Genomic DNA, 72,089 nt, shown 5'->3' on the forward strand with positions numbered 1-72,089 from the left:
CATCATTGGTTAGCAACAGCATAACAACGTTATTAAAAAGAATTCAGAGACTTATTGTACTTTAAAAGTGTTGGTCTTGGCCCTGGCCGGTTGGCTCAGCGGTAGAGTGTTGGCCTGGCGTGCAGGAGTCCCGGGTTCGATTCCCGGCCAGGGCACACAGGAGAGTCACCCATTTGCTTCGCAACCCCTCCCCCTCTCCTTCCTCTCTGTCTCTCTCTTCCCCTCCCGCAGCGAGGCTCCATTGGAGCAAAGATGGCCCAGGCGCTGAGGATGGCTCTGTGGCCTCTGCCTCAGGTGCTAGAATGGCTCTGGACGCAACAGAGCGATGCCCCAGAGGGGCAAAGCATCGCCCCCTGGTGGGCATGCCGGGTGGATCCCGGTCGGGTGCATGCGAGAGTCTGTCTGACTGCCTCCCCGTTTCCAGCTTCGGAAAAATGAAAAAAAAAAAAGTGTTGGTCTTACATAAAATGCACACATTTACTTGTATTTAGTGTTAAACATATTGTATGGCTCTCATAGAATTACATTTTAAAATATTTGGCATTCATGGCTCTCTCAGCCAAAAAGGTTCCCGACCCCTGCTCTATCATGCCCAAATTCAATGTAAACTTGCATGGCCTCAAGCACCAACATTACATGTGCTCTGTTTAATTCTGACATTGCTAACAATGTTGTTCTGTGAGAAAATGTTTCATTGCTAAATATCTCCTTGGGTACAAAATTGCCCTTAGTTGAGAATCACTGAAATAGACCCACTAATTTTGCTAGGTTCTTCATTTCTTCTAAAGTAAAAGCATGTGATAAAACATATTTTACTGTTCTTAGAATTTATTTTGTCTAGTTTATTATAGGAGAATAAGGCTTTGAAATATAAATTTGATAAAATACTTATTCTGTCTGCTTTTAAGTTTTCCGCTAATGGTGATAATACCTGAATCACTTCTTGTGATGAGACAACTAGAATACCAGGCAGGCAGAGCAAAGAGACAGACCTACTAAGGAGTAAAAATTAAAAGAAGTAAAATAGGCCTAGTTTGGAGTGGCATATAGTTACTTTTCTCCTTTTGTTCAGAGTCATAGAGTCACAGAATTTCACGTCTTGTACCATCTTTTTATCAACATTGATTTTCAGGACTTCTTTGAATACAAAAGTCAAAAAAGATTAACTTTGTGAATCTAACAAATACTTGTTCTATCTGGTACACCTCTGTACCTACACACCAACATGGTACTGCCTCAGAGCCTTTATTTTTCCATCTGCCTGGAGAGCTCGTCTCCCTAATAATTACAAAGACTTCTTCCTCCTCCTTCAGGTCTTTTCTTGAATGCTATCTTAGGTGACACTTTCCCTAGACACTCTTATCTAAAATTGTACCACCCCCAACTATTCCAACCTATTCCAATACCATTATTCACTTTTAACCTTAGCACTTATCACAATACAAAACACCATTTTTTTCTGAGTTATTTACCAGTGTTATCTATTAAACTAAAAACTTAATTAAAGCAGGGATTTTTGTAGGATTTGTTCATTTTTGAATCCTTAGCACTTAGAACAATGACCAGCAAATAATAGGCTCTTAAAATAACATTTATTGAATGAATGGATTAGTGTCACCTTTTCACTTCCTTTTACTTTACTTCTTTTTCTGATTCTTATGCCTAAAAGATAATGGTTTATGTGTGAAAAAAATGGCATATCTTTCTAATCTACAGGTATAAATTTTAGCTTTCTTAGCTTGTTCTTTTTTTCTTAGTATGCAGGGTAGGGCAAAAGTAGGTTTACAGCTGTATGTGAAACACGAAGTTTCTTCTTGTATTATTATTTAATTATTGTATCATTTTTCCTATGAACAACTGCAAACCTACTTTTGCCCCACTATGTATATGTAGACCTTAAGCCCCTGTTCATTATTTTTATTTTTGGCTTAGAACTACTTCAGCATAATCCTAGTTAGATGGTACTTCATTTCTCACTTCTCCATGAGTAAAAGACCCATTGTTGTAGTTCACCTAAGAGAACTGTATACATTTCTCAGACTGTCAAACTATAACTCCTAGACTTAGCAGCCTCATCAGATGCTTTTTCACTATGCTCTCAAAAAGGCAGTAACTCACTTTCAGATAATTGCTGATTCTAAGGTGACCAATCGTCCTCCTTTAGGGAGGACAGTTTTTCTTCTGTAAGTTCCGTCCTCCCTCAAAAAGTGTCCTCCTACATGTCCTCCTTTTTGATACTGAAAGACTAATCTGTAAATGTCTGTATTCGATCAATGCAGAGTCGATCCATTGTGTGTGATGTGACATATTTGTATCTAAATGAGTACTTTTTTCTTACAATTATTATTAAAAATTAATAGGCATGTAAGCATAATTACAATATAAAATGTTACAAATGTTTTTATTATGCATTTATCATATTATAGTGTATTATTGTTGCAATGAATAAAATGTTTCTTTTATTTACAATATTGTTTTCTTCAATTTATTTTTGTCCTCCTTTTCATTGTAAAAAAGCTAGTCACCCTAGCTGATTCTGCTCTTGACTGATGTGAGGTTTCATAGATTCCATATAGATTACTATTTACTGAGGTCTTGGACACAGAGGAGTTTAGTTCCATAGATAGAATAGTCATAATTTTCTGTAAACATTCTCAACACTGTAACTCAGGTTGATAGAAATAAATTTGCAACCTGAACTACACATTCTTAGGTCAATTATTTCTTGAAAAGAGTATCTGTAGGGAGCATGCAGGAGTCTGTCACTTAATCTCCCCTCCTCTCACTTATAAAAAAACGTATCTGTTCTTTCCCACCTGCATGCTTCAGCATCATAACACAATGTCACTGTTGTCCATTTACACTGGTAATTTTTTTTTTTTTTTTTTTTTTTACAGAGACACAGAGAGAGAGAGAGAGTCAGAGAGAGGGATAGACAGACAGGAATGGAGAGAGATGAGAAGCGTCAATCATCAGGTTTTTGTTGTGACACCTTAGTTGTTCATTGATTGCTTTCTCATATGTGCCTTGACCGCGGGCCTTCAGCAGACCGAGTAACCCCTTGCTCGAGCCAGCGACCTTGGGCCCAAGCTGGCAAGCCTTTGCTCAAACCAAACGAGCACGCACTCAAGCTGGCGACCTCAGGGTCTCGAACCTGGGTCCTCCGCATCCCAGTCCTACGCTCTATCCACTGCGCCACTGCCTGGTCAGGCTACACCGGTAATATTTTTGAAATCTAAGGATGTGATGTGATGTGATGTAATATACTGTTTTATGGAGATTTTTAAAAAGCAAATAGAAAAACAACTTTGTATAAGATATGCACAAAGAAATTCTTCTCCCATTGCTTTCTTTCAAGATTTTCAAAGTCACAAACATGCCCTCAAGATTCACTGGAAGAAAAAGTCCATGGAATTGTGAATTTGTGCTAAATTCATGAATACACCCAGGAGTCAGATTCATGATATGTTCAGTCCAAGTGCTCATTTTTTATGACTGGTAGGAAGAAGTGCATGTTGAAGGGTCACTGCTGTTGTATCTCTGAGAGCAAAGTGGTATCACTTTTCTCAAAAAAATGGAAATAACCAATTTCATTATTAAAATAATAGATTTATTGTATATCCTTACTTTAAAAATATTTTTTACATTATATAGGCATTAATATTTCTTGAATACCTCATAGTCAGGGAAGATTGTCTTCAGAGCCAAAAGCTCAAATTAAAATACAAATATTTCTCATTTGATTCTGATGTGACCTTAATAGCAAATACATATAGCTTTGGTAGGGAACAAACAGGCACTTTTTACATCAGGGGTCCCCAAATGTTTTACACAGGGGGCCTGTTCACTATCCCTCAGACCGTTGGAGGGCCAGACTATAAAAAAAACTATGAACAAATCCTTCTGCACACTGCACATATCTTAATTTAAAGTAAAAAAAGGGAACAAATAAAATATTTAAAATAAAGAACAAGTAAATTTAAATCAACAAACTGACCAGTATTTCAATGGGAACTATGCTCCTCTCACTGACCACCAATGAAAGAGGTGCCCCTTCTGGAAGTGTGGCGGGGGTGGATAAATGGCCTCAGGGGGCCGCATGCAACCCGTGGGCCGTAGTTTGGGGACCCTTGGTTTACATATTATGGTGGGTAAATTGACATAATCATTGTAGGGGACAGCTTAGCAAAACCTACCACAATAATATGTATGGCCTTTGATGAAGTAATTACAAATATTAATCGACTTACGACCTATGCAACTTACGACTATTCGACTTTCAACCACAATCGCTAGCCACGACTGCCCCACATCTGGCAGCGCAAGCATTGCCCAGCTGGGCATACAACAGTGTGGACCAGCTTCCAGCAGCACTACCATCTCCGCGTGCATCATTTCAACCGTTATCCCAGACTTGGTACAGCAATTTGTATTCTGTGTCTTGGATATTTTTCATCAAACCCCTCCCAAGATGTCTACCAAGAGGAACTTGTCTTTGCAAATATTAAACCAGTTGTACTGGTAATGCAGTGTTTTACTTAAACCTGACGAATGTAAAAATAAGAAACAAAATGGTGTAGAGATGATACAAATGGCATAAAATGAACAAAGAAAATTATGATATATAACAATGAAAGAAAATTATGATAAAATATGACTTAAAGATTTTATAACATCATTTCACAGTACTGTACATATAGCCTACTCAACTTACGACCAAATTGTGTTGCGACAGGTCTGTCGGAACCAATCATGGTCGTAAGTCGAGCACTAGCTGTACACGTTTAGGGTGAAATTTAGCAGGCAGACAATACAGTTTATTTATATTTCCTTATTCATACCCCACTCCAAGGTTTGAAATCTGATTTCAACAAATATAGTTAATGAAAAAAGTATTAAGACACATGTCAGACCTGTGTTCTGAATTTGATTCTGATAATTCAGTGATCAAACATAGTTATCTGCCCTGTTACTTCTTTTTGCACTTGTTAATAACAAGTTTATAATGAATACTCCATTTTGGCTAATCTAGGCAAGAAAAAGATGGGCTATTTACATTTGATTCACTATGGTCACATAGATGTGACCTCCTGAGGAATCTGATTTAAAGATGGAATGAAAGAAGTCAAAGAAAAGGACAGCAAACTGAGACCATTTGAATTTTATAATCTATAAAGTGCTTTATGGATTCCAGCCCCTTCACAACCATTTGATCCTTACCCATATGAGACAGACATAGATGATATCAGCCTCATTAGGTTATAGTCCTAGGGAAGCCAGGTCTCACTCCTAGTCAGTTTCTATTCCTATTGTCTGTCATCTAAAAAATCAGTGGCCTGGTCAAAGAGCTGAAAATGTGGAGGAAAAACCTTTTTAAAACACAGGACAGGCCCTGACCAGATAGCACAGTTGGTTAGAGCATTCTCCTGATATGCAAAGGTTGCTGGTTTGATCTCTGGTCAGAGCACATGCAGGAACAGATTGATGTTCCTGTCTCTCTCTCTCTTTCTCTCTCTCTCTCTCTCTCTCAAAAAAAAAAAAAAAATCAGCGAAATAAAAATAAAATACAGGACAGCCCTAGTTTCTCTGGTAATAGAATGTAAGTATTCCAAATAATCAGTATACAACATATATAACTGCTCACAAAAATTAGGGGATGTTTTGCCTGACCAGGTGATGGCAGTGGCTAGAGTATTGGACTGAAAGCGGAGGACCCAGGTTTGAAACCCTGAGCTCGTGGGCTTGAGCGCCGGCTCATCTGGTTTGAGCAAGGCTAACCAGCTTGAGCCCAAGGTTGCTGGTTTGAACAAGGGGTCAATGGCTCTGCTGTAGCCCCCTGGTCAAGGCACATATGAGAATGCAAACAAGGAACAACTAAGGTGCCAAAACAAAGAATAGATGCTTCTCATCTCCCTTCCTGTCTGTCTCTCTCTCTCTCTCTCTCTCACACACACACACACACACACACACACACACACACACACAATTAGGGGATATTTCAAAATGAATATGAAGCTATAAAATATCCACTAATTTTTGAGCAGTATATTATATATTATGGTTTGATATTATTTGGTTACATAAATGAATTAAAATCTTAGGTCTGGAAATTATCCAATATCATTTTGGTAAATCTAGGCATTAATTAAGTTAATTGGGTTTTTCTTCATTGGAGGCTGAGAAAATTAGTTTTTAAAAAATACATATAACCTGACCAGGCAGTGGCACAGTGGATAGAGCGTCGGACTGGGATGTAGAGGGCCCAGGTTCGAGACCCCAAGGTCACCAGCTTGAGCGCGGGCTCATCTGGTTTGAGCAAAAGCTCACCAGCTTGGACCCAAGGTCGCTAGCTCCAGCAAGGTGTTACTCTGTCTGCTGAAGGCCCGCGGTCAAGGCACATATGAGAAAGCAATCAATGAACAACTAAGGTGTCGCAACGCTCAACGAAAAACTAATGATTGATACTTTTCATCTCTCCGTTCCTGTCTGTCTGTCCCTGTCTATCCCTCTCTCTGACTCTGTCTCTGAAAAAAATAAAATAAAATACATATATTTAATTTTTAATTGCAATTTATTGGAATGACTTTGGTTAATAAAATATTTCAGGTGTACATTTTTATAATACATCATTTGTATTTTATATTATTATGTGTTCACACCAAGTCAAGTCTCCTTCCATCACCATTTATCCCTCTTTACCCACTTTTACCTGTCCCTACCTGAGGGAGTTATTAAGGGTGCTTTGGTGTTAGACATTGTTCTATTTGAGTGAAGATTTGCTGAAGAAAATAGTGATTTAATAAAGCACTTATCAACCTCTTGGTGGCACAATGGGCCCATAAAATTTGGGTGGGCTGCTTGCTGTTTCTTAAGCAAGTTAGTAAAGCTGATTTGGAGGACACTTGGGGACAAACTAGAGGCAACCATGTGAAAGGCCACGTGCGTGGAACTTTCAAAGAAAGTACCATTTGGTGATGAAGTACATGGACAGCTATGCTGAAAAGAAAAACTCGGGCCAGATCATGGACACCTGGTGGGAAGCACTTGCTATGCATGCTTACCCAGCAAAAATACGTTATATTACACAGCGATTTCAGTGCTTTCGTTTTGAGGAACGGTTGGTTGTTGAAGTAGCTAAATTCCAGTCTGGGAAGACACTGAGTGAAAAATTTAAAATTTGCCCAAGAACTATTTTAGTATCTTTTCCAGGTCTCCGAGACCACAAGACCCCAAGAACTAACGCCCCCTACACCTCACCGCAACTTCCTCCACGGTCACTCTCCCCCTCAACTCCCAGGCCCCAAATCCAGGGCTTTAAAACAGATTAGAGAGGTCTGGGCCTACAGTTGGCTTAGGCATGTTCTTTTCGCTTTCCCACCTCCTCCCCGATAAAAAAAAAAAAAAAAAACTGGGTGTGCCCTCCCTTTTCGCAGAGCAGCCCCACTCGAGGGGCGGGTGTTCATCACCGCGGGCTCAGGCCCCGCAAGTTGGCGGGAGCTGCCGAGGGCGGGCCGCCGCGGGTCCCGGTAAGCCAAAAAGATGTTGCGCGCCGCACTCAAACTCGCGCCACCACCAGCTCACGAGCTGCTCCCCACCCTCTCCGTCACCAAAGGCGCCCAGCCAATGAGTGGGTCTGAAAGGCCAAGCCTGCAGGCTAAGCACTGGGAGGGGGAGCGGCGGGAGCGAAACGGGAAGTCGAGGGCGGGCTGTGTTTGATTGACAGCTGTTTGGACCAATCCTCCTTGCAGCTCCTCTTCGCTCTCTTCTCCGCTGGGCTCAGTCCTTGTCCCTCCTCCTCCTCCTCCCCCCTCCCCCTTCTCGCTCTTTTTCGACCCGCCTCACTTCCCTTCCCCCACTCTGCGGGCAAATCGCTGCTGGAAAGAGGCGGGGGGCCGAAGCGGCGGGCTCGTGTGGAGACTTGAGGTGGGATTGACGGGCGAACTGGCCAATAAGAGGTTGGATGATGGCGCGGCTGTGGCTGCAACCGGCCAATAGGCGGCCGGGCTGGGGGCGGAGGCCCAGGTTCCAAACGCTCCGCGGCGCCATGGGCTGAAAACTCAACCGAGATGGAATCTCCCAGTCTGAACCGGTTTCAACCGGTTCCGAGTTTGAGGCACTAGGAGGAGGGGGAGAAGCGGCTGCAGCGGCCGCGGCAGGAGCAGCGGGAGCTACAGCATCAGCAAGAGCAACAGTAGCTACAGCCCCGGCGGTGGTGCCTGTTCCAGTCTTTGCTGCAGCAGTCCGTGCAACCATCCAGAGGGGGAGGGGGGAACCACCAGTCGCTGAGGAGCAGGAGAAGGGGGAAAGTTTAGGCGAGCCGGGGTGGGGGGGGGGCCAGCGCCGGAGCCGCGTGAGAGAGGGAGCCGTATTTTGGTAGGGGTAGTCGGACTGCAACTGGCAGCAGAGCGTCCCCCGACCGTGTGGACTCTACACCCCTACTCCTGCCGCTCCTGCTGCCGCCTGTAGCTGGAGGGTCCCCCTGGGGCTGAATCTTTGGGACTTGACCCCGTTCCCCTCCCCCCTTCCCTTACTCCCCAACCAGGCGGGAGCATTTATCCCTCATATTAATTCCCCTTCTTTTTGGGGGGGGCGGGTGTGTGTGTGTGTGTGTCGGGGTGAAGTGTCCGTGAATAGTAAATATTGTTGAGCTTTTTTTCCTTTTTTTGCCCTTATCTTTTTTAAATTTCCTATTTTAAGGTGGGAAAACTGTGAAACCCACCTTGATTTCTCCCCCTTTCCCCTTTCCCCACCTTCCCTTTCCCTAATCCCCCGACAAGGAAGAAAGAAGCAGTTGGTTTAATTTCTGGGTAAGTCGACTGTGTCTTCGGGGCCGGGGACCGGGAGGCGGCGCGGCTGGCCGGGCGGGAGGACGCCAGTGGGGCGCGGCGGGCTGCCGCGGGAAGCGAGCCGGGAGGCGGCGGCGGGCCCACAGCCGAGCCTGCGATTGAATGGAGCCGCTTCTGACACTGGGAGATGAAGGCGGGAGGCGACCGCGGGAGCAGAGCGCTTGCTAGGTCCTTCGCGTGTGCGGATGACGGTGGAGGAAAGCGAGGAGCGTGCTAGTGAAGCAGGGCCCCGGCCCAGGACTGGAAAGGCTTCCCCAGACCCTTGGGCTGGGGAGAAGTTGCGGCGATTTCAGGAACATCTCTGTAAATTATTAGGAGTGGAAGTTTCCAGAAATATTTAGTGCAGCAGCATTGAAACGTCCGCCTGCATCACGTGGTCGCTCGGTGGAGAGCTTGGGATCGGAGAAGGGAGGGGCTGCCGAGTCCCTGGTCCTACTGCAGGGAAACTCAAAAAAGATTTTTGTTTTATTTTTTTGCAGAGTAGGATTAGAAGTAGGAAAGGTTAGTTAATTTTTCAAGGATCTGCAAATGGGGTTTCATGCTGTAGTTTTCCGCGGCTTGAGTGTGTTGTGATCTAATTTTTACTGCTGGTTTTGTATAGTGGATGATGCCCTGACTCTCCTTGATTCCGTTGCCTCTGAGTTTGGCTTGGGAGGGAGGAAGTGGTATAGTAGAGGAAGCTTTAAAGATTTGCCCACCGCGCGGACCTCCTCTGATCACGCAGAGGCCATGCTGCATTCAGAATGGGGCGGTGAACTTCGGCGTCTGGTTATGCCTCCTCCGAGTATGGGCGGGGTGAGTGCGTGCTCCTGTATGCTATAGTTAGAAGTGCTGCACATCAGTTCGGGTGGGAAGCAAGGGGAGGGCGGGCCTTAGTGAGGTGTGTTTCGACTGAATGAAACGAGCACTTGCCCACACGCCTAATGTAGCAGTCTGTCGCCCTGTAGCGACTTGTTTTTCATTTTTAATTTTCTAACCTACTATGTAGTTATCATTAACCAACGGTTATGCTTTTGTTGTTTTTGGATGGAAGCTGGCAGTAGGTAGCCTGCCTGTTGCGTTTGAAGTGGTGATGAAGGTATTTTCGTAGTTACTTGTAGAGGCACCACAGTGCTGGATAATTCCTTGTGCATGCTATCCAGTGAGTGGATTTTAGGATTGTTTCAAGGAAGAAAAAGCATTTTGTGGTTTCACCTTTCTGGCTATGGCTGTTATCTGCCTGGTGTGTATTGTAAGTGTGTGAAACACTGCTGTTAGTGGAAAGAATGTTTTGGAAGCAATTTGATTTGGGGAACTAAGTGTGCTTGGCATTAACAGGAAAGCAGCCATTTCTGTACCATGTACAGTTCAAGAGTAGGTAAATTATTGCTAGTTCTAAAGATGGCAAACTGAAATATTTAACAAAAGTGTCTATCAAGACCTGATATTTTGTAAGAATTTAGCTTAAAGAACTCAAGACAACATATTTGACAATGAAAATTGTTAGTGTCACTTTTTTTGTTTTGGCTGTTAAATTATATTGTAATAGGTAGGGCTAAACAGGAACGTTCATTCAGTATTTAACCCCCCAAAAAGTCGAAAACTTGGTATGAGGCTCTTGGTATCTTGTGGACATTACTTAGCCTAAACTTTTGATTATTCTGATCTTTTAAAATTGGCGCTTGGAGGAAATTTACACAAATATATGGAATATAATCCCTTTATATTAGTATTTAGGTGAAAGATCTTTTTTATTGTGTATGCCAAGTATTCTATATTATAGACATTTTTGATAACCACTATAAAAGATTTTGAAATCTCATCAGTTTTACTGTCATTAATGGATCAAAAGACTTCAGAGGAATAAAGGAATAAAAATCCTTCAACTCAGTATCTTGATCTTTACATTATGTCTGACTTGACCAACTTATCTTTTGACACTTATTATATAAAACATTTTAGTTAATTGAAGTTGCTGCCATTAAGATCATCTTTAAATGCTATAAAATAGCCAGAAAAATATAACGCCTTTTTCGTATCAAGCTAGTTGTCCAAACATAAGTTGGCCACCCATTTCCTGATCCTGGAAGGTTTTTAAGAGGAGGAGAAGTGGAGATAACCATTGACCTTGTTGGGTCTAAGTAACAGTAAAACCAAGAGTTTCATGCCTGTCTTTCCAAGTGTCCTGAATCTTCAGTAATTGTATACAAACTTGTGAACTTTTTAATTTGGCAAGAGCTATCATGATCTCTCATTGTAAGGCATCTTGACCCAAAAATGTTAAGGAATACTGATAGAGCCAGTCAGACTTGAGTAGTACTGGCTTTGAAGAAGCAGCAGAGGGAAGATTTCTATAATGCTAGGCAACAAAAATGGGGATGTGTGCCAGCATCTTGGAGTGGAATCCTCTTAAAAGGATAACATTGCATATGAACCAGTAGGTTTTAGCCAGCATTTTTGTGGTGAAGAAGCACATTTTTCTGTTACGATAGCATTTGTTTTTATTTGGAAAATTGTTGGCAAGCTTTAAAGTTTTTACCTTGCTATTGAATACCTGGAAATTTGGGGGTGTAAAACAGGTTAGGAAAACTTTATGTAAATGTTAGTGGAGAACGTACAATTTTTATGGTGTCTAGAAAAAGTTGAATGGACTCTTAATAACTAATATGGTTATATAGTAGCTAAGTAACTTCAGCTTTTATTTGCTTTACTATTTCAGTTTTTAGGTGATATCTTTAAATACTCATTAAAATATTTATGTGAACATGGTTGAAGTAAAATAACTTGAGTAGAAAATTTTGACTGGAAATAACAAAGCTTCATAGGCACCTTAAATTTTTTTTCTTTACTTTCAGTAATCTATGCCAGCAATTATGACAATGTTAGCAGACCATGCAGCTCGTCAGCTGCTCGATTTCAGCCAAAAACTGGATATCAACCTTTTAGACAATGTGGTGAATTGCTTATACCATGGAGAAGGAACCCAGGTAAAGTAGTTGATCAAAACTTTATAACATTATTGCAGTGTTACAAAGTTGTTGGATTTTTGAATGAAGTTTTAAATTACCACCTTTTTAAAAAGTATTCCATAGTTTTTATTACTTGATTTGAGATATAAACTAACAAAATGTCTGGAGAAATACTAGATTATATTTTGACATAATATTTTTATACTTATTCTGTTATTCTTAAACATTAGCTCCATTTAATAAAAGAGTGCAATATATGTTTTGTAGATATTAAAGGTTGTATGTACCTTATATATATTTAAAACATTTGGAGTTAATATTCTTTTATCTGAAACATTTAAATGACAAGTACTTCACACATTGAAACTTGTTTTAAAACTTTAACAGTACCAAACATCTTTATGTTGTTTGAATTTTAGCACTTGTAAAAGTGGTACTGTTAATGTAGGAAATTATCTTACATATAATCCGTTTCTCTCCCCCCCCCCACATAATCTGTTTTTTATTTTTAACACCCAATAGAAAGATAGATGAGGCGAGTTTTTAAAATGTGTGTGTTCAAGAAACTGGACAATCTTGAAACTTCATCCTGTGAAAGTAATCTCAAGAGTTTTATATGAGTAAAAGTTTCTTTTCTGATGGATAAAAAAATCTTGTTAATACAAGAGAATTTTAAAGGAAAGGAGGTTGTGGAAGTTCTATGAGTGGACAGAAATAATTCTGCAGTGATTTTGTAAGCTTGTTAGTCTAGTTTTATACTCCAAGGGGTTATTGATCAGAGTTCTTGTCTCCAAAAGCATCCCTGAAAAAGTTACTCCATCTGTATTTATCACACATGTCATGTAATTGTTTTTCTCATGTAATTGTTTTTCTTGTGCCCTACATTCAACATGGGGCTTTAAGCTTCGTTTCACTTTAAAATGTATGTATGTAAAGAAGCTGCTTTTGGGAGAAAGTATGAAAGTACGGTTGAAGTGCATGAAGTTAAAGTTGGGCTAACTTTAAATCTATTAGAAGCACAGTCTGTAGCCATTAGGAAGATGAGCATTTAATTTTTTCATGTCATTCAGCTGCTACTGCTGTTTAATCTTTGTTGTTTTTTTAACTTGGTTTACAACATCAAAAAGTATTATGAATAAATGAATAGACCAGTGTTCTAGGTTTATAAGTGAGAATTAGTAATTTTTACCATGAAAAATATGTTGTAATACTGCTTTTTAGTAATGTTTAACAGTAGTGAGATTTAGTGATTTGTTTTAAATTTGAATTCTTAATAAACAATATGTTTAGAAAAGTATAAATGTTTTCTATTTATAAGAGCAAAATTAACTTTCCCAAAAGTAAGGATTTTACGTTTAGATCTCAAGTGACAAATCAGTTGCGGAAAGATAATCAGTAAACTGATACTTGTTATACATAAGGAAGCTGAGGTTTAGAGCTTAAAGTCAGTAAAGAAACCCTTTAATTTTTATTTATTTATTTATTTATTCATTAGAGAGAGAGAGAGAGAGAGAAGGGGGAGGAGCAAGAAGCATCAACTCCCATATGTGCCTTGACCAGGCAAACCCAGGGTTTTGAACCGGCAAGAAACCCTTTTCTAAAACCATGTCTAAACTTCTAGTTCACTCTATTTTACTTAACCACCTTTCTGGAGGACTTATATTCAGTGAAAGGGGAAAAGATGTAGTGGGAAACAGGTTTTTTAGTGTTAGTTGTCCCTAATTTTATCCCAATAAATTTTCTAGTCATTGCTCTGCCGGGGTCCCCAAACTTTTTACACAGGGGGCCAGTTCACTGTCCCTCAGACCGTTGGAGGGCCACCACATACAGTGCTCCTCTCACTGACCACCAATGAAAGAGGTGCCCCTTTCGGAAGTGCGGCAGGGGGCTGGATAAATGGCCTCGGGGCCGCATGTGGCCCGTGGCCGAAGTTTGGGGACTCCTGCTCTAGAGCAGTGGTAGTCAACCTGGTCCCTACCGCCCACTAGTGGGCATTCCAGCTTTCATGGTGGGCGGTAGCTGAGCAGCCAAAGTATAAATAAAAAGATAGATTTAACTATAGTAAGTTGTTTTATAAAGATTTATTCTGCCAAACTTAGCGAAAATCCGACATAAAGTACTTGGTAAGTAATTATATGCTTTAACTTGCTGTAACTCTGCTTTATAAATTTTACAAAGTAAAGTTACTTCCCTACTTTATAAATCACCATTACTGTGGAACCAGTGGGCAGTTAGAAAATGTTACTAACAGATACAAAAGTGGGCAGTAGGTATAAAAAGGTTGACTACCCCTGCTCTAGAGTCTCTCTTCAAACTTGTTACCTACCTTGCAAGAGATAAGAGATTGGAGGATTTGTTATAATGAGGTTTGTAAAGCACCTGTTATACTGCCGAATACTTAAAAGGAACTCTGGTTAAAGAATACTTGGGAATATGAAGGTTTAGCATATCTGATGAAAAGCCATTATTTTAAAATACGGTATATATTTTTTTCTTAATCTCATAAAATATGTGCTAAAAATGGCAACTAGAAATAATGCTAATTAAACAAATTCAACTGTAGATAGCTTAATTCAGGGGTCCCCAAACTGCGGCCCCCTGAGGCCGTTTATCCGTCCCGCCCGCCCCCCCACACTTCCGGAAGGGGCTCCTCTTTTCATTGGTGGTCAGTGGCGGGTGCATCCTGTGCTCCTGGAGTACTGTGTGTGGTGGCATTGCTCACGTACAGCACTACTTCCGGTGACGCGGGCCGCACGCGTCAGGGCTCCAGAAGCGCGTCATATCACTTGTTACTACAAATACGGAACGGGACATTGACCATCTCATTAGCCAAAAGCAAGCCGATAGTTCCCATTGAAATACTGGTCAGTTTGTTGATTTAAATTTACTTGTTCTTTATTTTAAATATTGTATTTGTTCTCGTTTTGTTTTTTTACTTTAAAATAAGATATGTGCAGTGTGCATAGGGATTTTTAGTTTTTTTTATAGTCCGGCCCTCCAATGGTCTGAGGGACAGTAAACTAGCCCCCTGTGTAAAAAGTTTGGGGACCCCTGGCTTAACTTTTAATAAGGGACGGCATAACTTTGGAGGAGAAGAAATTATTAGAAGGGTGGCTTTTTAAATCTTTAGAAAGAACTCTTCCCTAGATGGGGTGATTATTATAGGATATTTAGCACTGTAACATTAGGACTACCTTTTATTAAAAACATTTTTCTATTTTTAGCCAAGTAGGCAGCCAGGGGGAAAAGATATGGAAGAGATGGGTGTTTCCTTCAATATAGTGTTAAGTGTCTTGAGATCTCTTGATCTATATTGCTTAGCAACTAGAATACTTTTCACCATTCAGCAGGTTTTCATGTTCTTTAGCTCTTTTGTGTCTTTTTAACCTCTGGAATTTTAAGTTAATAAAAGATATTATATAAGTATAGTGGGATTAGGATGCAAATACTAGAATTAACTTTGGAGAGTAAAATTACAACTATAAGAACAAATAAAGGGAAACGTTATATAGAGATTGAAATGAATGGTGACCTTACCCAGACGGTGTTGTGGTGGATAAGAGTGTAGACCAGGGACACTGAGGAACCAGGTTTGAAACCCCATGGTCACTGGCCTGGAGCATGGGGTAATAGACATGACCTCATGGTTACTGGCTTTAGTAAGGGGTCACTGGGTGAGCTGGAGGCCCTCCCCACCAAGGCAAATATGCGAAAGCCATCAGTGAACAGCTAAGGTGTCCCTACTCTGAGTTGATGCTTCTCATCTCTTTCCCTTCCAATCTGTCTGTCCCTCTTTATCCTTCCCTCTCTCTTGCTCGAGGGCGCTCTCTTGCTCTCTTGTATTCGCTTAAAAAAAGAAAGAAATGAATGGTGATAGTATGGGAAGTATTCACTTCTATGTACAATGCTCATTACTTCAAAAGAGCTGACAGTAGTATCTTGACCAAATAACTTTTCCTAGACAGGTTTAAAAAAAGCACCAAGTTAAAGATTACAAGGCATCTGTATCAAGAGATGGTTAAAATAAGAAAGCTTCTCTTGCCTGGCCTGTGGTGGGTCATTGACCTGAAATGTTGAGGTCACCCGTTCCAGACCCCCAGCTTGCCTGGTCAAGACAGGTTAGAAGCAACTATGAGTTGATGCTTCCTGCCGTTCCTCCCTGCTTTTCTCTCTCTCTTTCCTGTGTCTAAAAGGTCAATAAATAAAATATTTTTTAAAATAAAAAAACTCCAAAAACAATGCTTTGTTGTCCCCTCCCTATTTGTGACTCTTGTTTTCTAATCATAGATTAAAACCCTTGATCAAGTAAATTAGTCTTATAGAAGGGTAATTGACAAATTTAAAAACCATCAAACTTTTGGCTGATAGCATTTGATAGAAATAGGTAAAATAATTTGGGAGGATCCAACTGAGCTACAAACAGCCTTTAAAAGGTACAAAGATTAAACTGCTGGTTGGGAGGATATTAATAGGATTAACAGACTTGGATCATATATGGAAAAATATAATGGTTTTAAAAAGTAGATAGTGTCAACATGGCTAGATCTTTAAAACTGTCCATTTCAATCATTCCTCAGTAAAGCTGAGGGGGGAGATTATTTCAGATGGAAAGATCAAATTGCAGAAGGATTTCTATATATTGTAATATACTATTTATATAAAATTTAGTAGCTATTCAACTATTTTTTATGAAATTCATACACATGCTCTAAAAGTGTGGAAAGGCATGAACAAAATTCATGAAAGTGATTAAAGAAGGAATAAAGAATGGAAACTGGAGAAATTGATAAAAGGTGACTTCTGTAAGTTTTAGATCTTTTTATAAAAAAAAACATTCTAGATAATGGTTACATAGCTTTAATATTTCTTGGTTTGCAGTTTTAAAACTCTAAAAAGGAAAAATTTTAAAATAAGCTATACTTTAATATAAACTCAGAACATTCAGAGAATGGAAAAAAGTAAATTTAAGACCATAAAAAAGTTTTACGGGTCTTACTGTTCTATATGTATAACTTTTTTTTTTTTTTAATTTTATTTATTCCTTTTTTTTTTTTTTTTAGAGAGGAGAGAGAAAGGGAGAGAGACACACACAGAGAGAGAGGGAGGAGAGAGAGACAGAGAGAGAGAAGGGGGGAGGAGCTGGAAGCATCAACTCCCATATGTGCCTTGACCAGGCAAGCCCAGGGTTTCGAACCGGCGACCTCAGCATTTCCAGGTCGACGGTTCATCCACTGTGCCACCACAGGTCAGGCTATATGTATAACTTATACATAGTTTATACTTCCTGTGTATTACATTTTTATAGATTAAATTTTGTTAGAGATATCTTGGTGACTATTGTAAAGCAGAGTTTATATACTATTATACAATTTATCCAAGTAGGTAAATTTTTCTATGTTGCTTTTGGTTGATTATAAATGCTGTGAACTTACTTATGTCAGAATAGACCTTTGTTAGCATTGGTTGACTGTAAGTTCAATTTTGAGAATACCAAATAAAGCAAATTACCCCAAAAAAGCTTTTTTGTTTCAAAGGAATAAATATTCCTATTTTTAAAGATTATATTTATTGATTTTACAAAGAGTGGGGTGGAGCGAGAAATTATCAACTCGCAACTTCACTTCAGTTGTTCAAGGATTGCTTGTTGTAATGTTCCTTGACTGGGTTAGCCGTCCAGGGTTTTGAACCGGCAACTACACTCAACATTCCAAATCGTTGTTTTATCCACTGTGCCACCACCACAAGCCTGGCTATATTCCCATTTTTAATTGAAGTTTAAGAGTGATAATGAACATGTTTTTATATCTGTAAAGATTATTTCTTGAGTGTTTCTGAAAGTTGGTAGAATCAGTGTCTTACTAGGATTTATACCTTGCTTAATGCCATTTTAATATGATTTAAAAGAAAAAGTGAGTTTAAAGTTCTTTTGTAATATTTTAGCAAAGAATGGCTCAAGAAGTACTGACACATTTAAAGGAACATCCTGATGCATGGACAAGAGTCGACACAATTTTGGAATTTTCACAGAATATGAACACGAAAGTAAGCAAGTGGTGGTTTTAAGATCCATTTATTTCTTTTCTTCCAGTCATATACTTTGAGGAAGGTATCTCATTTTTAGTATGGGCATTATCTCAAATCATTTAATATTGTTAACTTACTTCAAAATTTAGTAACATACAATTCTTGCACAGAGTCCTAAGAATTACGAAGCTTTGTGATTGGGACTAGTATGCAAGGTGGCGTTTTTTGTGTTTGTTTTTTGGGGGTGGGGTTTGTTTTGTTTTTCTTTTTAGAATATGTATACAGATCGAAGTAGAATAAATTCTGAATTTTATTCAGAGATGAAACATCAGGAATTATTCTGGGCAAGTAATCAATATAATAAAGGTTAGGCACCTCCAAAACCAAGTTGTATGGACAGCGTAAAACCCTACTGTGTGTTACCAATGCTTTTAATGGGACAACACTCAAGTTTTTATTTGCAATTGAAAATGTTATAATTTGGGACCTTTTTTCTTAAGTTTGAACAGAAGAGTTGATCAAAATGTGTTTTGACTGTTTTAGGCTTAATGATTCACACTTCTCTTTAAACTGCCTTAACGTAGTAAAATACTGTGCATGGCATTCTGTTTAATATACACAAGGTTTCCATTTGGTATACATTGTGTTAAAACAGAAAATAGCCGTGTTCACATGTTTCTGAAATCAGACTGTGTTAATAAACAGTTTTAAAATATTAGTTTTGACATCTTGTAAATTTTAGGGCAAAAATACAGTTCAGAACTTCCTCAAAGTGCTAACCTTAAGTAACATAACAGTGTTTGCCTGTTTGCTTGCCTGGTAAATTTTGCTTTTTATACTGACAGACATTACTAATGTTTAAGTTGATTTATCAACAGTATTTTTAAAAACTCAAATTTGTCTTGTGAAAAATGAGATGATTAGAGGAACAGAAAGAAAGCAACAGGTAAAGAATTCTTCAATTTACATAAATTACAAATGATTTGGTGCCAAATTTATGCACTATGACATTTGGCTTTTATGCAGTCATTTTTTTTTCTTTAAAGATGTTAACACTACCTGATATTAATCATAATGTTCCATTATGTTGATTGCTTGTAATAGGAAGAAAAGGGGTGTCTTCCTGTGCAACTGACACAGCTAGGCTTTGACGGCAGGCCTCCACAAGGTCTACCCTTTTGATTCCCTTTAACTGAATTCTGTTCATCAATTGTTTTTGTTTCATTGGGTGGTGGGAGGGGAAAGGGGAATTCAATGCATAAAATAAGTATTTCTAAGGGCTCAGAAATTTCTACCATAGGGATCATTCCATGCATTTATTATTTTCATTTAGTCTTTGCTGTTATCTGTCCCTCTTCTTAACTCAGCAGTGGATTTCTCAAATCCTGAGATGCAAAGCAGAAATGCAATTGTTTAGAATAATTGGATTATTTGTGGATATTTGCAAAGCGGTCATTTATCATGGCCTTCAGATTTGGCTGGTACTTAAGATTTTTGAATCGAAATACTCTTTTTCAGAGGTATGTGAGTTCTCTCCATGTATAGAGTCTTAATGTCTAGGAGAGATTGGGTTTTAGGATATTATGATGGTGATCTTTGTATTTCTTCAACATGACATGTGAAAAGCTTTTTGGGGGCTTCCTGCCTCAGCACCCTTGTCAGGAAATACATATACAAGTTGTATCTTCTGCAAACTTGTGCTACCTTTTTACAGTTAGAGAAATGACTAGAGGTTATTAAATACGTAATTTAGGTAACAAAGTGTAAACATAAAGGAAGAGGTAAATAAATGTAATAAGGGAAGGGGAGAAAAAGTTTAAGCTGAAAAAGCATTGGCCAGACATGGTAATATTAAAAATTATTACTATTTACTGGTGTATTTATGGTGGGTTTTGTTTCATAATTTTTTAAAGTTCTTTTTAATTAGTTGAAAATTAACAAGAGGATATATTCCACGTAGTAAAAAGTACATTGTTTTGACTTGCTAAAACTTGTCAGTCTGATTTCATAGCTATAAAATTAAAGTTTTTAGAGTATTATGTTTTTTAAAGTTAACTTAGCATTTTGGTCAATCAGAAACTTCCTTTTTTGCTTTTATTTACATTTTCTGAGACCTAGACCTGTAAAGAGGTGGAGGTGTAAATGAACAGGATAGGAAGCTTCACTATCTACTGCTGATTATGAAACCCTTTACTGGCATCAAATTTATATTTTCAGAATTTTGCTTTGGCCTTGTTTTTATTTTGGAAGTCTTTTTAAGGAATGTTTTGCAAATGTAGGGTTTCAGTGGTAAATTTCCCTGAAAAGTTAAAATGAAAGAGAACAGCAAAAACATTTACTGTTAGAGCACAATGTAGTTTGGGACAGTCTATATTGTGCTTTGGATAAAATGAGCATTCACATGATCCCTTTGGTTGAAATACTAATGCTCCTATTTTATTGTGTGATGACTAACCATTTTAAAGATGAACTCTTATTCTCAGCCAAAACTTGCAATCTGAGGTTATATGTCTATATATGAGTGAGTTTACCTTTCAGGTATTATAGCTGATTCTTCCCTAATTCTACTAGTTCAAACATACCACAACAATTTTGTCCTTTTTCTTCCTCCTGTCTTTCCATACTAACTGGTCATGAAAATAATTTTGGGTATTTAATTCTTGTAGCATTATATATTGTTATGAGCATTCTTGACTATTTAGAGTGCGTAATCAGCAGGAGGAACAAAATGGCTTGAAAGTGGTATCCATTTATTAACTTTTACGTTTTTAGTTACAACTCTTATATTTAGGAAGGAATACCTGAAAGGTAGATGCAGATTGCAACATGCATTTGTGTATTATTTTTGACTGTGCACAAAAGTTTATCTTTAAATTAGTAGAAATAGCAACTATAAGGGAGGGTTAAAATTTAAAATTATACCCATGGGTTGTCTTGCTGCTCCTTAAATAACACACCAGTGATGTCTGTAAACACTTTTTATAGAAAATATCTGTGACAATACTTTAATCCTTGGCCAAGAGCTTACAACTCCTAGAAGATGGTAGGAAGCTTGAGAGCATCCAAGCTGCTAAATTCTTAGGAGCCTGGTCGTGTTAAAATACGTGATTTTATGAGCAGTCATTTATGCTGTGAATTCATATCTGGCTGCTATTTTTCCTTCTACAGATAAGCCCATTTGGCTGCAAAAGGGCTTTTATTTGGTTCTTCCTGGTGTGAGCATGTATAAACAGCAGGACATTAAATAGAGTAGTAAACAATAAAATGAGGAAAATGCATGAAAACTCAGTATATGGGTGAATAGATCCTTGTTTGATATATGTAATTAAACTTGGTAGCATTGTTTTTGAAACTTTAGATGTAAATGTGTAAATGTCTGTCTGTTTGTGAATCCTGCAAGTTGCTAGTCTTCAGCAATATGTTCACATGCTTCTGTTATCCAATTTTCAGTATTATGGACTACAAATTTTGGAAAATGTGATAAAAACAAGGTGGAAGATTCTTCCGCGGAACCAGTGTGAAGGTAGGAAAATGTTTTTACAAAATTGTAAATTCAGAGAAATTTTATTAATCCTGGCATTTTTATTTACAGTTAAGGATTTGGGTGTCAGGTGTATTGAATCTAGTTAATTATGGAGATAGTTCTGATTTAATCATGTGGCAGTGCAGTTAGTTTATGAGGTTCTCTTTTAGGGAAAAGAGGAGACCAAACTGTTCGAACTTTCTGCAGTAGACATTGTGATGAAAAATATGTAACACCTCATAGTTACTCTGAAACTGACTGAAGTAAATGAAATTTAAATACATGCTCTAATATATCATTTTAAATTCACTAAATAGTAACTGACCAGTAATGAATACACAAATTTAAAAGTAAAGGGAAAGGAGAGGAAGAGGGTGGGGGGAAGTAGAGAGGGTAAAGGTTCTCATTACTGAAAGACCATGTAAAGTGACTCCCAGAGAATGTCAGTGAACCATAGATTTAGATATGCAACCAAGCCTGACCTGTGGTGGCGCAGTGGATAAAGCGTCAACCTGGAATGCTGAGGTCACTGGTTTGAAACCTTGGGCTTGCCCGGTCAAGGCACAGACAGGAAGCAACTATTAGAAGTTGCTAATTCCTGCTTCTGTGTCTCTCTCTCTCTCTCTCTCTTTCTCTCTCTCTCTTTCCTCCCCCCCACCCCTCTCCTCCTCTCCCCCTTCTTCCTCTCTCTAAAAGTTAATAAAAAAAAAGATACCCAACCACAACTTTGCATGATGAATTTAATGATTCACATTCTTGTTTAAGGTAATTGCTCTCATTTGTAAACACTGGAAAATAAATTCATATCATATTTATTTCATAATTCTTTTTAACAATGTCAGTTTTGGGAGGTTTCTCCAGGCTTAAGATTTCGTGGTTCACTAAATAAATATGCTAACATTTCTGAACGTTAATTTTCCTTCATCTTTAAATAACTTTGGTATTGGGAATGGGTGGGTATAACCCCCCAAATACTGTACATTGCATTTTCCTTAGCATATATATTTATATACGTGGGGGTATATATATTGTATATCTGTTTCATTCAAAACACTGTTAGGAATTAAGATTATACAGTGTGTCCGTAAAGTCATGGTGCGCTTTTGACCGGTCACAGGAGAGCAACAAAATGTGAAATCTGCACCAAGTAAAAGGAAAACTCTCCCAGTTTCATATCTATTCAGTGCAGTTTGATGTGGGCTCACGCACAGATTTTTTAGGGCTCCTTAGGTAGCTATACCGTATAGCCTCTACAGCAGGCATCCCCAAAACTATGGCCCGCGGGCTGCATGCGGCCCCCTGAGGCCATTTATCCGGCCCCCCCCCCCCCGCCACACTTCCAGAAGGGGGGCACCTCTTTCATTGGTGGTCAGTGAGAGGAGCACTGTACGTAGCAGCCCTCCAATGGTCTGAGGGACAGTGAACTGGCCCCCTGTGTAAAAAGTTTGGGGACACCTGCTACAGACTCGTCACTGACTGATGGCCTACCAGAACGGGGTTTCTCCACCAAACTGCTGGTTTCCTTCAACTGCTTATCCCACCAAGTAATGTTATTCCTATGTGGTGGCGCTTCGTTATAAACTTGCCGATATTCACATTGCACTTTGGTCACGGATTTGAATTTAACGAGCCACAGAACACATTGAACTTTCCTCTGTACCATCCACATCTCTACTAGCATAGCCGTGGGCTGCTCCGCTGTGTACGCGGTGTTACGTCATCGCATGCGTACATGCTGCCACCTCATCCTACATAAACTGGGAGGGTTTTCCTTTTATTTGGTGCAGATTTCACATTTCTGTCGTCTTGTTGCTTTCCTGTGACCGGTCAAAAGTGCACCATGATTTGACAGACACACTGTATAAGTATATACACTTACATCAAAGTACTATGGGCCAGAAGATAAAATATGTATGTAAAAAATGAACACTATGTAGACATTAAGTTAGATACATGTAATGAGTTATAAATGTGCTAAAAGAAAGGAATAATGATTAGGTTAGGGCGGCCCTTTAGACAAGCTCATTCACACCAGTTGCAGTGCTTCTTGTATTTTAAAGAAGAATAGGTTTAGCTATACAAAGAGCAAGCCAAAATAAGTTTTGTACAATTTTTTTTCCAGTCTAGCAATTTTTAAAATCAGATTTTAGGTGATTGTTGTAAGCATGTGTTAATTTTCACATATTCTTTTAGGTAATAGCATTTTAAATTTAGGCCATTTGTCTAAAGCACGTGAAAATCTCTTAAATTCTAGTCTGGGTTAGATGTCTTTTGCTATGAGTTCCCTTCGTATATCCTGAATCAAGTTGATCGCAGAGGAGCAAAAGACACACAGGTAGTAATTACCCAAGTAAGAACATTTCAAAAAACATAGTTAGTCCTGGCCAGTTGCTTCAGTTGGTTGGAGCATTATCCCTATGCCCCAAGGTTGTGGGTTTGATTCCCAATTAGTACACATACAAAAGAAATAACCAATGAATGTACCACCAAGTGGAAGAACAAATCAATGTTTATCCCCGTCCAGTCGCCCCACTGCCCCATCAATAAGTAAAAATTTCAAAAAATTTTTAACAAAATTAAAACATTAGTCTGACCAGACAGTGGCGCAATGGATGGAGCGCCGGACATGGAGGACCCAGGTTCAAAACCCCGAGGTTGCTGGCTTGAGTGCAGCCTCATCTGGTTTGAGCAGGGGGTCACAGAAAAGTGCCCATTTGCTTCTCCATCCTTTCCCCTCTCCGTCTCTCTCTTCCCCTCGCACAGCCAAGGCTTCATTGGAGCAAAGTTGGCCCAGGTGCTGAGGATGGCTCCAGTTGTAACGGAGTAAGGCCCCAGATGAGCAGAACATTGCCCCCTGGTGGGCATGCCAGCTGTAGCGCCCTTGTCAAGGTACATATGAGAAAGCGATCAATGAATAACTAAGGTGCCACCACGAAGAAGTGATGTTTCTCATCTCTCTCCCTTCCTCTCTGTCACTGTCAGTCCTTCTGTCTTTCTCTCTGTCACAAAAAAAAAAATTAATTAAAAGACATTTTAATTTTAAATGCTCAAGGAAAATACAATCATAATAGAACATTTTAATTTAGATTTAGGTAATATAAAATATATTGCATTGATATGGATTTTATTACTTTTTATTTTGGCCAGGAAAAAAAATATTATTTGTTGGAAGTCTTCTCCCCCACACACGATAACATCATTTATCACACTTGGCTGTCATTGTTTGTATCACTCATTCCCCAAAATGTTAGCTTAATGATGTCAGGGATTAGCAAATGTCTTGATTGCTTTCTTGCTTGGCATATAGATGTCAGTATATAATTATTTAATTAACAAATTACATATTATTAAGTTTGTGTTCCCCGATTTACTTTATTCCTCTACTTTAAGTACTTAATAATAGCTTTCCCAGTATTTTTGCTCTTATAAATTATGTGTGTGTGTATAGTTGATGTCTTTGAGGATAAATTTTGAAGTGAATATTTGCATAGATGAGTTATAAATCAGACTTTTTTTTTTTAAGAGTATGTTTATTTTATTTATTTATTTTTTTTGTATTTTTCCGAAGCTGGAAACGGGGAGGCAGTCAGACAGACTCCCGCATGCCCCCAACCAGGATCCACCCGATGCTCTGCCCATCTTGGGGCGTCGCTCTGCCGCAATCAGAGCCATTCTAGCGCCTGAGGCAGAGGCCACAGAGCCATCCTCAGTGCTGGGCAAACTTTGCTCCATTGGAGCCTTGGCTGCGGGAGTGGAAGAGAGAGACAGAGAGGAAGGAGAGGGGGAGGGGTGGAGAAGCAGATGGGCGCTTCTCCTGTGTGCCCTGGCTGGGAATCGAACCCGGGACTCCTGCACGCCAGGCCGACGCTCTACCACTGAGCCAACCGGCCAGGGCAAGAGTATGTTTATTAAAGTGAAACAAAGAACACTAAGGACAGAAGAAGCAACAGGAGAGAGCTTAAGCAGTGGAGAGAGCTTAGGCAGTACTGCTTTTACTCACTGAGAAGTCACAGTGAAAGAAGTGAGCCAAGGCAGGGCTACTATTAGTTCAGTAGACAGAGAAAAGGGGGCCTTGCAGACAGGTTCAGGGGTTAGGATGAGCAGCCACTGCCCATTGCTCCCCTGGCTTCAAGTTTTGTGATATTCCTTAGAGTCAAGTAAGGTGATGCATGCCTGTGGGGAAAGAACAAGGAGAGGGAAAGGTGCAGGTATTCTTCTAGGGAGGTAGAGCACCAAAGACTTAAGTATTTTTTTTCTTTTTTTTTTTTTTCTTTCATTTTTCTGAAGCTGGAAACAGGGAGAGACAGTCAGACAGACTCCCGCATGCGCCCGACCGGGATCCACCCGGCACGCCCACCAGGGGCTACGCTCTGCCCACCAGGGGGCGATGCTCTGCCCATCCTGGGCGTCGCCATGTTGCGACCAGAGCCACTCTAGCGCCTGAGGCAGAGGCCACAGAGCCATCCCCAGCGCCCGGGCCATCTTTGCTCCAATGGAGCCTTGGCTGCGGGAGGGGAAGAGAGAGACAGAGAGGAAAGCGCGGCGGAGGGGTGGAGAAGCAAATGGGCGCTTCTCCTGTGTGCCCTGGCCGGGAATCGAACCCGGGTCCTCCGCACGCTAGGCCGACGCTCTACCACTGAGCCAACCGGCCAGGGCCAAAGACTTAAGTATTTTTGACTTATGAAAGATGAAGGGGAAATTTTAATATGTAAAGTACAATGGTTTCTAGATAGAGGGAGTGTTTGCTAATCACTGATGTAATTAAAGCTAAACTAGGATTTTCAGGGATGTTGAATCTATTATCTTGGCTGCACATCAACTTTTCACTTTAAAAATAATTTTTGGCCTAATTAGTAATGATGCAGTGGATCTAGAGCTGGGATGCTGAGGACCCAGGTTCAAAACCCCAAGATTGCTGACTTGAACGTGGGATCATAGAGATATGATCCTATGGTTGCAGGCTTATTTTGTCTCTCTCTCAAAAAACAAAACAAAACTATGTATGGCCTGACCAGGCGGTGACGCAGTGAATAGAGCATCAGACTGGGATGCAGAGGACCCAGGTTCGAGACCCCGAGGTTGCCAGCTTGTGCGCAGGCTCATCTGGTTTGAGCAAAGCTCACCAGCTTGGACCTAAGGTCTCTGGCTCGAGCAAGGGGTTACTCAGTCTGCTGAGGGCCCACGGTCAAGGTACATATGAGAAAGCAATCAATGAACAACTAAGGTGTCGCAGTGAAAAACTAATGATTGATGCTGCTCCTTTCTCTTCATTCCTGTCTGTCTATCCCTGTCTATCCCTCTCCTTGACACACACACATATTCCCCCCCCCCCTCTCTCTCTCTGTAAAAAAACAAAAACAAAAACCCACAAAAAACAATGTATGTACTGGTTTAGAAAATTTAAACTGTAAAGGGTGGGGTGGGGGAAAGACACTAAAAGACTCCTTTATTCCTCCCTGAAATAATTATATGTATAAATGTATCTGCATTTTTATTTTTTGTATTTTTCTGAAGTGAGAAGCAAGAAGCAGGGAGACAGAGACAGGCCCTGGCATGAGCTTGACGGGTCCACTGGCACGCCCACCAGGGGGCAATATTCTGCCCATCTGGGGCCTTACTCCTTACAACGGGAGCCATTCTAGCACTTGAGGTGGAGGTTATGGAGCCATCCTCAGCACCTGGGCCAACTTTGCTCCAATGGAGCCTTGGCTTTGGGAAGGGAAGAGAGAGATGGAGAGGGGGAAGGATGGAGAAGCAAATGGGCGCTTTTCCTGTGTGCCCTCGCTGGGAATCCATCCCAGGACTCCTACATGCTGCGCTGACACTACCACTGAGCTAGCAGTCCAGGGCCTGTATCTGCATTTTTAAAAATTTAAACCAAAGGCTTGTTTTTTCTTTTTTGAGAGGTGAGAGAAGTTGAGAGAGATGAGAAGTATTGACACTTAGTTGCATCACTTTAGTTGTGCTTTGATTACTTCTCATACTTGCTGTGACTAGGGGATTCCAGCTGGGACAGGGACCCCTTGCTCAAGCCAAGAACTTTGGGGTTTCAAACCTGTGCCACCACTGATCAGGCTTTATTGATTTTACAGAGAAGACTGGTGGGGAAGAGAAGTATCAACTCATAGTTACTTCACTTGTTCATTGATTGCTTTGTCACTTGTGCCGTGACTGGGCAAGCTTAGGGTTTTGAACTGGCGTCTACAGCTTTCCAGGTTGATGCTCTGTCCAGTGTGTCCCCATAGGCCAGGCTAAAGGCTCATGTTTTAATCTATGAAGGCATATGGATTATAAATGATGTGACACAAATTCGCTGGCATTGAAAGGAGTGATGAATTAATGAAGTAAACAGTTCAAAATAATAAGATCATAATTGGATGTTTTGGAGGTTTGGTCACTTAAAGATAGTTGGGTAGTTACTGAGTTGTGCAGTTCTGTTATAATTTAGGAAGTTGACAGACCAAGCCAATTACTCAAGGTGTACAATGCTTTCGTTTAGAATTAGGCACATGATAATATCTTTTTGAATCTTGACTGTCTTGCAGGGTTATTGGGATATAAGAGGTGTAATGTATTTAAAGCCTTCTGTACTTATAGGTGCTGATTATGAAAAACACAGCTTGTGTGTTGGGGTCTTTTCTTCCACAAAAATATCTTCATTTCTTTTAGTTTCACTCAATAATCATATAGTAGTCTCAAGTTAACCTTAAAAAAAGTTTCTGCAATAGCTTCCTAATGGGGCTCCTTAATACTCACTTTTGTGTGTTATAATCTAGTCACCAGAAAGGATTTGGCATGATATTTTTAAAATAGAACTAATTGGGTCACTCCCATGCTTAAGACCTCCCATTGTGCCTGACCTGGAAAGCTGAGGTCACTGGTTCAAAACCCTTGCTTGCCTGGTCAAGGCACATATGAGCGTTGATGCTTACTGCTCCTCCCCCTTCTCTCTCTCTCTCTCTCTCTCTCTCTCCCTCCCTCCCGGCCTCCCCCTTTTCTAAAATGAATAAATTTTTTAAAGGAACTCCCATTGTACTGAAGTTCACAACTTCATTATGTTACCTTAAGTGATACTGACTTTTAAAAATGATTTGCATTTGATTTTTTCTTTTTTTTTCTTGTGGTATAATTTGGCATACACAATAAATGTACAATTTGATAAGTTTTGATTTATGCCTATACCCTTTGGAAGCACCACTCTTCATCTTGTGATTACCATCTTCCCCCCCCACCCCCAATTGCTTTCTATCACCCACTTGATTAGCTAGTAGTGGAATGGCTGCATTATATGGTGTTGTATGTTTAATGGCCTATCCAGCTGTTTTTCCAAAATGGTTGTATCATTTTACTTTCTCACTAGCAGTATGTAAATATGCTTTACATCCTCACTGAAGCTTGGTATGATGTTTTTGTTCTAACCATTATAGTGCATATAATAGCCTCCTGGTTTTAATTTGCATTTCCCTAAGGAATAATGCTATTGAGCATTCATTTATATCATCTGTGTATATGTGTGTCTGTTACTGTAAGTTGATACTGTTATTCTCTGTTGAACACAGATGATGGTTGTTTTCCTTTGTGTGTAATTTGGAGAGAAAATTTAAGTTTTGGAGCTCTTAAGCTCTTGTGTATAAAGCAGATTCATGAGAAATCCCTTTATTTTTTTGTTTCACAGAATGTAATGTTTGAAACATCAGTCTAACCTCAAATTTGACAGATGCACTTATTTGTTTCTTTTTACCAGTTTTCTACCATGCTGGTATAATAAGAAAATACTGATTAAATATATATTTTATATCTTAAAAAACAAGGCAGTATTTTCAAAATGTCCTGTTATATTTCAATATCATATATATTTGACATAAAATAATTTCCTACCACTTCTGTTAAAGTAGCACTTTGTCCTTAAAATTATGTGTAACTTCTATAAGAAATGTTTACTTCCTTAAGACCTAACAATACCTAATACTTCGCTTGTATCCCCATAGCAATAGGAGACTTATACATAGACTTTATTAAAGGAAGATAGATATTAATAAATTTGATTTTTTTGTTGTTTTAGAAAAATTAAATCTTTTTGTATTTTTTTTTTTTTCTGAAGCTGGAAACGGGGAGAGACAGTCAGACTCCCGCATGCGCCCGACCGGGATCCACCCGGGGCGAAGCTCTGCCCACCAGGGGGCGATGCTCTGCCCCTCCAGGGCATCGCTCTGCCACGACCAGAGCCACTCTAGCGCCTGGGGCAGAGGCCAAGGAGCCATCCCCAGCACACGGGCCATCTTTGCTCCAATGGAGCCTTGGCTGCGGGAGGGGAAGAGAGAGACAGAGAGGAAGGAGGGAGGGGGTGAAGAAGCAAATGGGCGCTTCTCCTATGTGCCCTGGCCGGGAATCGAACCCGGGTCCCCCGCACGCCAGGCCGACGCTCTACCGCTGAGCCAACCGGCCAGGGCCGAAAAATTAAATCTTTAATAAAATATGTAATAAAATATATATAGCATTTACCATTTTATGTCTGTAATTTAGTGTTGGTAAATTCACAATACAATATTGTGATGTACATTGTCACTGTATATCTCCAGAATTTTTTCATCATCCCAATTTGAAATTACCCATTAACCTTTTTTTTTTTTTGACTGACACTGGTGAACAGAATTATACAGGTTTCACTTGCACAATTCTTCAAATCATCTATATACTAAATTGTGTGTTCACCCCGGCAATCACCATAAGTTGTTCATATCTATGAGTTGTTTTTGGTTTTTACCCAATGAACGCTAACAATTTCCACTCAACCTTAGTTTTCTAGTCCTTTTAACCACTATTGAGTTTGCCTATTCTAGTCATCAAATATATGTGCAATCATGCCATATTTGGAAAAGGGGGTTCCCTGCCTGAAAGTTGGTTATGGGACATGCTCTGTCACTATGCCAGCAGCACCCTCTGGCCCCAAAGTCCATCCATGCCTGAAGCCCAGCTCTGGTGGTTGGTATGAGACCAGGGAGACTGATAAAGATGTGCATGGTAGTAAATCACATTACAAAAGGAATACTTATTAATTTATACATTTATGACTAGATACTCTAGTTTATTACCTTATTTATTTCACTTAGCACGTGTTTCCAAGGTTTCTCTGTTTTAACATGTATCAGAATTTTATTCCTTTTTAAAAAGGCCAAATAATATTCCTGTGTGTGTGTGTGTGTGTGTGTGTGTGTGTGTGTGTGTGTGTGTGTGCATGCACACACCACACTGTTTATCCATTCATTTATGTGTGGATATTTGGGTGGTTTTCACCTTTTGGCTGTTAAAAATGATGTATGAAGTCTATAAAATTTTAATTTCTGCATTATCTTTTAGAGTTCTTGTTCAGTATCTGTTTAAGGTCATAAACCAGTCTGGGGCTCCGATGGTCAAATCATCCAAGCTATCCTCAGTGCCTGAGGCCAACACTAGAACCAGGCAAGCTACTGGTTGCAAGAATGGGAGAGGAGGGGAAGAGAAGCAGATGGTCAATTCTCATGAGTTCCCTGACTGGGGATCGGACCTGGGATGTCTGCACACTAGGCTGCTGCTGTATCCACTGAGCCAACTGGCCAGGGGTTACTGCATTTTTTCACTATCTTTTTTTTTTTTTTTAATTAAGTGATAGGTGGAGAGGCAAAGACAGACTCCTACATATGCGCCCTAACCAGGGTCTGGCCAGCCGGCTCCCCACTAGGCTCTGCTCTGCCCATCTGGGCAGCTGCTCTGTTGCTCAGAGACTGAGCTATTTTAAGCACCTGGGACAGGGCTGGGGAGCCATTCTCAGCACCAGGGGCCTGTTTGGCTCAAACAATTTGAACCAAGACTGTGAGAGGGATGAGGAAGCAGATGGTTGCTTCTCCTGTGTGTCCTGACCAGGCATTGAACCCGGGACTTGCACAGACTGGGCTGATGGGCAACATACTACCACTGAGCCAGTCAGCCAGGGCAACTGCTTTTTTTAATAATCGTATCATTACCTAGTATTTAAAAGCTGTTATTGGGAAATAAGATTATTAATACGCTTTGTAAACAACTTGCAATATATATACATTCTAGGTTAAAGTGGAATTTACTTAAAACTCACCCTTTTAGGTAGCTGAAGTTGATACTTTCCACTTATTTATATTGACTCTTTGGCATTGCTGTTTTAATTTGAAATGAGACCGTCAATTACTTTTTTCTTGACATAGAGAAAATAGGGTATAGATGATATAGATGCATAAACTCTTAGATTTGGAAAAATTTACATCATATTTGCCTTCTAATGACTAGTTAGGCATTTTTATTATTATTATTTTTTTTTTTGGACTTTTGTATTTTTCTGAAGCTGGAAACGGGGAGAGACAGTCAGACAGACTCCCGCATGCACCCGACCGGGATCCACCCGGCACGCCCACCAGGGGCGACGCTCTGCCGCGACCAGGGCCACTCCAGCGCCTGGAACAGAGGCCAAGGAGCCATCCCCAGCACCCGGGCCATCTTTGCTCCAATGGAGCCTCGGCTGCGGGAGGGGAAGAGAGAGACAGAGAGGAAGGGGGGGGGGGTGGAGAAGCAAATGGGCGCTTCTCCTATGCGCCCTGGCCGGGAATCGAACCCGGGTCCCCCGCACGCCAGGCCGACGCTCTACCGCTGAGCCAACCAGCCAGGGCCTAGTTAGGCATTTTTAAAGTAGTCTTTTTGTTTGTTAAAAACGAACACTTCAATAAATTGATTACTGGTAAGTTTAAAAATTTGGGAGGTTTTTTTTTTGTGTGGGGTTTTTGTTGTTGTTTTGACAGAGAGAGGAACTGACAGATAGGGAGAGAGATGAGAAGCATCAGTTCTTCATTGCAGCACCTTAGTTTTTCACTGATTGCTTTTTTTAATATGTGCTTTGACTGGGGGGAGGGAGGATGGAATACAGCCGAGCAACTGACCCCTTGCTCAAGACAGCCACCATGGGGTCATGTCTATGATCCTATGCTCAAGTGGATGAGCCCACGCTTAAGATGGTGACCACAGGTTTTGAACCTGGGTCCTTTGCATCCCAGTCCAATGCTCTTTCTTTCCACCGTGTCACCGCCTGCTCAGGCACATTGATTGATTCTTGTATGGGCCAAGACTGGAGATTGAATTTGCAACCTTGGCATATCAGGAAGAGACTGTAAGAGTTGTCTTAATTGAGCTGCTTTTAAAAAATTGTTGGGTAAACTATAGGAAGGAATTTGGGAAGGAGTTAATGTTACTTGAGCAAATAAGCTCTGGTATCTTACAGTAGGAGATTCTAGACAGACATTAAAAAGACCAAAATACTTCATCAAAACAATGTTATTTACATATAGTTCCAGTCTATTGAAGGAACAGAATTTCTGATCACGGTAGAGTCACATTAAATTGGGACTTAATTGTTGGTGAGAACTTTCTAGTTTTTTGGGCTATTTTCATCTTTTCCCATTTTTTAACTCTACAGTAAATTTTGGAGGCCTCTAAAAAGAGGGAAAATTAATGATTATTCAGTAACAGAAGAGTGGCAGGATCTACTTTATATCCAGTCCTGTTTTGTATTCTCTGAGGCTGAGAAAAGCCACAAAATCTTAAATACTCCCAACTGGAGGCAACAGTAGTAGTTATGGACATTGTCTTGTTCCTTATGACAGATTTAAAAGAAAACTACAGAATTTCTTATTTCGTGCTATTAATCAGAACAGGCTGTGTTTTTCTATTTTTAAACTTTTATAACCTGGATTAAGAGGTTTCAGAGAAATGCTTTTTATTTTATTTATTTTAATTGCTCTTTTTTATTTTGGGGGGATTTAATGATAGTAATTTATATGTAAATAGAAAGGTTGATGTCAGAATTATATTTTGACTAGATCTAGTGGATATCAAGATCGTGTGAGATTGTTGTGTGATACATAAAGATTTTTATTTTAAAAATTATCTTATTAAAACTAGGCCTTATTTTGTTTGCCCACAAAGCCACTTAAGATTTGAAAATAATTTTGGACTGTACAGTGGTACCTTGAGATATGAGCAGACCAACATATGAATTTTTTAAGATACAAGCTGCGACTCGGTTCGTATTTTTATTCGAGATCCAAGCGAAATTCCGAGATATGAGTCATGATTCAGGAAGCTGCTGCTAATTGGCGCACGGGTCCAGTATCAGCAGCACAACACCAGCATCTCGTTCTTTCTCACGTGTTACCTGCAGAATCAAGTTGAATCTCGTGCACTGTACTCGTTCTTGCATCATTTTTCACTTTTTACTAACTTTTTTTGTGTGCTATCATGGGGCCGAAGAAAGTGAGCATAAAGGACAGTGGTGAGAAGAAGAGAATGATGTCCATAGAAGTAAAGCAAGAAATAATATAAAAAGGTGAGCATGGTGTACAAATGATTGAACTGGCAAGGCTGTACGACTGCAATACATCTACAAAAAACAAAAGGATGCCATCAAAAGTGCAAATTGAGCAAAAAGGAACTACAATTCTGTCCCAATTAAGGACAAAATCCATGGAGAAATGGAGAAGCTTCTGCTGGTGTGGGTGAAAGAAAGGGTGGCAGGAGATACAGTGACGGAGACTGTAATATGCGAAAAGGCACGTATTATTTACAGCGACTTGAAGACAGAACCATCAACTTCAAAAGAGGCAGCAGAAGATACGTTTAAAGCAAGTCACAGCTGGTTTGAAAATTTCAAGAAGAGATCTGGCATCCACTTGCTGGTGAGCCATCGTAAAGCTGCAAGTGCTAACATTAAGTCAGCAGAGGAATACATCTCACGTTTTGCTGCGCTTATCTTTTTTTTTTTTTTTTTAATTTTATTTATTCATTTTAGAGAGGAGAGAGAAAGGGAGAGAGAGAGACAGAGAGGGAGAGAGAGACAGAGAGGGAGAGAGAAGGTGGGGAGGAGCTGGAAGCATCAACTCCCATATGTGCCTTGACCAGGCAAGCCCAGGGTTTTGAACCGGCGACCTGAAGCTGCGCTTATCTTAAAGGAAGGCTACATCCCCCAACAAGTGTTCAGCTATGACAAAACAGGATTGTTTTGGAAAAAAATGTCCCGGAGGACTTTCATTACCTCAGAGGAGGAGAAGCTGCCAGGCCATAAACCCATGAAGGACTGTCTGATCCTTGCATTGTGTGCAAATGCTAGCGGTGACTGTAAAGTAAAGCCACTGCTAGTGTATCATTCCGAAAATCCTCGAGCCTTTAAGACTCACAAGATTCTTAAAAACTGCAGGTTATATGGCACGCCAATGCTAAGGCATGGGTTACATGGCAGTTTTTTATTGAATGGGTAAATCTTGTCTTTGGTACTGCAGTGAAGAAATATCTTCAAGAAAATAAAGTCCCGATGTAAGCATTACTAATCCTTGATAAGGCTCCAGCCCACCCACCTGGTCTTGAAGATGACATTCTCTGTGAGTTCAAAGTTGTGCAAGTCGTCTACCTTCCACCCAACACAACTTCAATCTTGCAACCTATGGATCAGCAGGTCATTTCCAACTTTAAAAAGCTTTACACAAAGCACTTGTTCCACCCCTGCTTGAGGTGACTGAGAATACAATTCTAACCCTTCTGAGAGTTTTGGAAAAATCACTACAACATCGTGATATGTTTACGTATTATTGACTTGGCACAGCAAGAGGTTACAAGAAGAACCTTGAACTTGGCATGGAAAAAGATATGGCATGGTGGTGTTGCAGACAGGGACTTGAAAGGATTCGAACTAGAGACCAAGACTGAGGTAGAAGCATTCTGATGAGATTGTGTCTCTCAGAAAGTTGATGGGTCTGGAGGTAGATTAGGGTGATGTAAACAAGCTCCTCGAGGAACATGAGGAGGAACTCTCAACTGAGGAGTTGAAGGAGCTACAGATGATGCAACATACGGAGGAGCTTCTGCAAGAGATTAGTAGTGAGGAGGAGGTAGAGTTGGAGGAAGTGATTTCTACAAGTGAAATTAAATACATGCTGGCAATGTGGGAGAAGCTTTCAAGTCATTGAAAAGTTTCAGCTGGTGGAGCTTCAGCACTTTTTAATGACACTTATTTGTCACATTTCCGCAACACTTGAAAAGGCAGGCAAAAGCAAACCTCTTTGGATAGATTTTTATTCAAAAGTCCTGCAAGTGAAAGTGCAGCCAAAAAGGCAAAAACAGGTGATGATTAAATGAAAAATATGTAATGTTAGGCTTAGGTTAAGTTTTAAAGTTAAGAAAGTGCATTTTTTTACAATTAAGATTTTGTGGTTTCATTTTAAGTAAAGAAAGTGAAGTTTTAGTTTTCTTTAAAGAAAATGCAGTTTAGTTTATATTTAGTGTTAAGAAAGTGCAGTTTTAGTTTACGTGTCCCCAGTGCCTGCATCCCTTCCTCCCTCCCTCCCTCCACCATTCACCTTCGTTAGCCGCATTCGTCTGTCTCCAAGGTAAGAATACATACAGTACTAAATAACACTTTTTCTTTTATTTCATATATTTTGTTATACATTTGGGAAGTATACGTGTGTTTCTTAATTAGAACATGTCTTTTTTTTTATAATATAGGATGTTTTGGGGATGTTTCACAGGGCTAGAACGGATTAAATCTATTTCAGTTATTTTAAATGGGAGAAATTTGTTTGATACATGAGTTGACTGATGAGCTTGGTTACAGAACAAATTAAACACGTATCTCAAGGTACCACTGTATATAAAAAAAGTACAGAATGCATTCATACCATATATTAGTTTGCCCTGATAGTAACTATTTATACAATCATAATAAAATGATCAAACCAAAAGTTAACATTGGTTCAGTAGTATTAACTGAGCTATAGACCTTAATTCAATTTTCACAAGTTTTCTCTTTAATATCCTCTTACTGGTTTTGTTTTTTGTGACCAAGAGACAGAGAGAAGGACAGACAGGCGTGAAGGGAGAGAGATAAGCATCAATTCTTTGTTGGGGCACCTTAGATGTTAATTTGATTGCTTTCTTTGTTCCTTGACCAGAGGGCTATAGCAAAGCAGGTTACCCTTTGCTCAAGCCAGGGACCTATGCTCAAGCTAGGGACCTTGAGATTTCAAACCTTGGTCCTCTTGTGTCCCAGTCCAGTGCTCTGTTCACTGTGCCACTGCCTAGTCAGGCTCTTTCTGTTCTACAATTCATTTGTGGCTGTGTGTCTTAGTCTCTTAATCTGTGACAGTTCTTAATTCTTGATTCTATAACTGACACTTGATGAATTCTGGTCACTTATTTTGTATAGTGTATTTCTGTTTTAGATCGTTTCAGGATTGTTTGGTTTTTTTTTTAAGCTAGAGTAAGTACCACATGTGATGTCTCCTCTGTCCACCAATTCAGGGGGTACATAATGTCAATCAGTATGTCTAATTCACTAGTTACTAAAATTTATCAGTTGTTTATGGCACTACCTGCTAGTTTTCTATTTATAAAATTAACAGTTTTTCACTTTGAAAGCAATAAATATCTTGGGAAGATAATTTGAGGCTGTGCAGATATTCCATTTCTCCTGAAGATTTGTGAATTCATTTTAGTGTTATTTGGTGGGTCTTGTCTGCAACAGTTATTATGGTGTCTTTGCATAATGAGGAACTGACTTTAAAATGTAAAGAACATAATTTCCATTACATTGCATATGTGTGAACTGTTTAAGAAGTTTTCTTAAAAACAGGCAGTATTGGCCCTGGCCTGTTGGCTCAGTGGTAGAGCGTCAGCCTGGTGTGCAAGAGTCCCGGCTTTGGCCTGACCTGTGGCGGCGCAGTGGATAAAGCTTCAACCTGGAAGCACTGAGGTTGCCAGTTCAAGGCACATATGGGAGTTGATGCATCCTGCTCCTCCCCCTTCTTTCTCTCTCTCTCTCTCTCTCTCTCTCCCCCCTCCCTCTCTAAAAAGAATAAATTAAAAAAAAAAAAAAGTCCCGGCTTTGATTCCCGGCCAGGGCACACAGGAGAAGTGCCCATCTGCTTCTCCACCCCTCCCCCTCTCCTTCCTCTCTGTCTCTCTCTCCCCCTCCCACAGCCAAGGCTCCATTGGAGCAAAGTTGGCCCAGGTGCTGAGGATGGCTCTGGTTGCAACAGAGCAACACCCCGGATGGGCAGAGCATCGCCCCCTGGTGGGCATGCCGGGTGGATCCCGGTCGGGCACATGTGGGAGTCTGTCTGACTGCCTCCCCATTTCCAGCTTCAGAAAAATACAAAAAAAAAACAACACACACACAGGCAGTATTTTTAAATGTTCTACCATAATGTTGACACTACTTAACATATTTTCTGTTGACACTGCAATATATTTTACTTTATTGTACTAATAAAATTTTCCAACAATTTGGAAAGTTGTTTTTATATTCTTTTTTGAAAGTTTTTAATTGGGACATTAAAGTAAATGGCTAGTTTTGCTATAATTGATAAAAATTATTTTCAGTAAAAGAAGGTATTTTCAAGTACCAATGAAAGGGAGCCATATATAAAACAGTGAATTTAATACTTAAGCTTATGAAGAGCTAGTTTCATAATCATGTAAGAATTTTGTTTTCACTTTTATTATATTTTCTGCTAATTATTATAGGTAAATTCTCAGCAAATTCTTAAAAGAAAATTAGAATCTAGTATTCTAATTTGTTAGATAAGGGTTTGGGCAAGCTGTTTCACCAACTCATCTATAGTTCCAAAGTTCAGAGAGCTCTGAAGTTTGAAAATCTTTGTAAGTAATTTGGCAAGCAAAAACTAAAATAATGTAGTCTTTACATAGTGGGGAAATGAAAAGTTTTTCAATTGGGGTTCCTGCCTCAGACACTTTGGGTATGGTATGATAATGTAGTTGTAACACATTATTTTAAAATCTAAAGGAACCTATAGAGAATGCACTGTAAATTCTGAATGATGCAAATTAAAATCGAAAGTATGGAGTCATAACTATTTAAAGAATCTTGGTTTATAGTCTTCCTTTTCATTGATTTGAGAGACAGAAGAAGGGGTAAAGAGGGAGAGAGTAGCATCAACTTATTTCACTTAGTTCCATTTAGTTGTGCACTCAATGGTTGCTTCTCTTATGTGCCTCTTTAACTTTCTATACTTTAGTGGGGGGAAAGTTAAAACTACATTTCCAAGATGAATGTTATAATATATATTGAGAAAGAATAAAAATACCTGACCTTGATTCATGAATATTTTGCATAAACTTCTTTATATTGCTTTTAATGATCTTCAGAGTTTTTGCAGTTTTAACCAACCAAAATAAGTTGATGTATTTATTTATTTAAATGAACAATATATTAATTGCGTATTTTTTTCATTCAAAATCTAAGATGTGGTTGGTGTATTTAACAAGTATAGCATTAGAGAATATCTTAGAAGTTAATTGTTACTGTTTATATTTTGTAAAGGTTAACAATGAAACCTAAAAATGTAAAGAAGTGTACACTAAAATGCCAACATGGTGATGTATTTGGGCATGTTATCTGACAGCTCTGCCTTCTTCCACTAATTTTTTTCTTAAGATTTATTAGCGTGCTATAAAAGTATTGGGGTTCTTTCTCCCCATAGGAATAAAAAAATACGTTGTTGGCCTCATTATCAAGACGTCATCTGACCCAACTTGTGTGGAGGTAAGAGTTTTTTGTTTTGTTTTTTAAGATTATTGTGGCAATGTAAAATTACTTAAATATTGAATCCTCAACCTTAAACCTTCTCTGTCACAGATCTGCAGAGACATGCACAATCATTTTCAATAGTTGCACAATTATTTTTCTCTCAGGTTTCCTTTGCTTGTGTTCTTTCTATACCTATTTTAGACCCTCTTTTAATCTAAACATTTTTCTTTTTTTTAGAAGGAAAAGGTATATATCGGGAAATTGAATATGATTCTTGTTCAGGTAAGCTTTTACTTGATTCACTGTTTTCTCAAAATAAATGCTTCAGTTAGGATGATTACTTGAACAAAATATTTGAACCTACTTTATTAAAAAATGGAACTATGAAACTAACATCTTGCAGAAGTAGTGATATCTTTATAATGACTATCATTGTTAATCTACTGTCTAGTGTTTGAAATTATTAATTTGCTGTGGTAGAAAACACGAAATACTGTAAACCCATCACTTTTGTGGATCCAGTATGGATTGGACTTGTTTAAAATGTTGTCATTTCCTTTGTACTGTGCATGTTATCTTTTCATGTCGTTTATGTCACTTAATTCATAAATCATTGCCCTTGAATTTAGCATCCCTTTAATTGATCTCTATATTTAGCTTTTTCAACTTTCTGTATCGTCTAACTTTTGAGATTTTATATTTTCCTATATTTTGTGTCAAAAATTTTTTCTGAGATTAATTGGTGTATGATAGAGAAATAAATTTTGTAAATATTTAATAAAATTTGGGAACTTGTTTTTTTAAAACATTTGTGTTTTCACTAAGTTAAACTGGCTTTTATACTAAGGACTTTTTGTTAGTAGCTTATCTCTGAATGAGGAGAAAGAACAGTGCAAAGAAGATGGTTACTTAACTCTTACAGGTGCTATAACAGAATACCTGGTTGGGAAATCCCTAGTGTACAACAGTCTATTAGGCTTTTGTTCAAAGATAATTTCATCCCCAATTGTAATGCCTTCTTTGAAATTGATGTGTCCAAACTCCACTATATATCAAGGGCAGATTCCAAGCAAAGTGATTTTTCCCTGCATATCACCTTTTTATTGCTCGTCTCCTATAATTTGTACCTATCTGGCAAATACTGATATACATACATATTAGAGCCAGATTAGACCAGTTGATATAATTAAGAAGAATCAATGGGCATTAGACACAGAGGACTTGATCTATATTGTACTTTCTATCCAGTATATTTGGGGGGGCACATTTTCTATTTTATATAAGTAGAAAATCGAAAGTGGTTTAATACTTTTAGTGTGACATTTCATTGACAGGTGAAGTGAAAATGGTATTTTTTTACTTATTTTAGATACTGAAACAAGAATGGCCAAAACATTGGCCAACTTTTATCAGTGATATTGTTGGAGCAAGTAGGACCAGTGAAAGTCTCTGTCAGAATAATATGGTGATTCTTAAACTCTTGAGTGAAGAAGTATTTGATTTCTCCAGTGGACAGATAACTCAAGTAAAAGCTAAGCATTTAAAAGACAGGCAAGTATTTTGTATTAGAAGTTTAAGTAATTTCTCAAACTATTTAAAGGAATTTGGAGGTAGATTAGAATATGTTAGGTTACTTTTAATCGTTTTTGTGTGCAAACTTACTAATTTTAGAGAGACAGAAAGAAACATCGATTTATTATTTCACTTATGCATTAATTGGGGTGTTTTTTGTTTGTGTTTTGGCGAAAGACAGGAAGGAAGAGAGATGAGAAGCATCAACTCGTAGTTGTGTTGTTTTATTTCTTTAGTTCATTCATTGCTTCTCATATATGCCTTGCATAAGGGGCTCGAATCAGCAACCTCAGGTTTTGAACCTGAAACCTCAGCATCACAGGTCACTGCTGTATCCCTTGCGCCACCATTGATCAGGCAGTTGGTTGATTCTTGCATATACCCTTAACAGGGATCAAACTCACAACCTTGGCATTTGGGGACAGTGCTCTAACGAACTGAGCTTACCTGACCAGAGATTTGATTACAAATATAAATAGTCCTACCATGGACCTAATATTCTACATCTAGAGGCTTAAAAAGTACTCGTGGTGTTAAAGATAGGCTATCACACATTCATTGTCACAGAAAGTAACGTCACACATCACATGGGAAAGGATTATAGGTTGAGAGTTCCCAGAAGCCCTTTTGGGGTGGCCAACTACTTATAGATTCCAAGGAAAATGACTTGTGTTCAAATGCCAACTGAATGCTAAGCCTGTATCTCATCAGTTCCGTACTGTAAACACTTGGATCATGCCAGAGTTTATTTTCTTCCTTCTTAGTAGTAAAAATTTATTGTTATTAGGGCACAGCAGTATATTACTGCCTTTATAACTTTATGTACTCAGACTAGTGTCAGATTTTATAATTCTCATTCTGGTTTGGTGTATAAGCACATTTTAGAATTTGTGACATACAGAAGGGCAAGAAGGTTTATAGTTTTTTGGAAAATAATACAATAATAATACCAGAATAATCTGACCTGACTAGGTAGGTAGCACAGTGGATATATAGCATTGACCTGGGACACTGAGGACCTAGGATTGAAACCCTAAGGTTGCTGGCTTGGCTGGAGGGACCTTCCCCCCCACCCCCAAACCCCTGGTTCAGGCACATACGAGAAACAACCAAAGAACAACTAAAAGTGTCTCAACTACAACTTGATGCTTCTCATCTCTCTCCCTTCCTGTTTGTCTCTTGTCTTTCTCGCTTGCTAAAAAAATAATAGGAATAATAATCTATTTCATGTACTCACAACTATAAATATGATAAAAAAGACTAAACTGATTGATATTAAAATAGAGTAAGGACCAGACCTGAACAAACACATAGTTTTTAATAACTTTGTAGCTTTTGATGAACTTTTTGGTATGTGTTCAAATAGAAGTAATTCAAGTTTTTAATGACCAGATTGCTAAAATTTTTAATATTTGTTAGTATGTATTTACATAAAATAATCACTGTATTTGACTTCTAAATTCTATTTCTCTTCTAAACTGGTCGCTTTTTTTTTAGCATGTGCAATGAGTTCTCACAAATCTTTCAGCTGTGTCAGTTTGTGATGGTAAGTGCTTTTGATTTCACTTTTTAAAATAAGTTATAAGAAGATAAAAATAATTTATAGGTATATTTTTGTTGCAGGAAAATTCCCAGAATGCTCCACTTGTACATGCAACATTGGAAACTTTGCTCAGATTTCTTAACTGGATTCCACTGGGATATATTTTTGAGACCAAGTTAATCAGCACATTAATTTATAAGGTAGAATGAATACATTTCAGTAATTTTTTACCTAATAGTTGAATATATTATATTATTTTGTATTGCTCTTTCATATAGAACAATTGTTTTGCATTTATAGCCATAAACAACCTTTTTTTCTGAGATAAGGAAACTGCTCAAAAGAACTTTTGCATAGTTTCGGTTAGTAATTCTTCGAAATATTGTCAAAATCTTACTGCTTTACCTATACCATGTAATTTCACGTTAACTGTAATGAAATTAAATTTGTTTTAGGTAATTATATAGGCCGCAATGAGCTAGGTTAAGGAATATTTCTATAGGATGGAAAGTATCTTTTTCTGATAATTTAAAAGCAGTTCCATATGGTGCATTTATGAGGTTCCATAATTGTTCAAGAGATAACCAATTAGTTACCAGTTGGTTGTATTATATTTTCAAATATTTTTCTTGGTAGTTGTAATAAATAAATGATGTGCTTAATTGTGACTTTATCACAGCAGCCAGTTGTGATTTACATTTTGGGCTTTGTAGTTCAGGTTTTGAGGAGCTAATGTGATAGATGAATTTATAATATTGGAGACATTTATTAATAGATAATTTTCATATAAAGTTGTTTACTGTTGTAAACGGTAGTTCTGGTAACATTTTTTATCAAGACATTTATGCTCTTGTCTGAATATTTATTTTGTATGGATTTATATGAGTATCAGTTCAGTAGCCAGGTCTTCTGATGCCTCCTGAATTACAGGCCACAAATGGCATACCATTTTTATACCTTCTCAGCATAGAATATGAAAGAGCTAGTTTTCCCACACTGTTCATTAATCATAGGTGTGTTGCCCGTTTCTTAAAATTCTGAGCAATTATAAAAATTTGGGTTCTTTTTAAACTAAACAGAAAACATGATGTCTTTAAAAGTCACATAATAGGTCCTAGGCAGGTTACTAAACAACTTCTTGTTTTTTAGACGGCCAGGGACACATCATCAGAAAGCACAGTTAGCTCCTAAAATATTTATTTTCTATTGGGTGGATAATGAAATTTCCTCAAAATAACATTTGCAAAACAAAGTGTATTACCCATTTATCTCCCTTTTTTTATTTTTTATTTTTTTTTATTTTAAGTGTTGCAGACAATTTAATTTTATGCTTTTTTTTTATGGCCGTAGTTCCTGAATGTTCCAATGTTTCGAAATGTCTCTCTGAAGTGCCTCACTGAGATTGCTGGTGTGAGTGTGAGCCAATATGAGGAACAGTTTGTAACACTATTTACACTGACAATGATGCAGTTAAAACAGGTAAATGAACGCCTTTAAGAACAGACTAAATTTCAATGCCATAGAAAAGGTTTGGTTGGCCTAGCCTGTAGTGTTTGAGTGGATAGAACATCAGCCTGGAATGTTGAGATCTCAGGTTCAAAACTCTGGGCTACATGCAACAAGCAATCAATGAACAACATCTATGAGTTAATACTTTTTGTCCCGTAGCGCCCCACCTCCAACCCACTCGTAAAATCAATAAATAAAATCTTTAAAAGATTAAAATTAAAGAAAAATTTGGGTTGGATTTGAATGGTTTCACCACAGCTTATAATACACCAGCTAAAAATGTGACTGCATAGTTACTACATAAAATTAAGTAGACATATTAAAGAACACTCCCCCCCCTTTTTTTTTCAGAGACAGAAAGAGACTCAGGGTTAGACAGGAACAGACAGGAACGGAGAGAGATGAGAAGCATCAATTATCAGTTTTTCATTGCAACACCTTAGTTCATTGATTGCTCTCTCATATGTGCCCTGACTGCGGGCCTCAGCAGACCGAGTAACCCCTTGCTCAAACCAGATGAGCCCACACTCAAGCTGGGCAACCTTGGGGTCTCGAACCTGGGTCTTCGACGCTCCATCCACTGCACCACCGCCTGGTCAGGCTTAAAGAACATTTTTAAAAGGCATTGAAAGTTTGTAAATATGTACTTTTTTTTTTTTTTCTTAAGAGCATGAGAGAGAGATGAGAAGCATCAACTCATAGATGCAGTTGCAGCACTTAGTTGTTCATTGATTGCTTTCTCATATGTACCTTGACTGAAGGGGCTCCAGCCAAGCCACTTACCCCTTGTTCAAGCCAGTAACCTTGGGCTTTAAGCCAGAGACCATGCAGATCATGTCTAGGATCCCTCGTACAAGCCAGTGACCTTGGGGTTTAGAATAAGAAACCTCAGCATCCCAGACCAACGTTCTATCAGCTGCACCTCCACCTGATCAGGCAGCAAATCTGTGGTTTTTAATAATCAGTTCTGTTTCTGACCTTGTCCTTGAAATGAATAATTGTTCATTCCTAGTTTGATTAAATATGTTATCTAGAAGGTTACTCATAATAATTCATTATTATATTTATGATCTAAATAGATTGATTATTTAACATAAAGAGGAAAACATTTGATACAGGGTAAATTCCAAGTATATTCTGAGGAAATCTTACTTGCAACATTAAAGGGGGAAAAATCGTCCAAGCCGAGGACATCAAATACAAAAATAGGTATAATAGACCCAAGGAGTTGTGAAAAATAAGCTATTTAATTCTCTGAGTAGTACGAATGTTCTTGTACGTCCTCATGCCTCCTGACCATCCAGAGTACGATCATTAAAAAATTTTCATTTTAAATATGTGTAAGGCAACATTTAAAAAAAGGCAAGGTCCTGGCTGGTTGGCTCAGTGGTAGAGTGTTGGACCGACGTGTGGAAGTCCCAGGCTGGATTCCCCGCCAGGTCACACAGGAGAAGCACCCATCTGCTTCTCCACCCCTCCCCCTCTCCTTCCTCTCTCTCTCTTGCCCTCCTGCAGCCAAGGCTCCATTGGAGCAAAAAGTGGCCTGGGCACTGAGGCGCTAGAATGGCTCCAGTTGCAATGGAGCAATGGCCCAGATGGGCAGAGCATCACCCCCTAGTGGGCTTGCTAGGTGGATCCCGGTTGGGCACATGCAGGAGTCTGTCTCTCTGCCTCCATACCTCTCACTTAATAAAATTAATTAAAATTTAAAAAGGCAAGTGTATGTTTTTGTTTCTATAAATTGGTTATCAAACATTTTAAATTAATAAAAGTAACGAACTAATTTTATTTGGTGGGGAGAAAGAACTCAATCTTAGGGGTCAACGAGCAAGAATAAAACTAATCAAAGGGTTAGCTAATATTAGTATGAAAGGGAGTTGGAATCTTGGGGCTTAACTGTAGTGTCTATAGTTGGTTGTTTTATATGCAGACTAACTGTCTATTTAAACTTGCAGATGCTTCCTTTAAATACCAATATTCGACTTGCATACTCAAATGGAAAAGATGATGAGCAGAACTTTATTCAAAATCTCAGTTTGTTTCTCTGCACCTTTCTTAAGGAACATGGTCAACTTATAGAAAAAAGACTCAATCTCAGGGAAACACTCATAGAGGTAGGCTTTGTGCAGTCATTGGCTTTTGAAATTCTTCTTTACATAATAATTTTATGACTTAAATTACTACAGGGTATACAGACATATAATTCCTAAGATGTAGTCTGACAACCTTAAAAATTTAGGTGTATCCAGTTTCAAGTGTACAGTTCATCAGTGCCAAAAATATGATGCACCCATTGAAACAGTTAACTCATTCTTTTATTACCCCTATTCCTAACAGCCATTTTATTTGCTCTTTATGGAGTGACCTATTTTAAACCTTTTATATAAATGGAATCACAATGTGTGGTCTTTTGTATTTGGTTGTTTTCACTTACCATGTTTTCAAGGTTTATCCATGTTATAGCATGTCGCAGTACTTGATTCTTTATTATGGTTGAATAATATTCCTTTGTGTGGCTATATCACAGTTGGTGTGCCCGTTCCTCAGTTGATGGACATTTGGATTGTTGACCTTTTTGCTTTTGTTACCAACAAACGCAAGGTTTTGAAGTATTCTAGGACATGTTAGAAGAAAGTAGAATTTGCGCCTAGAGAAAATTTAGTCTACTGCATGAATAAGAAATCCTCAAAGTTGTGTAAAATAAAACATAAATTTTTATTATTTTAATAGTTTTGATCATCTTTGTAGGCCCTTCATTATATGTTGTTGGTGTCAGAAGTGGAAGAGACGGAAATCTTTAAGATTTGTCTTGAGTACTGGAATCATTTGGTAGCTGAACTCTATAGAGAGAGCCCATTCTCTACATCTGCCTCTCCGATACTATCTCTAAGTCAACATTTTGATATTCCTCCTAGGAGACAGCTATATTTGCCCTTGTTATCCAAGGTACAGTAACAGTAAAGTAGGTGGTTAAGTGCTCTTACTGTGGCTTACTGTGATTTTGAGAACTAAGTGCAAGTATTGGTTTTTATTTTTGCCTAATTTATCCAAATAAATGAGGTACAAAAAGAATCCAACTTCTTCATGCGTGTTGAAAACCAGAACATGCCTGACCTGTGGTGGCGCAGTGGGTAAAGCATCGACCTGGAATGCTGAGGTCGCTGGTTCAAAACCCTGGGCTTGCCTGGTTAAGGCACATAGGGAGTTGATGCTTTCTGCTTCTCTCTCTCTCTCTCTCCTTCTCTCCTCTCTCTAAAATGAATAAATAAAATCTAAAGAAAAAGAAAACCAAAACATAAAATGGATTGGTATGTAAAGCTGTTTCTGAAAAGTGTCCTTTTACAATCAGCGCCAATAGCATCTGTGAGTTTATTACAAATGTGAATTAAGAATCCACCTATCTACTAAATCATCTCTGGATGAGACTCTGGAAATTTTACAGTAGATTTTTATTCATGAGAAAGCTTGAGAACCAAAGTTACAGAATTACATTTTAAATATGTCCATTCTTTTATTTATTTATTTTAAGTAATAGGAAGGGAAATAGACTCCTGCATGCATGCTGACTGGGATCCACCCAGACTGGGCCATTGCTCCAATCAATTCTAATCAACAGAGCTATTTTTAGCAAGCCTGAGGCTGACAATGTTTGGATCATCTGAGCTATTCTCAGCATCCAAGCCAACACTTGAACCAATTAAGCCACTGGCTGCGGGGGATGGGAGAGAAACACATGGTCACCTCCCATGTGTGCCCTGACCAGGGATTGAACCTGGGACCCCCATATACTGGGCCGATGCTCTGTCCACTGTGCCAGCTGGCTTCTTTCTCTTCCCCGCTCACAGCCAGTGGCTCAGTTGGTTTGGTTATTGGTCCAGGGCACTGAGGCTAGCTTAGTTGATTCGAGCATTGGCCCCAGACTGGACTTATTTTTGGACCCTGGTCGGGGTGCATGTGGAAGTCTGTCTATCTCTTCTCACTTAAAAAAGTGCATGTACCTTAATTTTTTGTCACTGTATTTGATGTGGTTAATTTCAAAGATTTTTTTCTTACTGTTGAATAGGTTCGTTTATTGATGGTTAGTCGTATGGCTAAACCAGAAGAAGTATTGGTTGTAGAAAATGATCAGGGAGAAGTTGTAAGGGAATTCATGAAGGATACAGATTCCATAAATTTGTATAAAAATATGAGAGAAACGTTAGGTAAGTTAATAAATAGTATTTAATTTTTATATTTGTGGTTCTCTATTCTGGGATGGAAATATTTTAGGAAATATACGCTTAGTTTCTGAATCTGTTAATAGGCAATTTATTAATGTGTTGCTCTCAGTAAAAATTTTTTTGCCTTTAAGTTTTGCATTTGAAACTTCTGGAACTTTTTTCCTTTGTAGTTTATCTTACTCATCTGGATTATGTAGATACAGAAAGAATAATGACTGAGAAGCTTCACAATCAAGTGAATGGTACAGAGTGGTCATGGAAAAATTTAAATACATTGTGTTGGGCAATAGGCTCCATTAGTGGAGCAATGCATGAAGAGGATGAAAAACGATTTCTTGTTACTGTTATAAAGGTATGCACGTGATATGTATGGGCTGGAGTCATTGGATACCTGTGTTTTATTGTAAGTTACTGAAATTTGTGTTATTTTACAGGATCTATTAGGATTATGTGAACAGAAAAGAGGCAAAGATAATAAAGCTATCATTGCATCAAATATTATGTACATAGTAGGTCAATATCCAAGATTTTTAAGAGCTCACTGGAAATTTTTGAAGACTGTAGTTAACAAGTTGTTTGAATTCATGCATGGTAAATCCTCTTTATTTAATAAAAATTGTTTATTGTTGTTGAACAAAAAAATTTCTTCAAACTTTAAAATTTTTTGTTTTGGTAGAGACCCATGATGGAGTTCAAGACATGGCTTGTGACACTTTCATTAAAATAGCTCAGAAATGCCGCAGGCATTTTGTTCAGGTTCAGGTTGGAGAAGTAATGCCATTTATTGATGAGATTTTGAACAACATTAACACTATAATTTGTGATCTTCAACCTCAACAGGTATGTGAGGTCTCTGTTTTTTCACAAAGTAACTACTGTTTTAGTCAGACTTTATTAATAGGAATAGAAAGAATGCCACTATTACAGTAGTTTCAGTTCAAGTATCTCTGTGGTTAAGTTTTCATAGTGAAGCAGAAATTCAAACTAAGTTTGTTAGGCTGTTTTCCTATCTAAAATAAATTATTTTAGACAATAAAATTAGTTTTAGTACATTATGAATTGGTTGTGTGTGGTTTTCCTTATTATGATGCATAAAAGTAGAATGTCTACCTTTAACATAGGTCCATACATTTTATGAAGCTGTGGGATACATGATTGGTGCACAAACAGACCAGACAGTACAAGAACATTTGATAGAAAAATACATGCTGCTTCCCAATCAAGTTTGGGATAGCATAATCCAGCAGGCAACCAAAGTAAGTTATATTACTTTTTGTAAAAGTTCTAGTAGAATGTTAGAAGACTATGTTATTTATAAAAGTAGTGAATGACATACCTTTGACACATGTACCTGATTCTTGAGTGCTTTTATCTGTGCTTTTACGTTTGTTTTTTTAACGTGAGTGGAGGGGAGATAGACTCCTGCATGCGCCCCAAGCAGGATCCACCCAGCAATCCTGTTTTGGACCAGTGTTTTTAAGTACTGAGCTATTTTTAGCACCTGAGGCTGATGCACTCCAATGGAGAAGCTATCCTCAGCACTCAGGGCTGAGGCTTAAACCAGTCAAGCCAGTGGCTGGGGGAAGGGGGTGGAGTGAGAAGTAAATGGTTAAGTCTCCTATGTGCCCTGACCAGGAATTGAACCCAGGATGTCTGTATGCCAAGCTGACGCTCTATCCACTGAGCAACCAGCTAGGGCCAATACTTTTTAAAAATACAGTATATTTGTATTTTGCTTTGCTGGGAAATTGGGAATATTTCACTCTAATCTTAGTCGTGGGTATTAGTAAGAGTCTTCTGTGTTAAACCATTTGGAAATATAAATGTGATTATGAATTTAGAATAAGGTACTAATAATGTTTTTTGCTTTAGAAGGATAATTCTCACGTGATAAATGAATGCATTTCCTCTTGCAGAATGTGGATATCCTTAAAGATCCTGAAACAGTCAAGCAGCTTGGTAGCATATTGAAAACAAATGTGAGAGCCTGCAAAGCTGTTGGACACCCCTTTGTAATTCAGCTTGGGAGAATTTACTTAGATATGCTTAATGTATACAAGTGCCTCAGTGAAAATATTTCTGCAGCTATCCAAGCTAATGGTAAGTGATTTTGAGTTCTTATTGAATGTTGTATAGGATCAGTTCCACATTCACTGCCTTAGTGTAAACATTCAGTAGTTCTCAAAGATTTTAAATAAACCTTCCAGTTATCTCTAGACCATGTTTCAATCAGCTGCATGCCTCTTCTCTTATAAAATTAATCTTTTTTTTCAATAAACTTAATCATTGGGCTTTTAATGGTAAATAATATTGGAAGCACATGTAATTACCAATATAGAATTTTAGTTGTCAAGTTGGATTCCACTTGATTGTATTTTTTAGGTGAGATGGTTACAAAGCAACCGTTGATTAGAAGTATGCGAACAGTAAAAAGGGAAACTTTAAAGTTAATATCTGGTTGGGTGAGCCGGTCCAATGATCCACAGATGGTAAGTGAGATGTGCTTTTTGTGCTGCATTCTTTGGAGTATGCTTTATTTATGATGTATGCCTTTGGCTAACTTAAATGTAACAAGAGTAGAGAGGATTGGGTTATATTTATGTTTTCATGTATAGATAGTGTTCAGATGGAATTTTTGTGTGTGCATCATGTGTTACCATGTTGCCAGTTTGCCTCTTCCGTAAAAGTGCTTTCGCAGTTGAATGTTTGAAAGTCTCTTTTATTGCTTTTAGTTTTAAATTATTTCCAGAAAGGAACATAGTGTTCAGAAACTGGAACTTCATGTATGTACCTCAACTGGCAAAAATATAAATTATTTTTAGTTACTGTAATACTTTTCCATTATCTTGGTCCTTGGAACATTACAAAAAATCCTATCCTGTTAACATTCATATGTGGAAATAATGGTTGACAATTGTGCTTTTATAATTTTGAAATTTCAGTATTGTTCCTATTTGATAAGGAACTGTGTCTTCAGGAAATTTGTTTGGTAAACATTTGTGGAATTCTCAAGGTATAAGATTTAAACATGCATTGTGAGAGAGAACTGTATTTTAAACTAGGAAGTATAAAAGTAGGATGAATTGAAGGAATTGTGTAGGTCATAATTTACAATGGCTTGGGCAAATTTCAAGTGTATCAGTGGTGATAATAACAAAGGTGGCATCGTTTTATTTTACAGCTAAGATTTAGAAAGATTTGGGGCCGTAAATTCAGAGATGCTCAAAAACACTTCATGTGTTTACTTCAAGAGCACATACACTCAAACACTTCATTCAGATTCAGTTTGTAGGGAAATAATTATTTGAATCATTCTCCAGAGTAAAATTGAGAACCTGTTCTGTAGATACCAAGTGGGTAAAATTAGAAAAATAATTTTGTGCGTATCCTTCACATCTTACTAGACCTCTTTGCATAGTAGACGCTACCAACACCAGTAATCTTCAGTTAACAAAACAGATGTATTTATTGTACATGCGTTAATAGAGAACCTTTGAAAACATAGTAATCAAACCTTAATATGACTGTTTATTTAGTGTTAACAAAACACCTCACACACAGTCTTTCTGGTGCAATTCAATTCTATTTCCCTTCATGAGAAGTGATGGCTCTTCTTTTTGTTCATTAAATTGAGTAGATTTCTACATTTGGTTAGGTATAAGTACCTTGGTTTTTCTAGGTGTTACTCATTAAAGAAACTGATACAATCTTGGTTAGGAGGACTTTTCTTTCCTGTAAAGTCACCCATTCTACATATACAGTACCTACAATCCTGATTGTGCCACAGTTAACTTGGAGCCAGTCAACTGGTTTGGCACTTTCATTTCCTTAAAAATTTGGATTACACTATGTTCCTGGCCCTTTTCAGCCTATATTGCTTTTTGGTTTCTTTTGATAAAATGTTTTAGTGTATGAGAAACCTTTTCAAAGCATTTGGATTTCAGTTTACAGTAGATCAACCTTAACGACAACAGTGCCCTAGCTTTTTATAACAGTGACCAAATGCATAGAGGAAAACTTTAAAAGTTTTTTTTTTCTAAACAGGTAGCTGAAAATTTTGTTCCTCCTCTGTTGGATGCAGTTCTCATTGACTATCAGAGAAATGTACCAGCTGCAAGAGAACCAGAAGTGCTTAGTACAATGGCTATTATTGTCAACAAGTTGGGAGGACATATAACAGCTGAAATACCTCAGATATTTGATGCAGTTTTTGAATGCACATTGAATATGATAAATAAGGTAATGCGATTTACATTTCATTTATAAAATGGGAAAATCTGTAGGATACTCTTATAACACTTGAAAGTATAAATCATGCCTGACCAGTTGATGGTGCAGTAGATAGAGCGTTGGACTGGGACACAGAGGACCTAGGTTTGAAACCCGGAGGTCGCTGGCTTGAGCATGCGGTCTCACACTGCTGTAGGGCCTCCCCACCAGTTAAGGCACATAAATACAAAGCAATCAATGAATAGCTGAGGTGCAGCAATGAATAATTAATGCCTCTTATCTCTCTCCCTTCCTGTCTGTCCCTCTCTCTGTCACCAAAAAAAAAAAAAAAAAAAAAAGCATAAATCATATCAATGAGTGCTGCATAATTTTTAGTTTCTGAAGTTAAGTGTTTGAACTTCTGGATCACAGAGATGCTTGTTTTTCTTTTTAAATTTCATACAAAAATATCTTAATAGCCCTAGTCAGGTAGCTTGATTGAATCCACATCCCATTGCACCATGGTTGTGTGTTCAATCCCTGGTCAGGACACATAAAGAAATCAATCAACGAATTCATGATGAGTGGAACAAAAAATTAATCTCTCTTTCCTTCCCTCCCTCTCCTTTCTTCTTTTTCTAATATCCATATAATATATATATATATTTTAAATCTTGCCTGACCTGTGGTAGCACAATGGATGAAACTTGGACCTGGAATGCTGAGGTAACTGGTTCAGGCCCCAGGCTTGCCGGGTTAAGGCACATATGAAAGTTGGTGATTCCTGCGTCTACTCCAACCCCCATATCTATCTATCTATCTCTTTCTCTCTCTCTCTCTCTCTCTTTCTCTCTTTCTCTTCTGTTTGAAAAGAATAAATGAAATCTTGAGAGACAAGGACAGACAGGAAGGGAGAGAGATAAACATTAATTCTTTATTGCAGTGCCTTAGTTATTCATTGATTGCTTTTTCATTTGTGCCTTGACTGGGGGCTTCAGCTGAGTCAGCAGTGACCCCTTGCTCAAGCCAGTAACCCTGGGCTTCAAGCCAGCAACCATAGGATTATATCTGTGAGCCCACGCTTGCATGGGTGAAAACTTGCTGCATTTTAGGTGTTAATGATTTAGTTGTATTAATTTGTTTAAATAAAAAGGCAGGTCTACATTTTTATTTATAAAATTATAATACGTGCTTATAAAGCATGGGGAAATATGTTCATTAATCAAGAAAAATTCTGGTTTAAGTGTACAAATTTACATAGTAGCTAACAGTTTTTCTAATCTATATAATAGTCCTCAAAGTCACTAAAGTGATAGTAATAGTCTCAGTTGCTAGAAAATGTGATGTTCTAGGCCCTGGCCATCTGGCTCAGTGGATATAGAGCATTGGCTTGCCACTTGGATATTTCGGGTTTGACCCCCAGTTTGGTTGGGCACACATGAGAAGTGACCATCTTCTTCTCTTCTCCCTCTCCCCCTTCTCTCTCTCTCTTCCCCTCTTGTAGACAGTGTCTTGATTGGTTTGAGCGTTGGCCCAGATGGGGGTTCCTGGGTGCATCCCGGTCAAGGGGCATGTGGGAGTCTGTCTCTATCTCCCCTCCTCTCACTTAAAAAGAAAGAAATAGAAATATGGGCGTTTTGATGACTTCCTTTATAATGTGACCTTGGATTTCCTCATTTCTGTAATTCATTTAATAGTTGTTAATTTGATCTTTCATGAAAAGCAAAATTTTTTGTCTTTGCATTTGTTTTTTAGGTGGCCATACATCTTATGGGTTCCACTAATACAATTTAAACTTTGTTTTGTTTCCAATATTTATTTTAAGGACTTTGAAGAATATCCTGAACACAGAACAAACTTTTTCTTACTACTTCAGGCTGTCAATTCTCATTGTTTCCCAGCATTTCTGGCTATTCCACCTGCACAATTTAAACTTGTTTTGGATTCCATTATTTGGGCTTTCAAACATACTATGAGGAATGTTGCAGATACAGGTAAATGCATAGAAATGATGTCCTTTTATTTCCTTACCAATCTATAAACTGTGTATACTAACAGGTCGATGTATAGTTTATAGTTGTGGACAGTTAAGTATCACTTCCCTTGTGTAATGGTTTCAATTGCATATATACGTCTGAGGAAGTCCTAAAAGAAGTTGGACAGACATAGTCCATATGCAGGATTAGTTATGGGGAGATGGGAATAAAATTTAAGGTAGGGAGAGCATAACTATTTATATTTTTTAAGTGTTTAAGAAAGCAGGCATTTCCCTGGCTGGTTGACCTAGTGGTAGAGTGTTGGCCCACCATGTGGAAGTCCTGGGTTCAATTCCTGGTCAGGGCACACAGGAGAAGTGACCATCTGCTTCTCCACCCTCTCTATGCACGCATGCGCTTATGGCCATGGCTCAAATGGTTCCAACAAGTTGGTCCCGGGCACTGAGGATGGCTTCATGGCCTCGCTTCAGGCACCGAAATAGCTCAGTTGCTGAGCGCCCCAAACAGGGTTTGCCGGATGGATCCCGGTCAGGATGTATACAGGAGTCTGTCTCTGCCTCTGCCTCCCTGACTCTCACTAAGTGTAAAAAGGGGGGGGGGGGGGCAGGCATTGATTCTAGTTGAACTCCCATTACTGACACAAGGTAATTTAAGCAAGTAGTCATTAGCTAAAAAGAGGGAGAATGGGTTTTGAATCAGAATAATTTATTGGTAAAATGCTATATGAATGCTGTCAGTCTGTAATTTGTCAGTTTTCTGTGTATTTCAGGCTTACAGATCCTTTTTACACTCTTACAAAATGTTGGGCAAGAAGAAGCTGCAGCTCAGAGTTTTTATCAAACATATTTTTGTGATATTCTTCAACATATCTTTTCTGTTGTGACAGACACCTCACATACTGCTGGTAAGAATTTAGAGTTATAAAGATGTTAAGTGTTCTAGTTCTTAAATCTTAGAGTTAATAATGTTCTTTTTATCCAACAGGTTTGACAATGCATGCATCAATACTTGCATATATGTTTAATTTGGTTGAAGAAGGAAAAATAAGTACACCATTAAATCCTGGGAATCCAGTTAACAACCAAATGTTTATTCAGGAATATGTGGCTAATCTCCTTAAGTCTGCATTCCCTCATCTACAAGAGTAAATATATATATACTTTTTAATAAACAAAGTTTTCATTTAAAAAATGTGATGACTAAGTCACTGTTTTGATTTGCAGTGCTCAAGTAAAGCTCTTTGTGACAGGGCTTTTCAGCTTAAATCAAGATATTCCTGCTTTCAAGGAACATCTTAGGGATTTCCTAGTACAAATAAAGGTATGTGTTTTATTTGCTTTTGCAGAAACATTAAAACTAAACATGATTTTTTAAGTGTTGTGTGATAGAATTAATTACTTTATTTGTATTGTAAAGTAAGTGGGCTTTTAAAATAATGTACATTCTTACTAATTTGATACAGATTACAGACTGAAAAACTAATGACTAGGAAGAGGATAGGTTTGAAATACTGGTTTTGGAAACTTGTTATTAAAATAATTCATTTTAGATCATTTAATTGTCTATTACAGTAGTGTGATTGACTCCCACAGATATTTTTAAGGAATACAGTGAGGAGAAACGCGTCCATCTGCTTCTCTACCCTTTCCCCTCTTCCTCCCTCCCTCCCTCCCCCTCTCTCTCTCTCTCTCTCTCTCTCTCTCTCTCTCTCTCTCTCTCTCTCTTCCCCCCCCCCCCACGCACGCACTCGCACACACCCCACCCCACCCCACCCACCTTCCCGTAGCCATAGCTCAATTGAAGTGAGTTGGCCCCGGGCACAGAGGATGGCTCCAGTTGCAATGGAGCAAGGGCCCAATTTGGTCAGAGCATCTCCCCCCAATGGGCTTGTTGGGCTCACTCAGGGCATATGCAAGTCTGTTTCTCTGCCTCCCCTCCTCTCACTGGATTAAAAATTTTAAAAAGAATTCATTGGTGGGCCTGACCTCTGGTGGTGCAGTGAATTAAGCATCGACCTGGAACACTGAGGTCGCCGGTTCAAAACCCTGGGCTTGCCTGGTCAAGGCACATATGGGAGTTGATGCTTCCTGCTCCTCCCCTTCTCTCTCTCTCTGTCTCTCTTCTCTAAAATGAATAAATAAATAAATAATTTAAAAAAAAAAAAGAATTCATTGGTCATGCCTTGGCTGGGATAGCTCAGTTGGTTAAAACATCATTCCGAGGTGCAAAGCTTGCTGTTTTAATCCCCTCAGGGCACATGCAGGAACAGATGTTCCTATCTCTCTACTTCTCTCCCTTCCTCACTCTAAAAATCAATAAAATAAACATTTTTTAAAAATAATTAATTGGTCATCAAATATTCAGGGGGTTTTGCCCTCCAAAATACAAGTTGTTTAGACAAAATACCAGCTAAGAGTAAAATGGCTTCATGCCTGCCCTGTGGTGGTACAGTAGATAAAGCATCAATCTTTGGTTTTTAATTCAGCCACATCATACTAAATTTAAACCCAGTCAATTGATGGAAACATTATATCCCTGTGTAAACAGGAGTGTTCTTACCTGCACTGTTTTCCTCAAAGACTACTCATTTTTCATAATATTACGTTGACCTTTCAACTATCTGTGTTCACAGGAGTTTGCAGGTGAAGATACATCTGACCTGTTTTTGGAAGAAAGAGAAACAGCCCTTCGACAGGCCCAGGAAGAGAAACATAAACTTCAAGTGTCTGTCCCTGGCATCCTTAATCCACATGAAATTCCAGAAGAAATGTGTGATTAAAATCAGAAGTCATGCTGGGTTTCTTTTCTCTCTCTCTGCAACTATTGTCAGCAGAAGAAAACAGCATCTGGATATTTGTCGACCAAAATGATGCCAATTTGTAAATTAAAATGTCACCTAGTGGCCCTTTTTCTTATGTGTTTTTTGTATAAGAAATTTTCTGTGAAATACCTTCCATTGTTTAAGCTTTTGTTTTGGTCATCTATATTTAGTTTGCATGAAGTTGAAAATTAAGGCATTTTTTAAAAATTCTACTTCATGCCCATTTTGTGGCTGGGTTGGGGGGCGGAGGCAAATTTGATTTGAACATATACTTGTAAATTTAATGCAAAATTAATACATTTTTTTTTCCTGTAAACGATACCAATTTTTAATTAGTGGAGCATTTTCTTTCTAGCCTGTATTTCAGTCTAGAAGAAAAATAATGAGTAAAACAAATTGCATTGTTAAAAGAATTATAGTGCTGCGTTGTCTAAAGTTAGCACCTCTTGGACTGAATCGTTTGTCTAGACTATACATGTATTACAAGTCTGTATGGCAAGTTTGCAGCAAGATCATGTGCATATCATCCCATTGTAAAGCGACTTCAAAAATATGTGAACACAGTTAGTTATTTTTACACAGTTCTTTTTGTTTTTGTGTGTGTGTGCTGTCGCTTGTCGACAACAGCTTTTTGTTTTCCTCAATGAGGAGTGTTGCTCATTTGTGAGCCTTCATTAACTCGAAGTGAAATGGTTAAAAATATTTATCCTGTTAGAATAGACTGCATCTTTTTAACAACTCATTAAAAAACAAACAACAAAACTGGCTTTTGAGATGACTTATACTAATTTACATTGTTTACCAAGCTGTAGTGCTTTAAGAACACTACTTAAAAAAGCAAAATAAACTTGGTTTACATTTATTTTCTCTTTATTGCCTCAAAATTCTTATTAATGAAAGTGGTCATTTGTGTTAAGGTACTAACATTTTTAAATGATGTGAAATCTGTTGACATACAGATATTTTCAAAGTAGCCTGATCAGGTGGTGGTGCAGTGGATAGAGTGTCTGACTCGGTCCTGGGAGGACCCAGGTTCAAAACCCTGAGGTCTTCTGCTCCTCCCTCCCTTCTCTCTCTCTCTGTCTCCTCTCTCTAAAATTAATAAATAAAATCTAAAAACAAATAAAAATAAAAAGCCTGACCTGCATTGGCACAGTGGACAAAAGCATCAACCTGGAACACTGAGGTCACCGGTTCGAAACCCTGGACTTTCTTGGTCAAGGCACATGTGGGAGTTGAGTTGATGCTTTCTGCTCCTTCCCTTCTCTCTCTCTCTGTCTCCTCTCTCTAAAATGAATAAAATCTAAAAACAAAACCCTGAGGTCACTGGCTTCAGTGCTGTGTCATTGGCTTGAGCAAGGAGTCACTCGCTCTGCTGTAGCCCCCAAACCCCCGCCCCATCAAGGCACATAGGAGAAAGCAGTCAGTGAACAACTAAGGTGTTGCAATGAAGAATGGATGCTTCTCATCTCTCCCTATCTGTCCCTTTCAGTCTCTTATCACACATGCACACACAAAAATCAAATTTTTCCAAAGTAACTCGAGTAAAAGCAGTTGGTGTAAAGTATATTCAAGCCCTGGCTGGTTTGCTCAGTGGTAGAGTGTCAGCCTGGTGTGCAGGAGTCCCAGGTTCAATTCCCTGCCAGGGCACACAGGAGAAGCGCCCATCTGCTTCTCCACCCCTCCCCCTCTCCTTCCTCTCTGTCTCTCTTCCCCTCCTGCAGCCAAGGCTCCATTGGAGCAAAGTTGGCCCGGGCGCTGAGGATGGCTCTGTAACCTCTGCCTCCGAAGCTAGAATGGCCCTAGTTGCAACAGAGCAACGCCCCCTGGTGGGCATGCCGGGTGGATCCCAGGCGGGCGCATGTGGGAGTCAACCAGTTTCCAGCTTCGAAAAAATGCAAAAAAAAAAAGTATATTCAGATACATTCTGTTACCAAGAAACATCTTTTATTTGACACATTTTACCTTTTATTTGTGATTAAAGTGTCCTCTTGTTAAGGAGATCAGTGTAACTGATAATCCAGGTATAAGAAGCTACTAGAGATATTCTTGGTTGAGTTATAAAATGTAACCTTCAGAAAAGTCTTGGTAGAAGAACCTGACCAGGCGGTGGCGCAGTAGATACAGCAACGGACTGGGATGTGGAAGGACCCAGGTTCAAGACCTCGAGGTCACCAACTTGAGCACAGGCTAATCTGGTTTGAGCTTGGACCCAAGGTCACTGGCTTGAGCAAGGGGTTACTAGGTCTGCTGTAGCTCCCTGGTCAAGGCACATGAGAAAGCAATCAACGAACAACTAAGCTGCCACAACGAAGAACTGATGCTTCTCATCTCCCTTTCTGTCTGTCCCTCTCTCTGTCAATATTATTTTTTAAAATTTTAAAGTGGTAGAAGAGATGAAATGTGTAGAGAGCTTATAAAACATGGAAAAGGGGTAGAGCAAAGGGAAGAGGAAAATGGAACCAGCTGGATTGGACCAATTTCCACAGGATAAATTAATCTAAAAAGTGGACTAAAGCCTAAGCATTCAAAAGTGCTTCATGATAGTGGAGATTGAGCAATTTTGGATAATTGCTGTATTTATTTCAACAGTGATCATGGGTAATATTCTTCCTACAGCAGCATTGGCTTTGATAAATTTGGGATGTTGTAAGAAACTAAGCTGTGGTTTGGGAATGGGGATAGTACACTTTAAAAGGCGAAAGATTAATGTGATCTGAAGAGAAACCAGAGTGTAGTACACTTTAAATTAGAACTTATTGTCAACTGGGGGTTTGAGCACTGCCAGGAGTAGAGTTACAACTTAAAACTATAATTATAGCTATGAGCAAAAAGAATCGCTTCAATATTTAAAATGTGTAAATTGGACACATTAAGGCTAATTCATAGATTGAACTAGAAACATTGGATTTAAGTGGTTTTATTTAAAGTGGATCACATCAAAGGTGTATTCTATTCCATAGTTCAATCCCTTGTGTGAAGATTTTGTGGAAATACTGAGCAAAAAGATTTAACCAAAACTAGAGAAAATAGTGACAGCAACTTAGATGGGCAATTTCTTGCTTAATTGAATGTTAGAAGGATAACCATGATTCCTTATTTTATTTTCCAAGTGGCAAATATTGTAACCATATAAGGGAGCTGCCCATAAACTGAAAAAGGTACCAAATGCCAAGCAATGCCAGTTTTATTCATGAAAAATTAATATGTAGGACATTAATTGTATTTCAAACACACAACCAATTCATGCATTTGCAAGACAAGTATGTAGTTAGTTGGCAGTGTTCTCATTTTTTTATTTTATTTATTGATTGATTTTTTTTTTTTTTTAGAGAGAGAGGAGTGAGAGAGACAGAGAGAGAGAGAGAAGGTGGGGAGGAGCAGGAAGCATCAACTCCCATATGTGCCTTGACCAGGCAAGCCCAAGGTTTCAAACCGGCAACCTCAGTGTTCCAGGTCGACGCTTTATCCCACTGCGCCACCACAGGTCAGGCCAGTGTTCTCATTTTTAATTTTTACTAAATTTATTGAGGTGACTAGTTAATAAAATTATTCGTATATTGTATAGTGTGTTCACCACTCCAGTTTGGGTCTTCTTCCATCACCATTTATCTCTACTTTACCTTCTACTTACTCCTACCCCCTTTTTCCTCTGGTAATCACCACACTGTTGTCTGTCTGAGGTCTTTGTAAGTTTATTTTGTTCATTACATTCCACATACGAGTGAAATTATATTTTCTTTCTCTCACTGGCTTATTTCATAGCATAATACTCCAGGTCCATCTGTGCTGTTGCAAAAGGTAAGATTTTTCTTTTTTACAGTTTTTTTTCATTGTGTAATGGTACCACAGGTATTTTGGGGTTTGTTTTTTTTTCTTTTGGTGATAGAGACAAGCAGAGAGTGGGACAGATAAGGGACAGACAGAAAGGGAGAGAGATGAGGAAGGAGCATCAATTCTTCGTTTCAGCACCTTAGTTGTTCATTGATTGCTTTCTCATGTGTGCCTTGACTGGAGGTCTGTAATGGGATCAGTGACACTTTGCTCAAGCAAGCAACCTTGGTTTCAAGCCTGCAACCTTGGGTTTTCAAACCTGAGTCCTCATCCCAGCCTGGTGCTCTATCAACTGCGCCACCTCCTGGTCAGGCTAAATATCAGATTATTAACCCCTTGTAAAATGTATTGGCAAATACATTTCCCATTCAGTGGGTTATCTTTTCATATTTATTGTCTAGTTGACTGTGCAAAACTTTTTTTTTTAGATTTTATTTATTCAATTTTACAGAGAGGAGACAGACAAAAGGAGGAGCAGAAAGCACCAACTCCCATATGTGCCTTGACTAGGCAAGCTCAGGGTATTGAACCAGTAACCTCAGCATTCCAAGTCAGTGCTTTACCCATTGTGCCACCAAAGGTCAGGCCATGCAAAACATTTTTAGTTTGATGTAGTTCCAGTTTATTTTTTCTTTTGTTTCCTTGTCCAGTGAGATATAATAGAAAAAATATCACTATGAGAAATGTCCAAGATTTTACTGCTTATATTTTCTTCTGGGATTTTTATTGTTTTGAGTCTAACATTTAAGTCTTTAATCCATATTGAGTTTATTGTTGCATATAGTGTATAAAAGTGCTCTAGTTTCATTTTTCAGCCTATATATGCCCAATATTCCCATTACCATTTATTGACCAAGTATGAATTTAGTCTTCACAGGCTGTTCCTTCCCCATTTGAATCTAATCTCTTATTGTAGCCTTACCTAAATGCAGGTATTCCATGGTTTGATGGCAACAGATAGGCAAGGCTGGAGTTTAAAAAAAAATACATTATTAAATGTAGAGAATAACTAATTGGTCTGATTTAGTCATTTATGTATTAGATTTTCCTCTCAAGTTAGCAGCAGAATTCATCTTGTAACAATGTAAAGACAAATCTTTATGGGAAAGAGTTTCACAAAAATTGGTCGCATAAGTCTGCATTGACTGCCTCACTCACTTGGTTGGAACATTGTACCAATATCCCAAGGTTGCGGTTTAACCCTTGGTCTGGGCACATACAGGAATCAATGAATTGAATGCAGGAGTAAGTAGAACACATTGATGTTTCTCTCAAAAAGAAAAAAAAATTAAATGGTCACGTAAGTTAGTGAACTGGTTTTGGTGCTGGATTTAAGATCATAGATAAAAGGTCTGGATTATAATTATAGAAAATATGTTTAATTCCTATTTATAAATCACTTAGTAATTAAATACTATGGTAAAGTTTCTCACTCTCTTGTGCTTTCCATCTTTGATGATACATTCTAGGTTAATTTGGAAAAATAATTCTGTAATATACCTCATCCATATTGCAGGTTTCCATTTTTTTTGTTTCTTTGTTTTGCGACAGAGACAGAGGGTCAGATAGGGATAGACAGGAAGGGAGAGAGATGAGAAGTATCAATTCTTTTTTTTTTTAATGTATCTTTTTTTAATTATTTTTTAGTTATTCATTTTAGAGAGAGAAAGAAAGAAAGAGAGAGAGAGAAAGAGAGAAAGAGAGAGAGAGAGAAAGAGAGAAAAAGAGAAAGGAAGAAAGGAAGAAAGAAAGAAAAGGAAAAAGGAAAGAAAGGAAAGAAAGAAAGAGAAAGAAAGAAAGAAAATGAAAAGAAAGGAAAGAAAGAAAGAAGAAAGGAAGAAAAGAAAGGAAGAAAGGAAGGAAAGAAAGAAAGAAAGGAAAGGAAGAAAAGAAAGAAGAAAGAAAGAGAGAGAAAGAAAGAAAGAGAGAAAGAAAGAAAGAGAAAGAAAGAAAGGAAGGAAGAAAGAAAGGAAAGAAAGGAAAGGAAAAAAGAAAGAAAGGAAAGAAAGAAAGAGAGAGAGAAAGAAAGGAAGGAAGGAAAGGAAAGGAAAAAAGAAAGAAAGAAAGGAAAGAAAGAAAAGGAAAGAAGAAAGGAAGGAAGAAAGAAGGAAAGAAAGAAAGAAAGGAAAGGGAAAAAGAAAGAAAGGACAGAAGGAAGGAAGGAAAGAAAGAAAGAAAGAAAAGAAAGAAAGAAAAGAAGGAAGGAAAGAAAGAAAGAAAGAAAGAAAGAAAGAAAGAAAGAAAGAAAGAAAGAAAGAAAGAAAGAAAAGAAAGAAGGAAGGAAGGAAGGAAGGAAGGAAGGAAGGAAGGAAGGAAGGAAGGAAGGAAGGAAGGAAGGAAGGAAGGAAGGAAGGAAGGAAGGAAGGAAAGAAGGAAGGAAGGAAAGAAAGGAAGGAAGAAAGAGAAAGAAAGAAGGAAAGGAAGGAAGGGAGGGAGGGAGGGAGGGAGGGAGGAAGGAAGGAGAGAGGAGCAGGAAGCATCAACTCCCATATGTACCTTGACTGGGCAAGCCCAGGGTTTAGAACCAGCAACCTCAGCATTCCATGTTGATGCTTTATCCACTGCGCCAACACAGGTCAGGCGAGAAGTATCAATTCTTCATTGCAGCTCCTTAGTCTCCTTAGTTCATTGATTACTTTCTCATATGTGCCCTTACTGGGGAGCTACAGCAAACTGAGTCACCGTTTGCTTGAGCCAGCGACCTTAGGCTCAAACTGGTGAGCCTTGCTCAAACTAGATGAGCCTTCCATCAAGCTGGCGACCTCAGGGTCTCAAACCTGAGTCTTCTGCGTCCCAGTCCAACGCTCTATCCACTGCGCCACCGCCTGGTTCAGGCTCCCTAAAAGTTTTGGGGGATTTTTTGTTGTTGTTGTTTGTTGTTGTTTTACACACAGAGAGAGAGGGATAGATAGGGACGGACAGACAGACAGGAACGAAGAGATATGAGAAGCATCAATTATTAGTTTTTCGTTGCGACACTTTAGTTGTTCATTGATTGCTTTCTCATATGTGCCTTGACTGCGGGCCTTCAGCAGACCGAGTAACCCCTTGCTCGAGCCAGCGACCTTGGGTCCAAACTGGTGAGGTTTTTTGCTCAAACCAGATGAGCCCGCGCTCAAGCTGGAGCAGTCAGGGTCTCGAACCTGGGTCCTGCACATCCCAGTCTGACACTCTATCCACTGCACCACCACCTGGTCAGGCTCCCTAACAGTTTTTTTGTTTGTTTGTTTTGTTTGTATTTTTCTGAAGCTGGAAAAAGGAGGCAGTCAGACAGACTCCCGCACGCGCCTGACCGGGATCCACCCGGCACGTCCACCAGGAGGCGATGCTCTGCCGCAACCAGAGCAACGCCCCGGATGGGCAGAGCATCGCCCCCTGGTGGACGTGCCGGGTGGATCCCGGTCGGGTGCATGCGGGAGTCTGTCTGGCTGCCTCCCTATTTCCAACTTCAGAAAAATACAAAAAAAAAAAAAAATTTATTCTGAGCCCTGGCTAGGCTGGTTGGAGTGTCATCCCAATACACTAAGCTCGTGGTTTCAATTCCAGGTCAGGGCACATAAAAGGATCAACCCATGAATGCATAAATGAGTGGAACAACAGATTGTTTCTCTCTCTCTCTCTCTCTCTCTCTCTCTCTCTCTCTCTCCCCCCCCTACCTCTTTCTTTCTCTGAAGATTCAATGAATTTAAAATGTTTTTATAAATTGGAATTTCATTCTGGGGGCTGTAGGGAATAATAGTATAATAGCTTACAATATGGTTTTATATTTAAGAGAACATTATCAGAAATGAATGTCTTAACATGGTTTTGGCTTCGACTTGGAACGCTGAGATCGCCAGTTTGAAACCCTGGGCTTGCCTGGTCAAGGCACATATGGTAGTTGATGCTTCCTGCTCCTCCCCCTTCTCTCTCTCTAAAATGAATAAATAAAGCCTTAAAAAAAAAAAGATAATTTTGGCTTCATGTAACAAACGTAAGAACAGTGACACATATAGTTTATTTTGTGCTCGTTATCAGTGAAGTCAAAAGTTGACAGATACAGAACTTGCAGCTTTATGATATCACCAGAGTTATGGCGGTTTAGGAACTTTTTCTATCCCTAGCACCTGGATTCCACTCCAAAGTCAAATATGGCTCCAGGAATTTCAGCCCTAAATCTGCATTCTAGACAGCAGGGTGGAAGAAACCTTCCCTTTGTGAGATTTCAAAGTCCCGGAAACTCAGAGCACTGTACAGTATTTCTCCATAGCTCCACCCAAAAAGAGAAACTGAAATACAGTTTTAAGACTGGGTACATTACTGTTCTGAATAAAATTGGCGCTCTATTAGGCTGAGAGTGAATTGAAGAAACTGGTAGTCTCTACCTCAATTTCAACAAAAATATGAAGATAAAGGACGAAAGGTAGTTGATGCTAATGAAATTGCTGTGTTAGTGGCAGCAGCCTTTGTCACTGTTCGAGATTCAAAAAAAGAATCTATACAGGGTGACAGACAAGAAACATTTACTCCTGTCTGTGTCACTAATTTCTGTCTATATATAGTTACTTCCAGACAGTAGAATTAGAAATAAAATCTTTCATTTTCTCTTTTTTTTTAAATTTATTGACTGATTTAAAGAGATAGTCAAAGAGGGAGGGAGGGAGGGAGGGCGGGAGGGAGAGAGAGACTGAAATGGATTGGGACAATGTTCTAACGGCCAGTTGAGCTATCTGGCCAGGGTTAATTGCTATGTGTGTGTGTGTCCTTAAAAACTACTTAAATTAGGCCTGACCTGTGGTGGCACAGTAGATAAAGCGTCGACCTGTAAATGCTGAGGTCGCCGGTTTGAAACCCTGAGCTTGCCTGCTCAAGGCACACATATGGGAGTTGATGCTTCCAGCTCCTCCCCACCTTCTCTCTCTCTCTCCTCTCTCTCTCTCTCCCTTTCTCTCTCCTCTCTAAAATGAATAAATAAAATTTAAAAAAAAAAAGAAGAACTGTTTAAAAAAAAAACCTACTTAAATTAATAACTTAGGCCTGACCATGCGGTGGCGCAGTGGATAGAGCGTTGGACTGGGATGCAGAGGACCCAGGTTCGAGACCCCGAGGTCGCCAGCTTGAGCATGGGCTCATCTGGTTTGAGCATGGCTCACCAGCTTCAGTCCAAGGTCACTGGCTCCAGCAAGAGGTTACTCAGTCTGCTGAAGGCCCACGGTCAAGGCACATATGAGAAAGCAATCAATGAACAACTAAGGTGTCACAACAACAACAACAAAAAACCCTGATGATTGATGCTTCTCATCTCTCTCTGTTTCTGTCTGTCTGTCCTTATCTATCCCTCTCTCTGACTTTCTCTCTGTCTCTGTAAAAAAAATAAAAAAATAATAATAATAATAATTTTAAAAAATTAATAACTTAGGGAAAAGTTACAGAGTTTGAGGGGAAAGAGCCAAGACTAATGGTTAGGAAAGTGTATATTTGAAACCTGTTATTTCCATTGTGGGACAAGTCTTGCAAAAATGCAGAATATAAAATCCCCGAGTCGCCCTGGCCGGTTGGCTCAACGGTAGAGCATCGGCCTAGCGTGTGGAGGACCCGGGTTCGATTCCCGGCCAGGGCACACAGGAGAAGCGCCCATTTGCTTCTCCACCCCTCCGCCGCACTTTCCTCTCTGTCTCTCTTTTCCCCTCCTGCAGCCAAGGCTCCATTGGAGCAAAGATGGCCTGGGCGCTGGGGATGGCTCTGTGGCCTCTGCCTCAGGCGCTAGAGTAGCTCTGGTCGCAACATGGCGACACTCAGGATGGGCAGAGCATCGCCCCCTGGTGGGCAGAGCGTTGCCCCATGATGGGCGTGCTGGGTGGATCCCGGTCGGGCGCATGCGGGAGTCTGTCTGACTGTCTCTCCCTGTTTCCAGCTTCAGAAAAATGAAAAAGAAAAATAAAATAAAATAAAATAAAATCCCCGAGTCAACTGATCTATGTCAGTGCAGTGGATAAAGCATCGACCTGGAACACTGAGGTCGCTGGTTCGAAACCCTGGGCCTGACTGGCCAACACGTATGGGGAGCAATTACTACAAGTTGATTCTTCCTGCTTCTCCCCTCTCTTTCTCTCCTCTCTCTAAAAATCAATAAATAAAGTCTAAAAAAAATGAAATTATAAAAAAATTCCAGAGTTCTTTCCTTAATCCACTTTTTAAATTTTTATTTATTTATTTTTTTCTGTATTTTTCTGAAGCCGGAAATGGGGAGAGACAGTCAGACAGACTCCTGCATGTGCCCGACTGGGATCCACCCGGCACGCCCACCAGGGGGTGACACTCTGCCCACCAGGGGGCGATGCTCTGCCCCTCTGGGGCGTCGCTCTGTTGCGACCAGAGCCACTCTAGCGCCTGGGGCAGAGGCCGAGGAGCCATCCCCAGCGCCCGGGCCATCTTTGCTCCAGTGGAGCCTTGGAGGGGAAGAGAGAGACAGAGAGGAAGGAGAGGGGGAGGGGTGGAGAAGCAGATGGGCGCCTCTCCTGTGTGCCCTGGCCGGAAATCGAACTCGGGACTTCTGTATGCCAGGCCGACGCTCTACCACCGAGCCAACCGGCCAGGGCCCTTAATCCACTTTTTTTTAATGGGATGACACTAGTTAACATAATTATAAAGTTTGTATGTTCACACCCTCAAGCCTCTTGATCCACTTCTAATTGACCTAATACCCAGACAATACCACTGCTAACACTTCTCTGTTAAGACATCCAGGGTAATTCTATCTTTTCCTCAATGTTTGCTGACTAAACTAGGCCTTTTCTAACATATAAGTGTTTACTCCAATTTAAAAATTCTTGGCCTCACTCTGAACCTAATAAGTTGGTGTGTACTTAATTCATATATATGTTTTACAACCTGGGATACACTATTTTTTATACAGCAAATAGGACATATGAAATCCAGTCTGAACATTAATGGCACTTACTACCTGAACTGAAGTCCTTGACCCAGAATGTCCTTTCCCTACAACAAAAACAGGAAAAGAACCTAGGCACCCTGACACTTTGGGCTCAATATACTAAATGAGGTCAGGCTTATTCAGTATGACCAATCAGTTAAGAGCAAACTTCTTCCATTTCACATTTAATAATTTACCTCACTCTTAGACACAGAAAAAAGAGATGTACTTCCCCACCTTGTTTTCCAGATACTGGTAATGGTTCATAAGAAACCCTTTCGTCCATGTAAACACAATAAATGAAAATTAATTTAAAAAGAAACCCTTTTGTTCCTGAGTTCATGTGAAGCCTGGGTCTTCAGCTACATCAGGACACTTAATGTTCTGAGCTTTGAAGTGGGCTTACCTGCCCTTTCGGTTGCTGTAGTGTTTGTTTTTTTAAAAAAGACTTGTAGAGCAGAAAATATTAGCCCATTATTAGTTTATAGGGAGAAAGTTTTCTGACAGAATTTGCAACTACTCAGAGTTGTGAAGAAGCTACAATGTTAAAATAGAACAGACCATATAACAACTACTTTGAATCATCCATGCATAGCCACCAGAAAATCACCCTGATAAGTTTTAGTAGCTACATTGCTCCTGCAGGATACTCCTTTTGGGTTAGTGATTTTTGTTGAGGTTCTGTGCAATAAATTGCCCTTCTTTACAATATTTAGACATTTTGTACCCCATACAGCTTTAGCTAACTAGTTACATTGCTTGTGGTGAACTGGTCTCTGCTTTGTCTCTTCAATTAAAAATCTTTGGGCTTCCTGACAGCTGAGGTAGAGAAAAAAGACCTCTTGCCTGACTGGTGGTGGCACAGTGTGATGCTGAAGAACCCAAATTTGAAACCCTTTGGATAATGACTTGAGTGTGGGTTCAAGTGACTTGAGCACAGGGTCACAGCTTGAGTATGGGATCAACGACATGACCCCATGGTTGCTGGTTTGAGCCCAAAGGTCACTGGCTCAGTTGGAACCCCTCTTCCACCTCCACTCCCAGTCAAAGGGTTATGAAAAGAAATCAGTGAACAATTACACTTGATCTTAGCCAAAAGGCCGAGAAGCGATAATCAGTGAACAATTAAAAGTAATGCAGCTGCCTGAAATGTGGTGGCACAGTGGGTGGATAACATGTTGACCTGGAACACTGAGGTCTCCAGTTCCAAACCCTGGGCTTGCCTGGTCAAGGCACATACAGGAAGCAACTACTATCTATGAGTTGATGCTTCCTGTTTCTCCCACCTTTCTCTCTGTTTTTCTCCCTCTCTCTCCTCAAAAATCAATAAATAAAATGTAACCCCCTCCCAAAAAAAATGAAATCTTAAAAAATAAAAAGCCGGTTGGCTCAGTGGTAGAGCGTCGGCCTGGCGTGCAGAAGTCCTAGGTTCGATACCCGGCCAGGGCACACAGGAGAAGTGCCCATCTGCTTCTCCACCCCTCCCCCTCTCCTTCCTCTCTGTCTCTCTCTTCCCCTCCCGCAGCCAAGGCTCCATTGGAGCAAAGATGGCCCGGGCGCTGGGGATGGCTCCTTGGCCTCTGCCCCAGGTGCTAGAGTGGTTGCAACAGAGCGACGCCCCGGAGGGGCAGAGCGTCGCCCCTGGTGGGCGTGCCGGGTGGATCCCGGTCGGGCGCATGTGGGAGTCTGTCTGACTGTCTCTCCCGTTTCCAGCTTCAGAAAAATACAAAATAAATAAATAAATAAATAAAAACCAGAGGGTTCTCTTTTTTATAAGATTTTCTTTAAAAAAAATTTTTTAACTTTATTCATTTTAAGGAGGGGAAAGAGAGAGAGGATACTGGGGAGCAGAGGAGCAGGAAGCATCAACTCCCATATGTGCTCTGACCAGGCAAGCCCAGGGTTTCAAACTGGTGACATCAGCATTCCAGGTCCATGCTTTATCCACTGTGCCACCACAGGTCAGGCCCACAGGGTTCATTTTTAACTCTTAGCAATGCAAGCTCTTACACCAAAACTTGTACTAGTTTAAAACACTGATTTTGTTTATATGATGGCATGAAATTATTATACATATTCAGGGTAGAAAGTGGTGTTAATTCATAAGTTGTATCTGTTAATAGTGACCTAAATTGTAAATTCACTAGTTTGTTTTGTTTACTTCTCTCCTTTTTTTTTTTTTTTTTTTTTTTAAAAAGATTTTATTTATTGATTTGAGAGAGAGAAGAGTGGGGAAGGAGCAGAGTGGGAAGTATCAACTCGTAGTAGTGTATGTTTCTTATATGTGCCTTGACCAGGCAAGCCTGGGGTTTTGAACCAGCGACTTCAGCATTCCAGATCGACACTTTATCCACCACGCCACCACATGCCAGCCTACTTCTCTCCTTTATTAGTTCTTCAAAGCTAATATATTCAGGGTAACCTCTGATGCAGTTTAATTTTGTTTCCATGAAGTTTATATTAGTTAAAGAAACTTTAATTTCTCTAAATTCAGTCATCACAAAATAAGTGGATTAATAATGAATTTCCTGAACTTAATGGAATCATAACTTTTGAATAGTTATAGAGTTACTTAATAAATGTAAAGTCACAACTTCAGGCTGAATTCATAAATTCTTACCACTTACTTTAAAAGATAAGTCTGAACTACCTTTTAAATTTCCCAGGCTGCCTTTGCTAACTACATTTGAGAATGTGCCTGAATTGTCAGTCATCTGCTCAGTCAAGTTGACTCATTTCAGAAAATCCATGGAATGTTGGAGATAAGAACTTCAGAATGATTTTGAAAAATATGCATTTAAACAGAATAGTCCAGCTGTGGTTCTGTGAAAGCATGTTATTTTTCATGAAATAGTTTCCTGATATACTATAGAGTCTTAATTTAGTCATGAGGCTAGTTTGAAAAGTTCCTCCTATTGTGGTCCCTGGCCTTCTCACTTCATCTCTCAATCTACTCAGTAGGTCTCATCCATTTTGTTTTTAGAAACAATCTAAATATCTTTTCAAATTAAAAATTGCTGCTCAGACTTCTGTTTTGCATTGCAGACCCATATACCTTAGTATCTTAGGCTCAATCAGACAGAAAATGAACTTTGCCCACCCTGCCCCTATAAAATTTAAAACAACCTAGTTCTCCTTTAATGTTACTTTTCTCAATGGCACCAAATACCACTTTCAGTTTTCCTGCAAGAAATCTGGGAATCATATTTGCCCTCACCCCTACTCTCACAAATCCAATTACCAAGTTTATTCAAGTTGACATTAAAATAGATCTCAAAAAAAACAAAAAAACAAAAAAAATAAAATAAAATAGATCTCAAATTCACCTATTTATCTCTTCTATTGCTATTAACATAGGCCTAAGCCACTGTCATCATTTCTGGACTTCTGAAATAGCCTTCTAATAAGTCTCATTTATAGCCATTCACATATTTCCTTTATTCATTTTTTTTTTTTAGAGAGGAGAGAGAGAGAGACAGAGAGAGAAGGGGGGAGGAGCTGGAAACATCAACTCCCATATGTGCCTTGACCAGGCAAGCCCAGGGTTTCGAACCGGCGACCTCAGCATTTCCAGGTCGATGCGTTATCCACTGTGCCACCACAGGTCAGGCCATTCACATATTTCCTCAAACCATTCTCTCCCTTGCTACTCCAAGTGTGGTCTGGGGACTATAGTATGCACATCACCTGGGAATTTCAGGCCTTGTCTTAGACCTACTGAATCAGAACCTGTATTTTAACAAATCTCTACATCATTCCTATACACATTTAAAAATTTTTTCTTTTTCCCTTTTTTTTAGTGAGAGAGAGGGAGGGAAAGACAGGGACAGACAGACAGGGAGAGAGATGAGTAGCATCAACTCATAGTTGCAGCACCTTAGTTGTTCATTGATTGCTTTCTCATATGTGCCTTGACTGGGGGCTCCAGCTGAGCCAGTGACCCCTTGATCAAACTGGGGACCTCGGGGTTTCGTGCCTTGGTCCCAGACCGACGCTGAATCCATTGCGCCACCACCTAGTCAGGCTCAAGAATCTTTTCACATGCAAATCTGATTGTTACCTCCCTGCTTATAACCTTCTTATTACACCTTTACACTTATGATAAATATCAAAATCCCTAATCCTCTGCAATAGTGATTTCCCAATGCTTTTGCTCAAATTTCCTTGAATATTAAAAAAATTATATACACCCCCTGCAGATTTTAATTTTGTTATCTAACATTTTAACCATAATTTTAATGGAGTAGTTGCATTTTTTTTTTTTTTTTTTTTTTTTTTTTGTGAGAGGAGGGGAGATAGTGAGGCAGACTCCCACATGAACTCTGACCAGGATCCACCAGGCAATGTCCATCTTGGGCCAGCTCACAACTGAGCTATTTTTAGTGCGTGAGGTGAAGGCCATGGGGCCATCTTCAGTGTTCAAGGCCGATGTGCTTTAATCAATTGAACCCTGGTTGAGGGAGGGGGAATGAGGACCAGGAATCAAAGAGACATCCACACACTGGGCTGATGCTCTACCACTGAGCCAAACAGC

General features: G+C 39.2%; 1 protein-coding gene across 3 annotated transcripts; it reads left to right on the top strand.

Moving 5' to 3' along the window:
- Positions 1–8,019: 8,019 nt before the first annotated feature.
- On the top strand, positions 8,020–57,670 carry XPO1 (exportin 1). 3 transcript variants are annotated; one of them, XM_066378186.1, is made up of 26 exons: positions 8,020–8,807; positions 11,681–11,812; positions 17,735–17,836; positions 19,186–19,338; positions 21,269–21,341; positions 38,891–38,952; positions 39,175–39,219; positions 40,307–40,488; positions 42,007–42,055; positions 42,133–42,252; positions 43,403–43,531; positions 45,517–45,675; positions 46,310–46,507; positions 47,625–47,763; positions 47,952–48,133; positions 48,216–48,372; positions 48,458–48,621; positions 48,903–49,037; positions 49,698–49,881; positions 50,164–50,270; positions 51,826–52,020; positions 53,816–53,984; positions 54,757–54,891; positions 54,972–55,131; positions 55,211–55,307; positions 56,620–57,670. In XM_066378186.1, the coding sequence occupies exons 2-26, from the start codon at positions 11,687–11,689 to the stop codon at positions 56,764–56,766; spliced, it is 3,369 nt and encodes a 1,122-aa protein (XP_066234283.1). In that variant the 5' UTR covers positions 8,020–8,807; positions 11,681–11,686; the 3' UTR covers positions 56,767–57,670. The 3 variants fall into 3 exon arrangements, with proteins under 3 accessions (XP_066234283.1, XP_066234286.1, XP_066234284.1); XM_066378187.1 differs by lacking the exon at positions 8,020–8,807 and adding an exon at positions 9,288–9,641; XM_066378189.1 differs by lacking the exon at positions 19,186–19,338.
- The last annotated feature ends 14,419 nt before the right edge of the window (positions 57,671–72,089 follow it).

Source organism: Saccopteryx leptura, chromosome 3 (assembly GCF_036850995.1).
Source record: "Saccopteryx leptura isolate mSacLep1 chromosome 3, mSacLep1_pri_phased_curated, whole genome shotgun sequence".
NCBI lineage: Eukaryota > Metazoa > Chordata > Mammalia > Chiroptera > Emballonuridae > Saccopteryx > Saccopteryx leptura.

What these genes read in the sequence shown, in the direction of transcription:
- XPO1 (XM_066378186.1), top strand. Translation starts at nt 11,687, where the DNA reads ATGCCAGCAATTATGACAATGTTAGCAGACCATGCAGCTCGTCAGCTG. An exon ending in TCAGCACATTAATTTATAAG is followed by an intron (nt 42,253 to 43,402) that starts GTAGAATGAATA and finishes TTATGGCCGTAG; the next exon opens with TTCCTGAATGTTCCAATGTT. An exon ending in TAATCCAGCAGGCAACCAAA is followed by an intron (nt 49,038 to 49,697) that starts GTAAGTTATATT and finishes TTCCTCTTGCAG; the next exon opens with AATGTGGATATCCTTAAAGA.